The sequence below is a fragment of the Hesperophylax consimilis genome, chromosome 8 (assembly GCF_061612785.1).
Source record: "Hesperophylax consimilis isolate HC1 chromosome 8, BYU_Hcon_1.0, whole genome shotgun sequence".
Lineage (NCBI taxonomy): Eukaryota > Metazoa > Arthropoda > Insecta > Trichoptera > Limnephilidae > Hesperophylax > Hesperophylax consimilis.
The window spans coordinates 9,717,843-9,789,931 of NC_142843.1; the positions used below are offsets into that span (position 1 = coordinate 9,717,843).

Consider the following 72,089-nt stretch of genomic DNA (forward strand, 5'->3'; position numbering starts at 1 on the left):
GTAGTTTCTACTTGTCAAATGTCAAAAAATGACAGCTTCAAAAGTAACTAATCTACCGAAATAGCGGGCTATTCAAAATTACACCTCTTATTGGAAAACCCTGTAGAAAATAATTATTAAGAATTAAAAGTTCATTTAATTTGAAAAATTTTACGCACTACGCAGGAATATGTAGGAATACTATACTGAATTAATGTTGTGAAATTAGTATGTATATATTATTTTATTTTGCGCTTGAGGCCCCAATTTCTTTCAGTATCTAATAATAAAAAGATACTTGAATTTCTTTATATGAATAAAGCTTAAACTATTTAATCAGTTATAGGTACCGTAACATGAGGCGACTTTTGAATCTGGGGGCAACTTTGATCATTGCGAATTTCTGCCTAATTATTGCTATTATCGCTTCTTTTAAATTTTTTTGGGCATATATGATACACTGACGCTTCGAAATTAGGTGTCAAATTAGTTTGTTTCTATTTAAGTATATTCAAAAATATTGATGGTTGAATAGTGCAGCTGTTTTCTTTTTTTATAGATTTTTCAGATATAGAAAATGTGAATACATCATATAAGTTCCTCGATGATTGTAATAGTTTTTCGTCCTTTATTTTGTAAAGTATATCAGTGTCTATCGATATGTAGGTTTATTAATTATATAAATACTTGAATAGTCGAACTATCATTTATTTTACAAATTGGCGTATTATTGAAACAATTTTTTTTTATAATGGCGTGTCAAAGTCGCGCCACTCCGAAAGATGACTTTGGATACCGTGCCTTTTTTGACTCCCCATAAACAAATCATTTTTAAACATATATTTCGACAGTTTAAACATGTTCAACAAATGAGACATGACATTTTCCGATTTTGATGATTTAATAAAATTTTATTTCACAGTTCGAAAATCCGTCAAAATCACTCCGTTTTACGGTACCTTTAAAAGAGATAAACTGTACTGATATTATTTTTTTTACATACCTACCTACCCAGGGGCGATTTAATTTGATCGATTCGCGAAAGTCGCTGGAATTCTCTGGTAAGTATTCTGGTTACTAAAATAAAATTATTTATTGGGTATTGTTTGAGTACATAGTGGTGGCGTGGGCCTTGCGAGAGCTAGAAGAATGGATTAGTGGGAGCAATTGGGCATGAAGGCCGCGCGGGAACTTGAACCGAGACGATTGGTTTCTTCGCGGGTTCCGAACCATCGAGCCAACTCAGCCTACACCACACCAGATCACTCTATCACAGGAAGCAAGCTCATGGTGTACGGTTCACCGCAGTGGTTAAAGAGAAATGCCCTATATTCTCGATTAAGTCATTCCATTCGAACAACGAGTAGTTCAACGCACTCGTTGTTCGAGTGGAATGACTTTTAGTATGTAAGTATGTACCTTCGACGAGACTCAAGAATAATAATGTTGACCAATGTATGCAATTTCGACGGTGATTGCGAGCGGCCTGGATTGGAGAATCGATACCCTGAAAGACATCGACATTATTTTTTTAGATTGTTTTGGAATAGTATTGTGATGGTAAATCACAGTAAAGTCGACTTGTTATTTCACGAATTATTAGGACATGACTCAATGATCAATAAAATTAATATACAATGCGATTAAGAGATATGTATTCCAACGGGTATATCACTAGAAATAAAATAAATATACAAATCTATCTAATAAGAATATGGGCATACTTTCGACAAAATCTTTTGTAAAAATTTGCTCATACAAAAAAGAAGCTACTGCCAGGTGGACTGAAAAATAAAATACAAAACATATGTTAGAATAGTCTGCAAGACACTGAATACGTGCTGCAGGTAATATTAAAATAGTCAGCAAGAGTTAAAAAAAATAACAAATTTTAATAAAATTTTATATATTGAGGGATCTGTAGGATTTTAGGTCCAGTTTTATCCAGGATTATCAACTGAATCAATAATAATAATAATAGTCGGTCATTTTGAATAAACGTAGAATAACGAAAGATTTTTTAAATATTTATGTTGAGGGATCAGTAGGATTTATAGGCCCTGTTAGAAGTTTTACCGAGTCGAACCCTATGATATGAAAATATCTGGAGTCGGTGAATTATTTTTTTCCATTTGATCTCTGGTGAGTTGACGTGTTGTTCTTGTATTGTTTTATTTTATTTTATTTATGTAACGCCCAGAGGGCTTTTATATGGTTGGTATTATAATTTTATTTTGACAGATACAAACACAGGAAACAAAAACAGAAAATTACAGCTATTTGTAGGAATTTGTTTTGTATTTATTATGCTTATATAATGCACTTGCATAATGTGGATTTACTAGATGATCATTTGTGGAAAAGTGTGTGGAAGGGTTTAGTTTTCATATGGGGAAAATATAGCCAGGACATAAAGGCGGAAAATATTTCTTATTTATTCCAGAAGTTAGGGCAGGGGGATAGTAATTCAAAAAGTAATTTTATGCAATACATTCCATATTTCAAAGTAGTGAAAAAATATTAAATACAAATTATGTAAATATTTGTTCATGGAGGATATATGACCGTCTACCATCTCCAAGGACCAGGGGGACTCCTTCATGACCTATTTGTTTTCAATCAGTGGTGATATATGATATTTCTCGATAGATAGGTACCTACCTACTCATATTCCTTGATCCTCTCTACTTCCGTCTCCGCAATAATAAAAAAGCAAATATCATATAAAAAATGGAAACTTCAGTTTTTATCATATTTGTCTTCCACATAGATATCTTAATTAAAGTGTAGTGGCCCTTAGATTTTATTTTAAAGTTAACCACGTTAAAATTTTATTTAAATGGACAGTTTTTATTGATGTACTACAAATTAAACATGTCCAGTTTAATTATGAAATAGTGCAGTACTGGCATATATACCCTGAACCTTTTAAAGAAAATTTCGCAGACTTTTTTCCAAGCCAGTTGGTTCAATCAATAAGGTTCTCAGATCAGGAATTGCTTTAGTTTCGTTAGTCTATGCTTTTTACAAAATCCTTGAAAATAATGCGTTGCGTCGGATCGCAGTGGAAATCACGTACGATCAGGAAAACGATGTCCTAAGAAATTTATGGTTTCTATTGCTGTATGGTATGTGGCACAATCATGCTGAAACCATATTTTTTCGATATTAATAGGTTCAATTCATCATATAAAAAGTTTTATATATAACGATATCTAAGTTATTAAGCCAAATTAAATACTTTCAGAATGTTAGGAAACTTAAATCCAGCGTACCCCGTGGGCCATTATGTATAAATATGTTAATTTGTTTTTGATGGAAAATAGAAGACGCCTTTCGTATTTATAACATAAACAAACGCTTGAATAGGGAGGAAGCTACAACCGAAAATATATATATATATATATTCTTGGTATACCTTATATTGTAGGTATTAGGTATTAAAATCGCATGACAAACGGAGTCTAGAAACGTTCGATTTCAAGCACAAAACTGGTTTTTATTTATTTTGTAAATAATTTTATAAGAAAGCAAAAAAGTTAATCAAATGAAACTGTCACAATTGATCTTAGTTATAATACTGTATTTTTTTAAATTGTTTCTTTAACGCGTTCATACATTTCTATTAAAAAATATTTTTTTTTGTATTTTATACTTATGTTTTTCAATGAGTAATTTATGTTTTTATTTGTATTCTACTCAAGCGAAACGATAGGAAAACCTTCAATTTATTTAAAGCATATTTTTGGTATTCATAATGTTCACCAATTTGTTATAAAGATTAATCAATATAGTGATTTAGCATTAAGCTTCGCCTTAAATAGACTATGAAGAAGTTAGATTTCAGATGCCAATTTGTTGGTTATTCAATTGAAAATCATGGCGCAACTCACTACCATTAATTAGGTATTAACCTAAATCCATAAATATCTAAAAAAAATTAATAAGATGTTTATTTGAAATATTATCATTTCCTGGTATCATTTCAGTCCAAATTCTAAAAGATATTAAAATCATTCAGCCTTGCCTAATTAGTTTCGTAAACAGTTTTATTATCTCGCATTGCCAAATCTCTGCGAATTTTATCGCTATGTCCATGAATTAATTCGAAGGTTATTTAGAGGATAAAAATAATCTAGACAAAGTAAAACAACACCGAATCTGGCATTAAAAAGTGTTTCAAGCGAAGAGGTAGGTACGTCCTTTTGGGAGCAGATGAACCAGTCAAAGTGAATAATATCAATTCCTGGTTCTAGACTTTCAGCTTCCTTCTTTTCTTTCTTTTTTGATTCTTTTACGGTCTGCCGTGAGCATTCGGGGCATCTTTCGAACACCTTCCGATATTTTTGACATTATCGGAAGTTGTGCTCAAGATGCTCAAGGTGTGTTCGAATGCTCGCGGAAGACCACGAACGAACTTCAGCCACGACGATATGGTAAAAGATGAGGTTCAACGCTTCCTCAATAACTTGGCGGCGAGCTGGTATGCTATGGGTATTGGATACACAAAAATTGCCACAGCGCTTACATAAATGCATCGACCGAAATTGCAATTATGTAGAAAAATTGATACATTTTCAAGTTTATAAATGATGCAAAACTAATTAAAAATATATTCTTAAATACTAACCAATTTTTTTTTAAATCAAATTTTTAAAAATACGCTAAAATTGTTCGTGGTCGTATTAACTCAACATTTTCTTTGCGGGGTTTTCACTAATGATAAAGTCGATACAAAATTACATCAAATTTTCAAAAGAAAACCTTTTTTTGGTAAAAAGCATTTTCCAAATATTTTTTAGGGTAGCCCATATTAATCACCATCATCTCATATCATCTCGTATTCACCATTCCTCCCCCACGTGACGGGGTGGTTTAGGGTGGGCGTAGAGTGCGTATGGCGAGGAAGGGGGAGCGTGTGGCTGGGGGCTGGGGGGTATAAACATGTTATTAACAGGGTGTTTGCTTAGATAGCATTCCGCGCCACGCTGATTAGGGGATGATCGGGGAAGAGAGGCGCTTCTCAATTGGTTATTAAATTTGATTGTAGTATTATTTTACTAGAGAAATAAAATCTTTTTTTTGTAAAAAAGCATAGGTCAAGCTTCGCCAACGATTTTAAGCGTCTAAATGAAGACTATCAATGTTTAATACTGTTCTAACCGTACACCAAGTCACATCCAGCAAGGGCGGCAAAATAAAATGAACACTACACCCCTGAGTCTCACGCGCTTCATAATATACACCTTCGAGTTTATTATTCCGAGTCTTAACTTGACCCTTCTCAAGTACCTAGTTGGTTCCCTCGCATTCTGGGGCATCACCGACTTTTTTTATCATGCTGCTGACTTAACTGAAAAATCTAATCAGTCATTCGTCATTTAGCTGATGTATCAAAAACCTCTTTCGATTTTCTTCACAAGAAAATTTCACTGAAAAGTGAATGAAAAGTTTTTTGATAAGTAGTTGAAATAACTATTAATTTTTCTGAACCCTATCTTGGCAGAAAAAAAAGAATTATAGGTAACTTTCCCTTTATATATATGTTGAGAAACAATGAAACAAAAGGGATGCAAAAGGAAAACTTGAAGAGGAAGGGAGAAGGGGGAAAACGGTCCCAGCGGAGGAGTTACTCGGAGAGTAGAAGGCACCAACTAAAAATGTTTTCTATTTTCAATTCACGATCTATTTATGAAATTCCTATCCTTTTAATAAATGTGCATTTTATGCTGGGAATCATCACTGCATGCCAGGATATGTGATCAGGGTAGATTTAAAATATATCCGCCCCCTGGGGCACCGAAATGAAACCAAATTAGGGGGCACTTATTTTTCAGGGAAATTTGTATTTTCGCGTGATGTCATGTGTTGTTATATAAGGTACCTACATATTACGTATATTATAGAAATATGACTAAAAAGTAAATTTTGATAAAACCTTCATTAATATATTTTCCTTGCTTTGGAAACTCTTCTTCCAGCTCTAAAAACATAGGTGCACCTGCAGGTAAAAATATTTTGTAACCAGTTAGTCATATCAATGATCTATGTATGATAACTTACATACCGTCAAGCCACAAAATCGGGCACACGCCGAGAAAACGGTGGACAAAGATTTATGGCGAGAAAAATGTCACATTGTATCTGTTATAACTTTTTTGTTTTAAAAGACAAAACAATGTAAAATTGAACATAGATACTGTGTCGTGTTATTTTTTTAGTATTTTGGTTGAATAACTACAAAAAATAGTATTTTGGAAATAATGTGTGTTCATATATACCAATTGACAATCGAATATTGATTGCAAGATACAACATTGGTGTGACAGTCAAAAGGGTCCCATTAAGTTATTCCAAAAATAAAGATAATAAGTATGGTAAACATATAGCATTGCAAATTGTCTGATGATAATAGAATTCAATAATATATGTATTATTGATTTATTTCATGCTGATGTTGGATACCATAAAACAATTCCAATATGGAGCATCGGTCCATCTCCGTCCAACAACGGCCCAGAATGTGCTGAATTGAACCCAGAATTCCTAAGGGAAGTCAGTCCGCTTATTCATTCCATGGATACCAAGGGGCAAGGGATGGGGTTGCTACGTATATTTTAATTTTGAGATTATTCCGCCTGCCCGGGGGGTTATTAAATGCCTCGTGGGGTTGCGCAGGAGGGGAGATATGGTAAGTGGGGAAATTATTAGGAAATCATATTTTTGGCATTGGAAGAGAACACTCGGAAAAGATTTTGCAAATCTGGCTATCTAATGTATTTGAACATTGTCGATCTTTGTTTATAGCCAAAATCGTAAATGTGAATTTAAATATTTAGATGCCTATTCGCACCACTGTAGATTTATTTTATTTATTTATTACATTACATTAGATACATGTATATAGAAAAAATTACACGATAATAATATTACAATAACTGTATGAGTATATTAAAAATGAGTACAAGTGTTATTATGAATTGAAGATCGACATTAGTTCTTAGCTAGGAAGATTGCCCGTTCTAAGGAACCAAATGATGTTAAAATTGCTTAAAATTTATTCTGTAAAATTAAAGTGTTGTTTTTTTTGTTAATTAAAATTGAATGTATATTAAGTATTTACTAAATGAGCCATTAATAAAATTATAAGTGACTTTATTTATAGTTTTTCAAACTCCACCCTCCCCAAGCCAGTCAACCATTTAGTTATTATTGAACCGATGAAGGACATTTTGCAAGTTTTAGTATTTAATTCTTGGAAATTTTATTATATAATTTCGGTCGCAAATATGTATACGACTTTTAATTCTTTGCCGTATTGCTCCCTGGGACCGCGAGATCCTTTCGAGTGTGACTTCGTGTGATATACAGGGTGTATGGGCACGTACCCGACAAACTTTAACCAGCTTTTCCTTAGCACATTTGGAGTAAAAAATGTTATTGGCACTTTGCTGTCCGGTAACATTTTATTTCTATTAAAAACAAAAAATTATAAAAAAAAGTGGGTGTGTCAAGCCTACGCAAGACAGAAGTGAAACTTCTTTTGTTAAACCGTATGAACCACAATCAATTACGTATTTCACTCGTATTACACTCACGACGCAGTATACTAACCAAGCAGCTGATGCTTGGCGTGGCGCAGTTCGCTGGTGTCTGAGAGAGAGGAAAGAAGAGAAGAGAGAGAACGTTCGTGAGCGGCTCCCCCACCTCAACAAGCGCATATGGTGAGAGAGGGACAGTGAACGGTGAGCGGTGGTGGGGGTACCCGCATTTTCGTGTCGATCCTGACTCGGTTTTACTCCGTCCCTGAAAATCCATTACGCGCCTAAAGAAGTTTCACTTCAAAATCCACACTCCGTCACTGTCATTGGCATTGTTTATCGTGTTCAACAGCTGTTATTAGCAAGTGTGTCAAAAAGCGTCTTCGCTCTTTCATACACACTAAATAATAATAGTTAAAAATGAGACGAATGGTGCCATGCCATTTCGTTGTGATTTTAAAAGCGCGCCAATGTAGGTACGTACGTATATTATTCAACTCGAATAAAATATTGCCAGATGGGTTTTCAAACTGTGACAAAGGATGTGAATAATAATTTTTTTATTAAAAAAAAATGTTACCGGACAGCAAAGTGCCCATAACATTTTTTACTCCAAATGTGCTAAGGAATAGCTGGTTAAAGTTTGTCGGGTACGTGCCGATACACCCTGCATTTATGATCAATTTTATCATTCAATTGAATCATAAAAAAAAATTAAGAAAATTACTATCGTGTGCACTATGAAAGCTGGAATCTGTTTATCGGTGAGAACATTGAGTTTTATTGTCTTAAATTTCAATTCAAGTAGTAAAGCTGATTGATACCATTAACAACTGATACGGTTTACCTAATCACAGAATCGCAGCATCTTCATTTTTATATCCTACCTATTGCAAGAACTTACTGCAAGTAATTAGGTTTAAATGTTGTGACGGCCAATTACGAAATTAGGAAATAGAAATAGACAGAAGAGTTTCATAATGCCATCACAGGAAATGCTTTCACATTTCCGTAATTTATCCGGCAAAACGCTTGTTGGCGTATAATAAAGAAGAACACAAGAAATTTCGTGATCTAAAATTCTGACTATTCTTTGCTTAAAATTCAAATAGAGAAATGTGTTTCATCAACATTATGATATTTTGATTTCGTTCAAATGGGATGGCGATATATACCGTAGATAACAAGCAAGTATAAGAGAGACAGAGCTCGTGCTAAATGGGCTAGAACCAAAAGATACTATAAGCCAGTGACAACATTGAGTTCCATTCAAATCTGCATTAAAGGCATTTCTAGTATGTATTAAATTCTTTAAAGAAAGTGCTGGAGAAGGAGCGAGCACATGAGACATGCTGAATAGATTCACGGTATATGAGACATGCTGGGTAGAGTCATGGCACACAACAAAACAAAAGTAGAATCATGGCACACGAGACTTGCTGGGTAGATTCATTTGACACAAAACATGCTGTGTAGATTCATGGCACACGAGATATGTTGAGTAGATTCATGGCACACCAGACATGCTGAGTAGTTTCATGGCACATGGATTTATTTCAGTGAAGAAAAGAAAATTAATATTTTTTTTCGGTTGTCATCTAACCTTTATTAACCACTAGAACGATTTTTAGCATATAATGCCAGTGTGCAAAAAGTTTTGAGCAATCTTTTGCCATCATGTGCCGTATTTAAATAATCTAAAAATATTAGATAAAAGTCGATATATAGGTGGATTCATTGGCTTTAACTTTGATTCCATATTAATATTTTGAGGAATGATATTAATTAAATAAAATGGTAAATGTATATATATAGAGTGGAATTAAGTTTGGATAACCAATGTATTATTGATCAATACTAAAATAAATACATAAAATTCATGTATTACCAAGGTTCCTGTCAATAAACCACTGCAAAACAGATTTTTTTTATTGTTCGCTAAATATAATTTACTTTCCGCCAAACCAGATTTCCAGAGAATGTATTATAACATATTACAAAGTACCTACATTTCCAGAGAATGTATAATAACATATTACAAAGTACAAACATTTCCAGAAAATGTATAATAACATATTAAAAAGTACACACATTTCCAGAGAATGAATAATAACATATTACAAAGTACCTACATTTCCAGAGAATGTATAATAACATATTACAAAGTACCTACATTTCCAGAGAATGTATAATAACATTTTACAAAGTACCTACATTTCCAGAAAATGAATAATAACATGTTACAAATTACCTACATTTCCAGAGAATGTATAATAACATATTACAAAGTACCTACATTTCCAGAGAATGTATTATAACATATTACAAAGTACCTACATTTTCAGAGATTGTATGTGTTATAACATATTACAAAGTACTTACATCTAAAAGTAACCATTTGAAACATTTATTCAGATCCTAAATCGTAGTTTTCCATTATAGATGTAGTTGAGAAGTGTTTAACGCGGTGTCGACTATTAAATTAAACTTTACTTAGTAAGATTGAAACAAATCTCGTTGCGAACTGCCGAGGGGGTTGGAATCCACTATGAGCCTACAAGGTGGAACGGATATACTTTTAGGGTGGATTGGCGGTGGATGGGGAGGAAAAAGTGGCGCCATGCCAGTGATTCATCCCGCCAGCCTTTCGAGCAAATTGTTTCATCGTTGCACGGAGAAAAATAAGTATTGCTAATTTATTGAAAATCACTTCAAATTGTTCGTAATCCGATTAAAAACGGAATTGCAGGTTCTTAACGAATGTATTGTTAGTTCCCCGATAAACTTTTAATAAAATTGAAATTAATTATCACGTGTTCCCTATTTCTTTTTTGGATTTGAACATGAACACTTGTTCCGATATATTGAGAATTTTCAAAAAGTTTACTAGGAAACGGCCTGCAATATCGTTTTAAGCTGGATTACCAAAAATTTTAACAAGTTAAGTCTTTTAGTAGGTACTTTACTTTTTAATTATTTATTTAATATATATAAGTGGGTACAGTGGTGTTATATAAATTACATATGGTTAGAAAATATATTTATGATCGCAATCTCACCAAAGAAGAAACTGGTTCTTGTGAAAATGAGGTGAGCGAGTTACACTAATTATAAGGAAAATATAACAACATATGCAATATGTAAGTATATATATAAAATAGGAACAATTGAAACTTCTGGATTATCTATATGTGTAGGTGACAGGTGTACATACATAGGAATCTATTATATACTAAATATTGAGCAATCAATAGAGTAATTAGAAACATCTAAATAAAGTAGAGATGAATAAATGATAATAAATGTAAATAAAGGAAAAAAAAACTTTATTTAGTTGACACAGTAGATAATCATAATTGACACATTCCATTGAAATTCCTGTCGATTCAATTATCACGGAAAATTACGATATTTTAGCACTTTTTCTACGAATTCCACATAATATTAAAAACAAAAAACTTCTTACAGAAAGGGATTTAAAAAACCAAAAATTATTTTTCGTCACTTTTTTCAATTTCGGATGAAATATAAGCTTTGTACCGGCTCGGCGTTCTCGTCACTCTCGTTTATATATTCATCCTTTGATCAACAGAAGAGTCCATATAAAATACACCAGATATAAGCCCAGAGTGTTGTGTGGTGTGTGTCGTGTGATGTAGACGGAAACGGTTTGGTACCGTCCACTCCAGTGTCCCGTCTCCCGACTACAGTCATAACACAATCGCAAAAACACTTAATTCTGTGAACCACGCACCACGAGAGGCCGCTAATAAAACGCGGGTTCGTTGATCTGATTCGTGCTCTGTGCCTTCAAACAGCAAGTAAAAACCTACTAAAACAATTCGTTCTTTCGGACAGACGGTTCAATTTTTGGTCTGTCTTGGTGTCTTCCACTCTGAGTTTAAACACAAAATGAAAGAAAAATGCCGAATGAATTCATTAGTGAACCGATTTCAGCATTCTGCGTCTTTCATTCGAGCTCGGAATGAAAGAAAAACGAAACGGAATGAATGCTCTTTCATTTCTCTAAGTACGATTTACAGTTTTTTTCGTACAGGAATACTAATGAGCACGACTTCGTTCGACGGTATCATAGTGGGAAAGGACGGATCAATGTTCATTACTATATCATTTTGTATGTGCCGTGTAAACGCGGAATGAAAAAAAATGAACATTCACCCGAGTGAATGTTCATTTTACTGACGTCATTTCAAACGTCTTACAGGACAACGATAACCCGAGATAAGATCTTTTCAATTTCATTTGGATAGTCAAAATATTAAATTACATTTGTTTAAATTTTAGTCGGATATTACATCACTTATTATATCACAAATAGGACCGCTCTACAGAACACTTGTTCTCTGTTCTAGATAGTCTGTGTTGTTTTCCAGTCGGTTTTTATTTAATACATTTCATAGGAGTGTTCTTTGTTCGTGCACGGATTATGTGAATAGATGAAATATTTCCATTTTAATTCTTGTTTGGGTTTTTATTTTATTTTATATAAGTATTTCACAGATACTCGAAGAGCCACAGAAGAGGCAAAAAGAAGCAAGAGTAAAAAGTCGGCTAAAAGAGACAGGAATAGACCAGAAGGATCGGTAAGAATTAAGAAGAAACAGAAAGAGCCAGGAAAATATGATATGAGCCAAGATGTTGCAAGAAGATGCAAGAAGAAGCAAGAAGATTGATGAAGATACTAGAAGATTCAAGAAGAGACAAGACTAGCCAATAATTGACCAGAAGAGGCAAGAAGGGACAAGGTTAGCCAAGAAGGGTCAAAAGTTGAAAGAAAAGGCAAGAAGAGATAAGACTAGCCAAGAAGGGGCGAGACATACAAGAATAGGCAAAAAGAGGCAAGAGGAGACTAGAAGAGAATATAAGAGACACTAAGAGACAAGATGAGCCTAGCAGGGTCGATAAAATGCAATAAGAGGCATGAAGAGACGGGAAGAAATTGGAAGAGACGAAATGCGGCGATGATAAGTAAGAAGATTCAAGAGGAAACAAGATGACTCAAGTAGCGGTGAGAAGATGAAAAAATATGCAAGAAGACTCAAGGCGATCCAAGAGCAAGAGGCGAGAAGAACCGAGAGAAACTATAAGAAACAAGAAGAGATAAGACGAGACAAGATGAACCCAGTAAGAGTCAAAAAAGAGTAAAGGAAATGTAAGAAGAGACAAAAAGAAGAAAAACATTAAGAAGAAAAAATAACGCTCAGTCAATTCATTTATTCCTGCCCACTCTAAATTCCAATATTGGCTTATCAAGTTGTCTGTATACCGGTCGATTAAACTTCAACCTCCTTCCAATCCTCAGAGCATGTGTTCCAAGTCCTAACAAATCAGTGCCCCCTGGTGTACCGGTCGCACCGGGACAAGAGTGCTCCTGGCTGGGGTGGTACAATCATATCGTATCGATTATGACTTAAAGTGATACACCACTTCGTGTGAAATTTGGTGTCGGGCAGCTAACAATGACACCCTTATGTAGATGTCGATAAGGTTAAAATTCCCGTCTGTTTTGATTTATGCATGAAAAACAGATCGCCAAAAAGTGAGCTTTATTATATTTTGAACTTTAAAGCAGTTTTTATAGGCCTGATACTTTATTTTTTTCTGAACTTATAAAAATACTTAATTATTTCAAAGGCCAAGATGTGTTCTACTCGTATTAATATTTCTAAGCGATCAAAATTTTCAAACCTAAAACACATGATTTTGAATTACTACGTTGTGCTTCGCGTTAAGAAGTAATTACAATATAAGACATATTAAAGAATATGTATAGAAATAACGTGTCAGATTTGACATTCCTCCTCACTAGGGTTTCCTGTTCTGAGGCGGCCTATAGTAGTTTATTATTTAAATATTGTTGTATTACTTACTAACTATGATTTCATACTTATGTAAGAATATAAAAAAACACAATATTTACAAACGCGTCTGGGCAGGCAGCCCAAAGAGGAACTGGTGTCCATAATATCCGTGACCGCAAAGATATGTTTGTACTCAGGTACGTCAATTATATTTCCAAATACACTACAAGTAATTTAAATAGGTAATTATCAAAAAATAAGTTAATATTCATTTATTATTGATACGATGGAGTTCCACCAAGTTTAATAAACGGTTGAAAAATAGACATTCTATTGGAATAATTTATTGGATAACCAACACCTCTGGCGTAGGTTACCCCAACTGATTTGCTGTTTGGTGAGCAGTGGTGCCTGGGTTCAGAGGGTGAGGTATGTCCGTGTCTTGGCGGTTATTGTGTCTGAGAGGCTGATTTAGGGAAACCTTCTCCAGCTGGATTCTCTCGACACATCGCCTTGCACCGCAATGGAAGGGGTGGATTCATTCGTCTATCACTCCTGAACACACTGACCCCCAGATTCCTACCCACCCCTCATTCCTTTCCCTCCCATAACCTACTCTCCTTCATTTCCGTAAAATACCCTACACACAGCATCTCCCAAAAATGACAGGCCCAGGAGAAAATTATTTTTCTCAAGGCCTTCTGTGTGGAGTCAATGCAAAATAAAACCACAAGTCTTACATAGAAACTCATTTTACAAACCATACTGCACACAAATTCTAACAAAATTACAAAATTTTACAATTTATTATAATACGAAATACTCATTTTTCAAAAAAGTTTTCAAATTCAAAAAAGAAAATCTATATAAATATTTGTTCGGAAGATTAACAAAATACACATCACATGTCGTCACCCAAATGAAAGAATTACCGAGCTCAGTACCTACCTATGTCTCAAAATTTAGAGAATTTAATTAAGATTATGGTATGAATCAGAGTAACTGCGTAAATGTTTTTTAAAAAATTTAATTTTAACATTTTTATTTTTTGTAAAAATTTCATTTTCAATATTCGCAAAGAATGTGACTTTACCAGGGAACCCCATTCTATAAGGTCAAATTGTACATGATTTGTGAATTAAATATTAAATCAAGTTTTTTTTGTAAATATGTACAATTTTTAACCCAGGAGCGATGAAAACATAGATAATCTACCTAGATTTATCCGTTTATCCCATGTTCTTAGGATCTATAAATGTGGCACATTATGACAAGCGATCTCTCAAAACGAAATGGCAAAATATGCCAAAAAATCACTCCAGTGGTTTTAAGTAAGCTTTTGTAAGCATGTTAAAATATTAAAAGAGAGGAAAATTATAAATCAGTATCTTTTGAAAACATAACATAAGCTTTAATTTTTGTTAGGTTGCAACATCGAATCTATATTCTTCTTTCCCATATCCATAATCTATATCTTGGTATTTCTTTTGAAGTCGCTTATTTTATTTATGGTTTATATTGCAAGAGGGAGGATATAAAATAGTTTTTATTGGGAAATATTACTCATTTCTTTGTCCAAAGGTCGTTTTAGTTGCGGGTTGGTGGAATGTGTGTTGTAATGAGGTTCTTGTGATTAGTATGTGCAAAGTTATCTTGGTTTTTGAATGCGTAAATTAAAATATCTTATGAATATAATTGTTATAGAGAAAGCATTGTCTGTAGAAGTTCTGATGAGGACTCTAAATATAAGTTTCAAAATTGCCTTTTGCTACAATAACATTTTTTTACAATAACCCCACACAAGGGGCCTACAGGAGCCTAGGGATGCTGTGTGGGTGTATTTTTTAAGGAAAGGAAGGAGAAGAAATTCGGGAAGGAAAATGGTATTTGCGTTGGGTAGGAATCTAGGGGTCAGAGTGTCCAGGAGTGACGGACATATGAATATATCCCTCCAGCTGCGGCGAAAGGCGAAGGGTCGTCCCAAACCAGCCTCTCCCGATCTGGCATGCCACGCAGCTGGTGGGCAGAACACACCTGAACACACCTCACCCGATGAACCCGAGGACCACTGCTAAATCACTTAACCAGAGATGTGCAAAATGGCTACCCAAAACCATTTGAAATGCAAAATGGAAATGGGTCAAAACTTTTCCATTTGAAAATGCAAAATGCAAAATGGGTTTTTAGAAAAGCATTTCAAATGCAAAATGCAAAATGGTTTTAAGAAAAGCATTTAAAATGCAAAATGGAAAATACCCATTTTGCATTTTGCATTTCCATTTGAAATGGATTTATTTGAAATAAAGCACATCTCTGCACTTAACGTATGGAATCACCTGGGGTGACCTAAGGCAGAGGTGTTAGTTATCCAAAAAACCCTCCTACCAAATTGAAATCTGACTGGTTTTATAGTACAGTGTATTATCAAGAACAATTCTTCACGGACAATATGCAGGCCGACTTGAAGCTGGAGCAGAGAGGTTGCTAGGAAGAATGGATCATCGTTAGTTGAATGACATCATCAACAAATTTAAAACATTATGTAGGTACCTACATACATGCAATGCGAATAGCAAATAGCAATGCGGAACTACAAAGGAAAAACAAAACAATTCACATTATTATATACTTCTTCTATAATACTTCTCGAGAGATTGTTTGTCTAGAAATGCCGAGTCGACTCGTAACATGTGAATTTCCGAATGAAATGGCAAAAATACAATAGGACGGATGTGGTACCGGAAATGTACTCGTACAACCATCCTACACACAGACGAGTTACACTACTTGCACTCACACATAGGTAGGCAGTAGGAATGTAGATACCTTCATCGCAAAATGGCGACACCCACTTTCTTCCGGTCTAATGACGCAATCGCGCCGCACAATTAGTGCCGGGACCAGGCACATTGGCGCCTGAGGCGCCCACTCGGAAAGGCGCCCCTCACAAGTTGACGATTTCTAACACTTTTGTGAACGGTCGAATTGCTATGATTGATGCGTGTTTTAAGTAAACCGGAGACGATCAGCATTCATTCATTCATTCATTTAGTGGACAATTTGTATAGCGCCGCTTTTGTGAGATATCATCTCAGGGGCGCTGTACAGTTGATGCAGGTATTACAAAAAATATAAATATTACAAAAATATCAAAATCATCTAAATGCGTTTAAGTTTGACAATTGATTTTATTCATTAATTTCATTCATTTGACATATATATCCAGCTAACAATAAAACACCCTAATATAATGGAACTTCCTTCTTCTTCTGGCGTTAGTAAGATTAGATTGTTAATATTAATTTTAGTTGTAAGTTGCTAAATATGTAAATACTCGTATATATGTCGTTAAGATAGTAGTTATAGGCCTTAGTCGTAAGTCACTAGATATAAGTCTTAGAGATAAGTCAGTAGTTCTAGTATTAACTATTTAAGAAATATATTTGTACAGCGCCCTTGAGGTGATTTCTCACGAAAACGGCGCTATATAAATTAGCCAAATATTATTATTAAAAATAAAGTGAAGTTAAGTTAAGTAAAATGAAATACAGGAACAGGTGACACGAAGATAGAAGATGGAGACTCTGCAGCAAGAATCCTAGGTGGTGAAGAAACTGGGCCAGCTGCTGCAGCGAGTCCACCGCGTCCACCAACAGTGCCAGCACGAGGTTCGTCATCCGTCCAGGTATTTGTCTGCTGCTAATAAAGCACTGATAGAATATCCTCTCACAGATACCAGACCTTGGCAGCACCGCTGTGACGTTCGACGAAGATAGAAGATGGAGACTCTGCAGCAAGAATCCTAGGTGGCGAAGAAACTGGACCAACTGCTGCAGCGAGAGAGCCTACCGCGTCAACCAACAGTGCCAGCACGAGGTTCGTCAATACTTGTTAATTAAATCGTTGATTCAAGTAAACGTGGATTAAGTAGTTTTTTCGCCATTGACCATTTAATTATATGTATCAAATAATATGTAAACACTAATTTATGTATCCAATACGTCTGTCTCGGCATAGGTATATCCTAGTGAGACAGACATCGAAAAACACTTGAAAAAAAACTGTACTATATTGATAACAAAAAAATAAAAATTCTAATCGATCGCTTACTGCAATTGATTTTGTATTTTGATTGAACGCAGAATATTTTAGCATTTTGTCGTAATATATTATTAATTTATTATTTATTAACGCCCTATCGGGCTTTTACAGAGGGAAACAAACTTTTACAATGTATGTACGTAAGTGTAACAGCATACATGGATAATAGTAAAACTATATATGAAAAATCAAATACGAATACTATGTTTAACATCAAATCCAATTATCAAGGCAACTGCACGTGCATCATGTTCCGACATCGTGATAATATATTCCTAATTTACCTGTTAATTCATTCGTAAGCTTTGCAAACCCGTTTCTAACCAGATTACCAATAATTTTAAGAGATTCATAATTAATTAGCAATACTCATTTTTCTCAGAGTGTGACGCCTAGATGGGAATCCGACGATTTGTAACTATAGATTTACTAAACAATATATTATAATAAATAAGATGAAAATAATAAACTGATGTACCTACTGGGTTTACTAAGTGAAAGAATTAATAAACTAATGTACCTACCTACTGGGTTTACTAAGTGAAAGAATTAGTAAACTAATGTACCTACTGGGTTTACTATGTGAAAGAATTAATAAACGAATGTACCTACTGGGTTTGCTAAGTGAAAGAATTAATAAACGAATGTTCTTACTGGGTTTACTAAGTGAAATAAATAGTAAACTAATGTAAATAATACCTACTGGGTTTACTAATTGAAATATGTATTACATTGTAATATGTAGATATAAGTTTGGTGTTTGATTAGGTTAGCGTGTGAGTGTGAACAAGAAGGAATTTTTATTGTTTTGCAATCAAAGCGAAGTGACAATAAATACCGTTATTGTTTGAGTTCACAGTCAGAAGTCAGAACATTATTAACGGGTATCAAAATAAGCACTTTAATATGTGTTGAATATGTGGAAGAAATCAATTATAAAAACAGCATCTACATCATGGGAACAATGGGAAAAGATAAAAAGAATATATGAATTGAGAGAAAACTTGCACCAACATAATAAAATACAAATGAACTCTTACATACCTCAGAACACGTAATTAAATTATGTATCAAATTATCGTAGATACATATAAAGAATTAAAATTCTTACTTTTCGGTGTGTTTGTTTCGTGCCATGTCTTCCTCCAGCGTCTTCGACTTATTCTGCCATTCACTTCCACGACATACATTCCCCTATATTATTCCCCTTTATTCGTTCATCACAAACGCTAACTTGTATTACACATTAGTATTTGTTTTATTTCATCGTGTCCTGTCTTCATCGGGCGCCCCCACTTTTTCTTCCATTCACAAAGAAAAATTAAATATTCAATATTGCTAATTTATTAGGAGTCTCTTCCAATTATTGTTAATCCGGTTAAAAAACAAGATTACAAACCCTTAACGAATGAATTGATAGGTTTCCTAATAAACTTTAGAAACTAGAATATTTTCGCATTTTGTCTTTGTATATTATCAAGTCAAATACAGGTACATGAACTCGTGTTTTGATACATTAGGAATTTACAAAAATTCAATCATGAAACGGTCTGCACATCGCGTTTTTAACCGGATTACCAATAATTTTAAGAGATTCTTAATGAATTCGCAATATTTATTTTTCTCCGTGTACGCACGTGTAAATGCGGTAATTATTATGATACACAACACAACATAACACAAATTCCTAGTATATCGGTACATGCATTTGCAATGATGAAACACGTGTTCCCACATCGTGATATTACGTTCGTATTTTACTAAAAGTTTATTAGGAAACCTATCAATTCATTCGTTAATACTAGAACGACCAAGTTCTGCTCCAAACCTATAAAGACCGCGGCCGTAATATTGACGGCTGTGAGTGTAATTTTTGTATAACATAAAATAAAACAAATTACTTCCTTTATTTAATTAGGTACACATTTGGTAAAAACACGTGTTTTTCTATGATATCCGATGGACTTCTCGCAAACGGGTTTCTTGCAATTATCACACGTGTCATCTGTTTGGTTTTTCTTACATATTTCATTAATTGGCACTGTTTGTCTATTATAAGTTTTATTTTTCAGTTTTTCAGGAGCAGTGACACCTGTAGGTGGAATGGGTATGTTGTAAACTTGGAGGAAAAAGCTAAACTAACGTAACCATCAGATTGAAGGCGGCGATCTTTGTAGGTATAAATCATTGTATTTCAAAAAGTAAAAAAAAATACATATCTGATTTTTTTCATCATAGTCGTTTAATCAAGAATCATGAAATCAAATTAATACAATAAACTTTGAGAAAAATATCGTCACATTACATCAGGCAGCCGTCAAAATGACGGCTATGGTATTTCTAGTATTAAGGGGCTGCAACCCCGTTTTTGACCGGATTACGAATAATTAAAAGATATTCTTAATAAATTATCAAAATTCAATATTAGTCATTATTCGTGTAACTTCCGAATCTCCATTTAATATTTTCCAATATAAATTGTTCTTGTATCTAACCTACGCTGTTGCATTTCACCAATAGTGGAATAAGCGCCGTTCTGTTAGACTCGAACTACAATTAATAACTAGCTATTATAATTCATTCCCCTAATATAGGTACAAACCGATCAACCTACCTGCGCAGTTACTCAATACATAAAAAAGGTGTTAATTAAAATATTCAATCGTGGAATTAATTGGTTCCGTCATCCGTGTAGATCGTGTATCGTGTGTCCCATTAGCCCCATCAATATTTATAGAGTTGTAATCCAGCGATGCCGTCTGTTTGCCGTGCCGCCACCGTTACCAAACCGACCCGATCATTCCGCCCCCTGCCGGCAACATCGAAGTAACAATTAGCTCGATTCCCCCACAAAGGTGATGCCTACAACCACTGAAGTGGTAAACAGATAGAAATGTCTTGTGGGCGTGTCTTGAAATATGTGCTGAAATAAGCTAAAAAATTCTTACTTCTGGTGACATTTTCAAAATTAAACTCGCGAATATTGAATTTCTTTCTCTAAAATCAAGTTAATTTCATTGAGTTGCCTGAGGTCCAAGAATCAAAGGATCTTTCTTGTGCAAACTGGCGAAATCAGGTTTATTTCAAATCGATGGATATAGATCACACTTTGAAGGTGGGTATGACGGGAACCATTTATTGGATAACAAATACCTTAGGTCACCCCAAGTGCTTCGCTACGTTTGGTGACTTGGCAGGGGTGCCCGGGTTGGTTAGTTTTATCTCCTGAACACACTTACCCTCAGATTTCTACCCACCCCTTATACTATTTCCACGCTTTCAAAAACAAACATAAACCAAAAACTACACACATATTTCATTTTAAGGACATGCACAAAATACAATAATATCGTTTCAGGCGCTGATATTCTCCATTTGTCCTCTGATCAATTTAAGTAAATGCGTATCAGAAAAAAAAAGTTAACTACGAACCCTACGAATCAGTCACAGCTTTAGTGTGATAGAGTGGTAAGTTTGAAAATTCGACATTATTTATGTTTTTTAGTGCAAAACGATTATTTTTTTTAGAAAATTAAATTTTTTTGAATGAAGACTTTCGGTAAATTTCAGTTTGGTAGTGCACTGCACCGATTTCCTGAAAATCTTCATAGAAAAAAATCAAATATTCGAAAAAAACGTTTTATTACGACTCTAGTACGTCCAAAATTCACAAGCCGCCACTGCCCCCAACGATCTGGTGTGTAAGACCTTAAATTATTTAACCGACCGGTCGGTGGCTGAGTTGACATCGCGTTTGGGTCCCACCCAGGCGTAGTGTATTCAATTCATCGGCTGGCTAAGTCTTCCATCACAACACAAGCAACATAACATTACTCGGGAATGTTTCTCTTTTTTAAATAAATTATTTTTAAAACGAATTAATTAATTAAAAATGTATTATTTTTTTACAGGTACTTAGATTAATTTTACATTATCTTTCTACGTATTTTTAATAAATGTTTTTATTTCTTTTAGGCATAATATCAATTTTATATGAAAACATCACTGGTTCATGCAACACGTCATTTCCACGTAAGTAACTGTTTGTTTCCCCCATAAACTCAAATTAAATATGTAAATACCTTTTTCCCCGGAACTTGCTCTCCTTCCTTTTCTTCAAATGACTCTCCACACAGCATCCTCAACGATGAAACAAACCATAAGGGAAATTATTTTCACTGGGTTCTATGTCACATCTTCGTTCTAAGTTTCGAATCTCTATTTAGAAGTTTGCAAAAGTTTTCATAGTCTACAAAGAATATAGGTACCTACTTATATCAAATACAAAAAAAATTAAAAAAACCGTAACTTTTTTTAAGAGTTCTAAAATAATGCTCGTATCAAAACATAATATCCTATGAAAGGTGCCAAGATTGTGGCTTCCTTTAAGACTTTTGTGGCTTCCTTTAAGGCTTTTGTGGCTTCTTTTAAGGCTTATGTGGCTTCCTGTAAGGCTTTCTGCTGCTTCTTTGAGGCTTTTGTGTCTCTGTGGCTTCATTGAGGGCTTTTATTTTGCCTTTTATAAATCACGCCGTTTTGTGTTCACTTTGATTTAGTTTTGGGACGCCTAAAATTTCGGCAACTTCTCCTAGGATAATTGTCATATTTTCATGGTAAATTAGGGAGCATATTATTTTGCGAGATATTATATTCCTCAGGACCTCCTATGTGGGGTTAATATTTAAAAAAAAACGCTTCTGGGGATTATCTATTTGGTGCAGATACTCTCCAGCCCAATACACTTTTTTCATTCCACTGCCGACAACCCGGGCATTACTATTATACTTTCCTAGGTACATGTAAATCATTATAACAACCCTTGCTTGTGTAGTGGTACTAGATGGATCAAAACATTAATATTTTATTTAATAGTTTTTTTTGCATAAATTTGAACGAAATTGATGAACCTCGCTACATACCCAGTAGAGTCACGTGGGGTAACCGTGCGCAATTTTTACATTGGGATTTTTGTATTAAAAAGCTTTAGGTATTTTACTCAATTTTTTTGTTTATTAATATGATCGATTATTAAGGCATCTCAAACAACCATAAAAACCTCATATGGTTCATAAATCATACAGTTATATAAAAAAGTTTACATGCATGTCGATTGCGTACACTTACCCCATGTGCGGGGTAAGTATACGCATACCGTAGGGTAAGTGTTCGCACCGCGAAGAGTTACCCCCCATTGCAATTATCACACTTAAATTTCCCCTTATCGTAGTATGTGCAGTTCTCATGCCACCATGCTTTACACACAATACATTCTATCCAATCTTCTGTTGGTGGATCTCGATATTTCTCCTTGCATTGTGGTCAAAAATAGTCCTTAGAAACCTGTTTATGTGCTCTCTTTAAACAGCTATGTACCCTGGAATCTCCCGCCTTACGCTTTGTGGTGATTCTTTGTGGTGTGACTTTCTTGAAAAGAGGTGGTCGTCCGATTTCCATGGTTTTAACTATTGGTTTTCGGACAATTTTTGCATCTGCATCTCTCTGCTTCTGCTGAAGTTTATTTTTATAAGGACTTGATTTTTCAGTTTGCGTAAAACTGCCGAACTTGAACAACGTTAAACCCAATAGCTCTCGCGATACTTGTGGGAGTAGTCTGTCTTAAATCTAAAACAGGGTTACGTTTTAGAAATCCATACACCCAATCATTGCCAGCCGTTTTTGTAATGTTGTCAAATCTGTTCTCGATCTTGTTGATTTCAGCATACTCGTAAACATTTTTTCTCATTGTCTGCATAGTCAGGCCGTAGAACATTTCGTCAGTTTTTTTACAATGATCAACGATTTCGGCCTGAAAATAAATGAATAATTATCAGATCAATAGTTTCACAAAAAAATGACATCTGCACGATAAATTAAGTACCTATTTATCTAAAAATCTACCTCTTTATCTGGTGTAAAAGTCGGATGATATCTCCCCATTGAAGTTGCTATTAATTTTAGTTTTAGGCGTTTACGCAGAGTGGCTTCACTGATCCCAACAATATCTGCAGCAGCCCGCTGACTCTTCACCTCTTTCACAAATCCTTTCGCAGTTTCAATCTGCTATTGAGTTCAAACTGAACTCTCTGTATGCTTTCTCACGTACACACGCGGCATATTTCACTGTAAAAATATAACGAGAGTTGAAATATTATGCTATAAAATCAATTGTATCTATCGGGGTAAGTGTTCGCACTCATCCAACTGCGAACGCTTACCCCAGCACACTTACCCCATCACACCAAAATTCAATAAAGTTTAAAAATCAGATTAGTGGTTATCTTTATTAGAATTAACATTTGGCACCCGTCTAACTAACAATATTTCACTAAAAATTATCATAGACCACGTCGCTCTGACACAGCTGGTTACACAATAGCACACATCGGTAAAGGAGATGAAAAATTTAAGAAAAGCACGAAAAAAAGTAATTTACCTACCAGTTTTTATTGACAAATCAGCATCCACTGTACACATTTCCCTCTTCGGCGCGATCCAGAAGGCTACTGAATTAAGGAACGCGCGGGCGCTTAACAGGCACAATCTTGTCGGAAACATCACTGCGAACACTTACACTCCGCGTACGGTTACCCCACGTGACTCTATCTCTGGGAATTTTCGGTGAAAAAGGGGACTGCGGGTGGATGTTCTAAAATATATTTTTTTTAAATACATACATTCAAATGTGTTCTCTTTGAAATGATTTGCATGTACCTACCTACATAATTATTCCTTCGGTGTAATGGCAACTCTGATCCATGTTGCTGTTAGTTCTGTATTGTAATGGGGTTTGGTGCTGCCAGGTGTTGATTAAAAGTATCGCACAGGTGAGTAGGTGGTCAGGCGAGGGGTCAGTATACACGCCCTTTTGCGGAACAAATATAATTAGACATAAGGTTTGCCAGAAATCGTCAATAGTTATAATTATCAATAATAAAAAAGTAAAATAATATATAATACCCTAGCTCATTCATTAAAAATTTAGGCGTATTAGATCTATCAAAAAATTTATATATAAAAATGCAAAAAACAGTCATTTTAGATACATGTAGGATTACGAAATATTTTAAAATATTTATGCTGAGGGATCAGAAGGATTTATAGGCCCTGTTAGAAGTTCTACCGAGCCGAACTCTCTGATATGAAAATATCTGGAGTCGGTGAATTATTTTCCCATTTGATCTCTGGTGAGTTGACGTGTTGTTCTTGTATTGTTTTGTATTTATTTTGCTTATATAATGCACTTGCATAATGTTTATTGACTAGATGATCATTTGTGGAAAAGTGTGTGGAAGGGTTTAGTTTTTCCTATGGGGAAGATTTAACCCGGACATAAAGTCGGAAATTCAAAACATTGATTAGGAAAACATTAAATACTTTAAAAACAGTGATTTTCCGAAATTTAAGAGATTGGTTGATTTTTAACTTTTTTAAGATAAAAATCATTAATATACTCAAATTAAAATTTCCCCGCTAAAGTGTTTCTCCGTATTTTGATAAGACCAACTCTTTTTAAAATTTCACAATTTTTCTAAGAAAAAATATCTAGGTATTTCACATTTCCTTCTTATTGAAAGATAATGACTGCACGGAGAAAACTAACTGATTTAAAATATTGCTAATTTATTTAAAATCTAAAACTAACTAACTAACCACCACGCCGTTTCTCCGCAGGGGTAGGCAGAGAGGACGGACCGCCAAACAACTCGGCCTTGGCACACACTCCTTGCCTCATTCACATTCTTACATCTTCTCATACATGCTCTACTATTATTCTGACTGTTGACATGGCCCGACTATTATCTGATTTACTTGATCGTGCCATGTCTTCCTCGGGCGTCCCCGACTTCTGCTACCATAATGAGAGAAAATCCTGTCAGATTTTTTGTATTTCGATTGAAAACGGGACTGCAGGCCTTTAAATAATGAATTGACAGATATTCTAACAAACTATCAGTCAAGCAGTGTTTTGAGGATGTGGAAACAAGGGTTCATAAAAATTCTCATTGGGTTGCAATCTGTTTAGCGAACTATTAACATTTTTTTAATTGAGTTCTCATTTCCTCTGTTAGACAGCATGCGTTTTAGAATTCAATGGTTGAAAAAATGACAAACTCTATTACACACATCAATGTATTATTTAATCATTGAAGAAAATGTAATAATAATAAATGAAAAATGGAACAGAATAACGCACATAAAATAACAACTGGAGATCGAACCCAATGACCTCTGTCCATTGATCCACTGATACCACTGATCTAATAAGACCTATTTAGGTTATTCAATCAAAAATACGCGATAATCAGAAAATCTCCAACTGCTAACAGAAACACAAAGAGTCCAACAAGCATCAAATGGTCAGTGGAGAAGTGAAGATTTTGGAAGACCAAATAATTGGCAAACAGAAAAGGTTGTTGTCCCCTTTGCAAAACAACATGCAATGCTGAACGTCCGTCAGTGGGCGGGCAGTCGCCATTGTTGAGAAACTCTATTCGCGCGATTTTCATTTTCCTTTTTTCCCGCTCAGAATACATTCATGTTGTTGTTATATTAATTTGTTTATTAATAGCCTCTGCATCTGCTTCGTGCGATGTCGGCTTTCCCGAGTGGAGCCGAAACGGGCAGTAGAATAACAACTGTGTCGGATCGCGTGATGTATCATTGAATTATTAAATGGATACAAATTGCAGTCGGAATGTGGCACGTCACAGCAAAATGAGTGCACGTTTTGCATTTACTGCATTTTTGAATTAGTAATGGGCGCCAGACTGGTGTCAGAATTTCATGTAAAAAATACCGCTCATTGTTGATGATTTCACAAGGGGAATTTCACTATTTTTTAAAGATATGAAGGAAAATAATGTTTTTATATATATATTCAGCATTTTCAACTTCGGTAAACATACTTTCTAAAAATACAAATTCATCCACTTGCTCGAAGTATTATTCGTAAGTACCTACCTACTCTTGCGTATTGTGACTGAAGTCGAATGGTGTTCTATTTTTATTCCCTTCCGAAAAAAAGTAAAGGGGAGGTTGCGATCAATGGACCACATCATTATTTTAGAATCGAACCGTTTTTAAAACCCAAGATCATGCGAAAAAGCAAGCAATACCCCTTTCAGAATTGCTTCTCTACTTTCAATGACTTGACGTCTTCCATTGAAGTGTGCCGTGTCTCCAGAGCTACGGATACAAAATTTACTTTGTAGACTTTTACATGTAAATATAAATCTTTGGGCAGAGCATTGGCACATTGCTGACCAATCCAAGGGAGCCAGCTATGCCTCAATACAAAGAACTATCCCATACAAACCGTGGTTTCAACAATTCCCCATTTTTCTACATAAGAAATTTACTCAATTATTCGATAGAGAACTGGAAATTATTCCATTCCTTCGAAGAATCCAAAATTCGCGTGTTTGACTCGCCAGATTGTACATTCTGTCATCTGAAAATGGGAACTTTAGATCACGTAAGTTTTTGATTGTCCCTCTCTAAACAAACATAATCTCTTCAATTCTTAAACAAAGTAATGTAGTAAAATCATCATTATCTTCCCCCACCTTCTTTTAGTTTTTCAATTTTTACGGCCTTCGATTACCTCGGAGGTTAAGTTGAAGTATACTACATTGTTACTATTAGAAATTACATTATATTTACTTTCACCCTTCAACCACCAATCACATTCCAGTGCTGATAAAATACGTATGTAATAATGAAACATAGATACATATATCCAAATGTGTAGGTATATAAGATTTCTAACACTCGGGGTAGTTAATACTAATAATTTTTTTTATTTTTTATTTTTTTATTATTTTTTTAGTTAGTTACATTTTTTATATTATAATTTTACTGGTCTTCCATTAAAAGCCTTAGCTTGTGGATGGAAGAAGAGTTAACATTTCACATATTATGTACAAATAAAGTCACGTGTACAGTTAATACAATGCAGTTAATACAGTTAATACATTTCATATAATTATAATTACTATTTACTATAATCATGTATTTCAATATATATGTATGTGTAGGTAATATAGACACATGGCAATCAGACCCGTTAACTAAAATATGTAAACATATATATTCAGTAAGAAGACTCTTTTTAGGGTGAATTGCCTAATACAAAAAAAAAGAAGAAAAACAAGTAAGATTTTTAGTGTGACATTCTCTAAAATACTTTTTGATGGAGTTCAACAATTGAATTTTGTTCCTAATGCTTCTGATTTCTATTGGTAGGTTATTGAAAAAGAATTTTCCTTGGTGAGTATAATGGTGTTGTGCAAAAGAAGTGTTTAATTTGGGGCACACAAATACATGTTTAAGTCTAGTACGATTTTCAGTTATAAATGCGTATTTATCTTTTTCTTTTATAATTTGTATAATTGAATTTTTTATAAATAAGTTTTTAAATGTTGGAACTTTGAATTCTTCGAATATGCTGTCAGTTGGGAAGTCTGGAGGTTTTTTTAGTATAATTTTTATTATTAGTTTTTGAACAATTTCTATGGGGGTCAGATTAGTTTTGTAAGCTGCTCCCCAACTGATAATGGCATACTGAAGAATAGACTGTACTAATGCGTAGTATATTGAGTATAGGTTTTTCGTTGATAAAAAGTTTCGTATCCGTAAGAATATATGAATTAACTTCCTAACTCTTTTTATTGTATGGTCGATGTGATCTTTCCATTTTAGGTTTTTATCTATGATTATTCCAAGATATGTAATTTTATCCGCTATTTTCAGAAGTGAACATTTTTGTTGGCAGTGATTAGTATCGTGTTGTGCGAGAGAATGATTATGTAAGAATATTTGAAGATTTGGAGGTACAATGTTAGTGTTAATTTCGAAAGGAATGACATATGTTTTATCACTATTTAACGACAAGAGGTTATTGTCAAACCATATTTTTAGATTATTTATGTCTTCTGTAGCTTTTAGATTAATTTTTTCCCAAGTTTTTTCTTTTATTATAAGGACTGTATCATCAGCGTAAGAGATAATTTGGCCATGCAATGGTTGAATAAATATGTCGTTTACATACAAAATGAACAATATTGGTCCAAGCACGGTGCCCTGTGGGATACCAAAATTTGATGTTTCTTGGTCGCTAGTTTGGTCATTTATTTTAACAAATTGTGCACGATTGTTCAAATAACTTTCTATCCATTGGACGGCTTTATCATTGATGTTATTTAATTTCAGTTTTTTGATAAGCTTTGCGTGTGAGATACTATCGAATGCTTTTCTTAGGTCTATGAATATTCCTGCGCATTTATTTCCTTCATCAAGTGCAGAGTATATAAATGATGTTACATTTGCTATTGCATCTTGTGTGCTTTTTGTTTTTAAGAATCCGAATTGATTGGAATGTAATATTTTATTGTTTTCTAGAAAATCAACAACCCTTTTTTTCACAATCTTTTCAAATATTTTTGCTATATTCGATATTAGTGATATCGGTCGATAATTTGAAACATTTTGCGGGTCGCCGGTTTTAAAGATAGGGGATATTATAGATTTTTTATAATTTGTTGGGAATATGCCTTGAGTCAGACTGAGATTGATAAGGTGGTTTAGTGGTTTCAGTAGATACATTTTCATTTCTTTAAGAATTTTCACAGAAATGTGGTCAAAACCTGGAGAGGATCCGTCTTTCATGCTTTCTATTACAAGTTGTATTTCAGTTTCGGTAGTTTTTTTAAAAGTGGATAGTGTATTTTGTTTTTGGGTATTAGTTGTTATAGTTTTTGGTGTGTGTACAGATTTAGTGATTTTATCAGCGAGATTGTTTCCTACTTTAGAGAAGTAAGAATTAAAAATGTTTGCTGTTAGTTTTGGGTCTTTGGATACATCTATGATATTATTTTCATGTTTTAAATATTTTATAGAATTATTTTTTTTCTTATTTTCAATTGCATAATTTACCGTTTTCCAAATAACTTTTAGATTGTTTTCTGAAGTAGAGATTATTTTTTTAAAGTAGTCGTCTTTACTTTTTTTAATTAAAGCTGTTAATTTATTTCTATATTTTTTGAGAACTATTTTAGCATTTTCATCGTGTGGATTTTTAATTGTATTTTTATATGGCCTTTCTTTTTCTCTGATAGATTTTATTAGGCCACAAGTGATCCAAGGTTTTATACGTCTGAATTTTGAATTCGTGTATAATGAGACCTCTGTTGTGGAGGTTTCAATATGATCCATAATTTGTTTTTCAAACATATTTGAGCATTGTTCGACATCGTTAGATTGTAGTATCGTACACCAAGTTTCTGCTTTCAATTTTTTCTCTAAAGTGGCAATATTTGTGGTTTTTTTAATAGTAATTGGAGCCTTAATTTGTGATTTTATTTCATTATCATACAATAATAAGCAAGTGTGGTGGTCAGTAATATTCGTTTGCCAAATCATTGTTTTGATTTTATATAGGTTTTGTAATTTTATGTTTATCCAAATATGATCTAAGCAAGACGATTTTTGTCCGTGCATTTCTCTAGTATTTTTGTTTATGCATGATTTAAAATCTAATTCAGTCATACAATTTAGGAACTCATTTTTGAAAATATTTTCTGATTTTTCGTTAATGTTAATATTAAAATCACCCGCGATAAAACAGGTTTTATTTTTAAGCGGTAGTAATATATTTTTCAGTTGAGTTATAAAATGTGAAATATTTGATTCGTGTGTTCTGTAAATGGCAATTATGTGATAAATATATTTATCGAGTTTAATTTCGATTTGAATACAGTTAGTCAGTAATATTGGGTGTTCTAAAGTCGTGACAATACTGAATTTGGTGTGAACGAATATTGCGATTCCACTATTTTTATTGATATTTATTTTAGTTGGGATGTATGTATAGTTAGGAAGTTGAAAGGCTGGTGACTCATCATTTGTAAATGTCTCTGTTAATATTATACAGTCTGGTTGTAATATTAGATTATTGATTTTAATAATAAATTCATCAAAATTTTGAAACATACTACGAATATTTTGGTGTAATATGAATAGACCGTTAAATTTGTGTGGGAAAAATTCATTACATGTCTCTGTGCTTGCACATTCGTATTCATGGATTTTGTAGAAATTTTCTATTTGGCTAGCTATAAAATCATCCATTTAAAATTAATTTTAATTCATTTAGAGCAATTGATAGCACATACATCCATAAGCTTGCCAAAACTATGAAGAATTAAATTAAAAGAATTACGCTCCGTTATTATAATTATATCGGTATCGTGTCTATTAGTGAATAAAGTGTACTTATATCTGTTGCGAATGAGCATGAGCATGAGCATATAAGAGAGCATACATGAGCATGAGCATGAGCATATAAATAATACATAACATAAGCATATAAATAATATAAAATATAAGCATAAAGAGAAAATAAAACATGAGCTTAAAGAGATTAAAAAACATAAGCATATAAAGAAAATAAAACATAAGCATATAAAGTATACCAGTGATATATGGATTTGGTTGTTGCGGATATTTAACATAAGCGTGAAAAGTATGCATAACATTGGCATAAGTATACAGAGTATGCATATAGTTGTTGCGAGTATATATCACGAGCATATAAAGCATAAGCATATAAAGCATATAAAATATAAGTATATAGAGAAAATAAAACATAAGCATAAGCATGTAAAGTACATAGGTGTTATAGGGATTTAGTTGTTGTAAGTATTTTACATAATTATAGCAGGCATATAGTGTAACTATGAATTGAAGATACATAGTACAAGATTTATATTGGTTAATGCTAAAACTAAATGTAGTGTTTGGGTAAAGAGATAAAAGAAAACTAGAGAAATACAAATTAAATAATTTAAATTCCCCTGTAACCATATACCTGTGCCCTTCTATTTCATATAATAGGTTGAGATTAATAGTTAAAATAGTGATGTTAATGAATTTTGAGTAAAGTAAAAAATATTTTATAAACATAAATACAATAGTTACAGTTCTTTTACAAGTTATTGGGTGTGTGAGATAAGATGTGTTTGTTTTTGTCATTGATAATAATGACTGGTGTTCCAATATCTCTACGGACGTACACTTGCCCTCCACGGGTCCAGGCGAATTTATATAAGTTTTCCCGTGTAGCCTTACGTGCAAGGAACCATAAGTGTTTCGCACGAAACGTCAGGTGTTCCGAGACGTATATGTGAGAGCGAGGTCCTGCAATTCCGACGAGGGTGGTGTTGAGTTTTTCTTCTCTATTGTTAGCTTGTTTGTTGAACTTTTTTATGTCTGACAGGAAAACATCACGGTCAATACTGGTTTTAAATGATATGATTATGGGCCTACATTGGTCTTTAGGTATTTTTTGGGAGATGCGGTAAGCTGCGTCAATCTTGTTCATTTCCACGTTTGAATTAGTAGTTTTTTGGATATTGAATATGAGGTTATTTAAGTTTTCCCCATTATTTTCCGGGATCCCCCTGATTTCAGCGTTTTTAGACCTATTTAGCCTGTCTATTTGCTCCATTTGGTTTTCTAATACTTCAATTCTTGTTTCGAGGCCGGTGTTCTTTTTCTCAAGCTTGTTATTAGTGTCCTCAAGCTCGTGGACGCGAAGAAGAATGTCTTCATATTGCTTGCTCATCCCCGCTAGAGTGGCAAGAATTTGCGTGTTTTGTTCGAGTAGTTTGGCGAGTAGTTCACTATCAATAAGTGAACTGCCACTGGGTTTGACAGTCGGTGTGACACAAATGCATTGTTTACATTTTATGAGGGCACGCCGCTCCTTAGAGAGGCGACGGTAGGTACTTTCCGTCACACCTCCACATTGCAGATGGATTGTCTCCTTGCAGGTTACGCACACAAAAATAGACTCGTCTGAAAGTGTTGGTTCGGAACATTTTTGACAGGTATTATTCATGTTGATGATGTATGATATGTTGATGATGTTTCACTGTTATTTTATGTTATTTGTAATAGGCAGTAAAAGTTTTGCTATAAGCAGTCACAGTTCTTAGCACAGATAAACACTGGATTGAACTGTCACTGTCAAATGTCACTTGATCGAAAATTAAGAAACTTGTAATCGCTGTAGAATTAATGAATTATAACCAAGTTTGAAGTTTGTACACTAAATGTGACCCAAGGAATCACCTCCAATACATTTAATTTTCAATATGACGGTTTTAAATATAGATTTTATGATTTTATCGGTAGAGCAAATATCGTGGTATACACTGTTTATTGTTGTATTGTTAACTGAATTACACTCAGATGATTTGTATAGCGCCGTTTTTTATGTAAAATCACCCGGGAGCAGTGGTTATCGCACGAAGAAAACTTACAGATATAAAATATTGCTAAATAATTAGGAATCTCTTCAAGTTTTTCGTAATACTGTTAAAAACTGGAATGCACGCCTTTAACGAATGAATTGATAGGTTTCCTAGTAAACTTTAAGTAAAACGCCAATGTGTTATCGCGACGTAGGAACACGTGTTCATAAAAAATCTAATACTTTCGTATTTCGTCATTATATACAGGGTGTATCGGCACTAACCCGACAAACTTTAACCAGCTATTCCTTAGCACATTTGGAGTAAAAAATGTTATGTGCACTTTGCTGTCCGGTAACGTTTTTTTTTAATAAAAAATTAATTAAACATATTTTCACCACATGTCACCACCGTTTTATCCTTTGTCAAAATTTGAAAGCAACATCGCAACTCTCGCGTGTTGCTGCGAACGAAGCCCGTATTACATAATCCAGTACCAGAAAAGAAATATTTTATTTAACAATAATGATTATTCACATTTTTCGTATGCGAATCACTGATTGTCTTCTTGTATTGTACACATCAGTTTTATTTTTGTATCTAAATTGTTTCACCTCTGGAATGCTTTGGTTTCACCTCTTACGCGTTTCACGTATTAAATAGTCTAATTTTGAAACTAAGAAACTAATTAGTAGATTTCCTGAATTTATAATCGAAGTCCAATAATTCTGAGCACTTTTAAAAACAATTTTCCTCACTTAGGTACTTATCAATAATAATAATTGGATTATTTGAACAGCGCCGTTGTTTTTTAAATCACCGTAAGTGCTCTGTCAAAATGTTACTTGCTAGGCTATCCTACAACGTATATTTTTTAATAAATTTAGTTATTTACAACTTCGCGGAATGTGATTTATGAATATTATTGCTTATGTTAAAAGCCTTCCAGAATTACCGGAATATAACGAGCAGCTTGACACACTTAAGTTTATTTCCACTAATTTGAAGGTACAAAGAATGTATAGTTTTAAAAACAATCCCGATGAATCAAAAAACGGTTCATATAAAACTGCTGCGCAACACACTGAGACAAAGGAAAGCACTCACACAAACGTCATGACTGCATTGGATTGACCACCTGCAAATGAATGCTGCCAGATTGCTAATTTATTTAAACAATAATTATTAAATTTTATTTAAAATATCGCAATTTTTTTAAAAAATCGACAATAAATTACAACTATAATTTAAAAAAAATATTCTTAACCCCACGCTTTTTCGTAATTGATTAATTAATTCAGAATTTAAACGTTGCTTGAAATGACTAGCCGTATTTGGTGACCAGATCTGAATATCCAGGTTCAGAATTTAAACGTTGCTTGAAATGACTAGCCGTATTTGGTGACCAGATCTGAATATCCAGGTTTAGAATTTAAACGTTGCTTGAAATGACTAGCCGTATTTGGTGACCAGATCTGAATATCCAGGTTCAGAATTTAAACGTTGCTTGAAATGACTAGCCGTATTTGGTGACCAGATCTGAATATCCAGGTTTAGAATTTAAACGTTGCTTGAAATGACTAGCCGTATTTGGTGACCAGATCTGAATATCCAGGTTCAGAATTTAAACGTTGCTTGAAATGACTAGCCGTATTTGGTGACCAGATCTGAATATCCAGGTTTAGAATTTAAACGTTACTTGAAATGACTAGCCGTATTTGGTGACCAGATCTGAATATCCAGGTTCAGAATTTAAACGTTGCTTGAAATGACTAGCCGTATTTGGTGACCAGATCTGAATATCCAGGTTTAGAATTTAAACGTTGCTTGAAATGACTAGCCGTATTTGGTGACCAGATCTGAATATCCAGGTACTTCCTCACCTTCCACTCCTTCCCTTAGCCATAAAACTTACCCCAATTCAACATAAAAATTGTTTAAATTATCGGATGTAATGAAATGCATAATAATTAGACCCCAAAATACTTAATTATTCAGGGAAATAAACCCCTGAGTCATCAGTTGGAAATACCAACGACATTAAGTGAAATTAACAATGCAATAATCCTATTATTGCATTGTTTAAAATTTCACTTAATTATTAGCATTAGCAAATAATATTGGGATTAGCAAATAATAATTTACGACAATTTACTCGGAAATCAATAAAGCCAGAATAATAAAAAAAGAAAGTTATCACTTACGTCGTCTGTAAGTGGCTTTACCAAAGTTTGATAATGCCGTCAGAAGGTGAAACAGCTGTCACGCGTAATAATAATTACAACTAGCAGAACTTGTTTATAAACACACTGTTTTTATAAATTTTTTAATAAGACTGTTAAAATAAAAAAAATCTCTAAATTGAAATGGAGTTCTACAAACTAAACTTAAAATCAAATAAATTTATTGCGAAGGTTCAAAGTACTGTACTGTAATATTATATTAAATAATTTTTACGTGTTTAATTATTGTTTAAAGTCAGATTAAAGCGATTAAAAAACCCACCTGGCAATTCTTATTCGAGTTTCGTTGTTTTTACGTATTGGCGCGCTTACAAGCATCAGTCGTCTCATTTTTAACCATTAATATTTAGTGTGTAGGAAAGAGAGAAGACGCTTTTCGACACACTTGTCGAAAAACTTGTTGAATGCCGACGGGCATACTCTTCTACAGATTTTATTAAATATTGATATGTAGGTAATATTGATGTGTAAATGAATGACATTGTGAGAATTTTACCAATAAATAATAAATGAAAATGCGGACATGTAGTTTATGTTAATTTTTTTATTGGAGCATTTGTTCGAAGTGACTACCATTATTTTCGATGCAAGCGTGTAGTCTTGTTATATTTTGATTATTTAAGTTTGCAGGATTTGCTTTAATTTCTGCAGCGGCTTCCATCACTCGTTCGAGCAGTTGCTCTCTTGAGGCTATTGGCTTAGCATACACTTTTTCCTTGAGAGCCCCCCACAGGTAGTAATCCAGGGGGGTCAGGTCGGGTGATCTTGGTGGCCAAGCAATGGCCGGACTTCCACGGCCTATCCAACGACCAGGAAACTCGACATCCAAGTAGTTCCGCACGGCAATCGAATAGTGTGGTGGGGCTCCATCGTGCTGGAACCACATTCTCCGTAGTAATTCGAGGTTCACATCTTCCAGAATCTCGCCCAGTTGCACTTGTAAGAACTCCAAATACATCGGTCCATTTAGTCTGGGAGGCAACTCGATTGGACCGAGTATTTGATTTCCCAGGATTCCTGCCCACATGTTGATGGAAAATCTGTCCTGGCTCGACGACTCCCGAACAAGCTTGGGGTTTTGTTCAGCCCAATGGTGCAAGTTGTGCACATTTAGCACTCCTGTTTTAGTGAACTGTGCTTCGTCGGTAAACAATATGTTTTTCATGAAGTCTGCATCTCTTATGACATTATGCAGCATTCTTCTGCAGTACACGACTCTGGAAAAGTGGTCATTCTCCATGAGGCCTTGGCAGCGCCTATAGTGAAAAGGTTTGAGCCCGTGCTTCTTCAGAACTCTCCATACCGCCATGTGTTCCCTGTGTCCTATCATCAGAGCGACCCGACGCACGGACAGCGTGGGGTCTTCGGTAATTAAGTTCAGGATTCTCTCCTCAACTGCCACAGGAACGATGTTGTGTCCTCCGCCGGCGCCTTCAATCCGTCCGATGCCACAGTCACGCAATTGTTGATACATCTGAAACAAAACAACAAATAACAACTGCTTTTATTATTCAGCTCAGTAATAATGTCAAATAAACAATCGCGGGCTTTTTCACTCATTTTATTTTTAAAGAACACTTATTTTAGGCACATATCAGAAAACTTACGTTTTCTCTTCATTTATTTCATTTTTTTATAGTAAAATGTATAACAAAGTGTTTTAAATTATAATTTTCTTAACTAGGTACGGTTGATATCTTGGATTCACAGGGGTGAAATTGAATTCAAGTAATTTAAATAATCCCATGGTGAGAAAGGGAGTGAATTCAATTGCAGTGAATGATGCATTTATTAGAGATTAAAATTAATTAACTTTTTAAAACGCCGTTTAGTGACCACTGAACACAAATCACCTAAAGTACAATTTACATTTTTAAAGTTGGTGGCCCCTTGTTATGTTTTTAATGTTCCCAGTTTAAATTTCAAAAGCGCTTTTTGGCATTATCAATGAATGTAAATAGTTTCAATAAACAATTGATAGGGTACAAACCTGGACAAAGGTAGCATGGTGTGGGACGCGTCTTCCAGGAAACCTCATGCGATACTCCCTTACGGCTGCTCGTGAATTTCCATTGCAAAATCCATAAACAAAAACAATATCTGCTTGCTCGGCAGGTGGATAATTGAGGGGCATATTTCAACAGTAAAAACTTAGATAACAAAACAAAAACGAAACTAGAAACTTGATGACATGCGAACTCCCAAAACAGCACTGACCACTGATACGAGACGGGGTGGCGGGAACCACACGGGACTTGAGACAGAATATGTGTGAAAGAGATGACAGTAGCGCGGCGTTGCCAATTATTTTACCCCTATACTGTGGGCAGTAGCGGAGTGTGGAAATTTTATTTATTTTTTGTTTTTAAAAGAAAAAAAATGTTACCGGACAGCAAAGTGTACATAACATTTTTTACTCCAAATGTGCTAAGGAATAGCTGGTTAAAGTTTGTCGGGTTAGTGCCGATACACCCTGTATTATCAGGACAAACGCAAGTGCATAAAATACGAATTCCGATATATTATGAGTGTACTAAAGGTTTATTAGGAAACGGCCCGCAATCCCGTTTTTAATATGATTTTAATAAATCACCAATACTCACATTTCTTAAAAGAAAAGTGGCAAAGAGCCACATTAAAAACAAGCTAAAGAATAAGGAAGATGACAAAGGTTCGGGGACACAATTATTATTATTTGATACCCATAGCAGTTCTGCAATAATCCATTCAGAACATATCGGAACACGTGTTGCAACTGCGCTTTTCCTGATAAATGTAATGACGAAATGCGAAAATATTAGAATTTTTATGAACACGCGTTCCGACGTCGCGATAACACATTCGTGTTTTACTGATACTTGGTTAGGAAATCTGTTAATTCATTCGTTAAAGGCCTGCAGTCCCGTTTTTTTACAGGAAAACGAATAATTTGGCCAGATTTTTAGTAAATTAGCATTATTTTATATAAGAATCTCCGTACAGGCATTTATTTTATGGTGGTACTAGCTGACATGTATGTACCTGGCGTTGCAGGGGGTTATCCTTAGGAGATACACATATACAAATAAAGACTTTTCTGTAGCACTTTTTAAGATGTACAATTCCGTAGTATATTATTTTGAGGTATCTCATAAGGTTTAGCCAGCATTAGCGATGTAAGCGTTCGAAAATATTTTACTACTTGATTACAAAACATCGACATTTCTATACTTTTTATAAATATAATATGCATGGATTATATATATAAATCTTCCAGAAGAAATTTCCTAAATGGTAGAGAAAACCCTATAAAAATCCGTTGCCTAGTATAAAAGAACTAAGCGCACAAACCGACTCTTATACTATACTACTTTTATACTATTTATTAATTATTAAAGACAATAGCTATGGTAACATAGCGACGATCAGGAACACTGGACTACAGGCTTCTGATGAGGGCTCTCTTGAGGAATGTGAACTTAGTTTTTGCAGTCTATTTTTCGAAACTTATCTTCATTTTATGGTATCTCACTTTTCGCTTCTCCTCTGCTTCCCCAGTCAAAACATCTATACGATCCTTCAGGCTAGTAATATTTTTAATATCCTTTAACCCTCGCTTTTCAAATAATATTATTGATAATGGGAAAGACGGTCACCAGTTGGGACTAATTCAATATTCAATTGTCGATAAATAAATAATGATCGATCGTTCATGTTGTCATGCGCAATGAAGAATAATGAATCACGACAAACCATTATGATTAGGTGACAACTATTCACGTTCTCATACATGTGTTTACATTTTTTATGTCATTGATTTTTTTATGTCGCGATATGTTGTTATCAGCAGAACATTTAGTGTCAACGATCTATTATGTTGATTTATGCTTTTTGACTACTACCTTGAAGGAAAAACAACTTAGGTCGATAAACGGAGAAAAATGAGTACCTATTACTGATGTATTAAGAATCTCTTCAAATTATTGATAATGCGGTTACAAACGGGATTGCAGGCTTACGAATGAGTTACAGGTTTACTAAATAACTTTTAGTAAATTACGAATATATTATCACGATGTCGGAACACGTGTGTATGAATTTCCGAATATTTTCGCATTTCTTCATGGTACTTAACTTTTTGGTGTCTTTTGGATTGAATTTTCTATGGATAACGAATAGTCCGAGGGTGTTCATAATCAAGGCAGTTGCTTTGTTGGCAACTGACCCGATGAATGCATTGCAAAGTTGTCCGAAACTTTAGCAAAAGGTGGCATTTTTAAAGTGATTATTTTTTTAATTGCTGCCTGGCGGGGGTTGCTTGTTCCTACTGACCCACCTGATTATTTAAAATATTTGTATGTTTGGTAAGTTTTTAGATTCTCACGGCCAAAAGCATTTTTGTTGTTTGTTTTTGGGGTGTTATGCCGCAAGTTATTTGTTATTTTTGGGGTGTTATAGCGCAACACGGCATAACACCCCAAAAACAAACAACAAAAATATTTGTATGTTTAGTTACTAGAAGTTTTCGTGATTACAATTTTTTGTTCAAATTCCAGAATATTGAAAAAAAAAATTGGAAATAAAAACTTGTAATAAAATCGTTTTATCATTGAAGTATTATATAATTATTCCTGCTACCAGTGGTGTACTGACAAACATAAATACACATATCTATATGCTGCTAATTCTAAGAACATTTACAAATTTTCAAAAATTCTCAATAATTATGAATCTGGCATTCCTTTTATCGTGTATTTAGGCAAAAAAATGGCCGATAATCCCCAAGAAGTCGTTGATCTCTTCGCTGAAATCTTCATTAAAGTCTATGAAACTGCAAACTACTCTCCATTGTTAGACACTTCATCAACTAATAATGATAACAATACCGATTTTAATCAATGTGTATTCGACGAAAGTGATATAAGAATTAACTTCAAATCCCTTGATCTTAACAAATCGGTTGGTCCTAATAACATTCTTCCAATCCTCTTATCAAAACGTTTATCAGTCTTAACACATCCTTCTAGTAAACTTTTTAACTTATCTCTGAAAATCGGCACCTTTCCAAAAAAATGGATAACAAGCTTCTCGTCTCTAATCTTTAAGAAAGGTAATAAATCGGATATCTCTAACTATAGACCTATATGTATGCAGTCGTCAATCCGGAAATTATTTGAATCTGTTCTGCTCTCTAAGCTTCCGCCTGAGATCAATAAAATAATTTCGCACCGTCAACATGGCTTCATGGCAAATAGATCTATTCTAAGAAACTTAATGATTTATCAGGAATATTTATTTAATACAATGAACAAAGGTCTTCAAACAGACGTTGCGTACACCTACTTTAGTAAGGCTTTTGATAATGTCTCACATAAAATTTTAATTAAAAAATTAGGAACCCTTGGAATAAAGGAGAATACTTTGAGTTGGTTTGAAAGTTGCCCAAAAGAAAAATATCAGTTAAACTCAATTCACACCAGATTGAAGTCTTCACCGGCGTTCCACAAGGGTCTCATTTGAGACCAATGTTGTTTTCCTTGTTTATCAGCGACTTAACTACCGATTTTGGAGTTATGATACTCCTACTTGCTGATGATCTTAAAGTTTACAAAACTATTTCTAATTTCAATGACTGTTATATAATACAATTAAATCTTAATGAATTGATTTTAATTACTATTCACTGGGTTGGTGAGAAGCAATCTAGAGTATAATTCGACAATCTGGGCCCCATCGTATAAGATTCACCAACTAAAAATCATAAATTATTCACAAACTAAAAGCATAAATTTCTAAAATGTATTAATTATAAATTAGGATTTCCAGTCGAAGATCTTAATTACACCTTTTTAAATGTACTTACTAAACTTGACCGACTTATCGTCAAGGCGCGCAATGATTGATTTAGTTTGTCTTTTCATAATGACTTTAAGAATGGCAGATTAGACGCCATGGATTTAACGAACTTTATTACTTTTCGTGTACCCACGCGCAAGAAAAGACAGACTACTCTCTATATCTAATGTTCCAAAGTCTGCTAATAATTATTTCGAAAATTCGCCCATTCAGAGGCTACACAGACAAGGTAATAATTATAGTTCTATCGATGTTTACCGCTACCACTCAACAACCGAACTATAAAAACAATATATTAGAACATTTGTAACCGATCCATAATATTTCTTCTTTTTTCTTACATGCACACTTTATCTTTGTATCATTTTTTCTAACACCGGGCGTAATAAAAGTTTGTTGATTACACTTTTGCTTCACAGCAAACCTTTATTATTTATTCCTGTACTAATGTTAAGCTATGTTCTGTGTAACACCAATTTGACTTTATAAGTTTGCTAAATACTAACATGCTTAACAATAAATATTTGATATTTATTTGACTAACATCAACATTGTTATTCAAATTGTTATGCTCCGCTACTACTTTCATGGTATCTTAATTACCTATCTTATACTTTTATTATTATATTTATTTATTGAACAACTATTACTTGAATGTACAATAACTTCCAATGATAACTAGTATTCTACCTGCTTATATTGTCCGTACTCGGAGTATTATGTGATGTAATATACACACATTATTGTACTCCTGATCAGTTACCATAAACATTGTATACGAGTACATGTAAACGCCATCATGGCGTAAATAAATAAATATGTAGGAAATAGTTGCACTTGTGCTTGTCTCCTTTACGGTAACCTCTAAGTTAACTTACACCCAAGTCAAATGCAGGTGTTTGTCAATTGAACGAATTATCAGGAAATCTGTTAATTCGTTCGTAAGGCCTGCAATCTCGTTATAACCACTCCTAAATGCTTGAAGAGATTCTTAATAAATTAACAATAGGTACTCATTTTTCTGTATCTGGGTATTTGGAGTTGAGATCAGGATACTTGGATCAGGCTTGGTATCTACTTACTGACACTTATACAGTAGAAATCTTGACTATGGTGTAGTGAATTGTGCGCTGAATGAGACAAAACTTTCAAAGGGTGACCTCTTTTGTCATGAAATTCTCAGAGGCTTTAGCAAAACTTTCGAGAAAGCGAATGTTTTGATCTGGAATGTCGTCTTCAACACACTATAGTCTAAAAGAATAGATTTCAAGATTTGCTTAACAATATCTAAAGTTCTGCATGGATGGCACCAGCCTGTATGCCAGAATATCCGATAGAAAGTAGAACAGTTCCTTAGTTTTTTATTAGTTGTTCAATAACAGCAAATATTGGTTTAAAATCTGTCGACGACGAGTTGTAAAACAAGTAAAGATGTAAAAATAAATCGTACCTTGAAATAAGCTGTACCATGGGAACAATAAAGTTATAAAAGTTATATAAAACTTGTGCGATCACTATAGTAGCGTATAAAAATACATCAGGATCAGGATAAGGTATCTAATAAAATGAAGTATTTTTTTCGTGTAGGTGTCGTGGATACAGTTTCCAGTTTTGTAACGCGGCTTCAAATTTCCTGAAATTAGGTCTAGATACGTACTTACCTACCTACTAGGCACTCCTAAAATTATAAGTGTTTAGGGTTTTCATAACAAAAGAGAAGTTATTAATTAGGTTGATTTTTATGAGTAAAAATATGATTTATGCTGTTCCATGATAAATCAACACATCGACAATTCGATACACCTTTAAACAGTGATATAATGACATTAGAAACGATGAAAAAAAAATTAAACCTAAGCTAACCTAACCTACTTAACCCAGTTAATAAATTTTTTGTTTCATCACTTTATATAACTTTTTAAAGATGTGATAAATTATCATTTTGATGATTTATCCGGTCACCGATTTATGCATAGTGAGATGCAATAAAGAAACTAAATATGATTCACGATTTAAATATTCGGCTAGCGAGGAAAAGCATTTATCAAATCATTTGGACATTGTCGTCGGTAGTGAAAAAATATCACGCTCAATAACGACAAAGACATATGGTCCGGAATGCTCTCAAGGCGATTCTATTACTGTAGCGACTAACGCTTTTCGAGCCCTCGTATAGTAGCGACATTTTTAGTCATACTGCACTGCCTTATACACATCCAAGCTGTGGACACAATGCTCTGCAGCGCGATGGGACAAGCTGAGGGTGTGCCACATCAATGGGCCAACTTCTGCAACTTTCGAGGTTCTGCAGCGCCTCCACGATGTTCACTGAAGTAAGGGTGCACTCATTCCCCGCCTGACTTCGCCACCGACTAGCTAGCTTCATTGTTGTGCCTGCATCCGACTGAGTCAGCTCTCCACTCAATGAGCGATGGACGCAGATGAAACGGTATCCTCCCTGAGGGAGGATCCTTAAAGTTTATTTATTAATATTACTTTTCATTTTATTTTTGTTCCTCTTTAAATGTAATAATTAAAAATGGTGACGCAACAATATGCATCTCCCTTTAACGTATATTCCTACAATCCTCCACCCAATTACCTGTCCCTGTCTGACAATATGGAGTACATACCTACATTCAGTGATATTGAAATTTATTAATACATTACCAGTCTGTTAAGAAAATGGGTTGAGTGAACACATCCCTTAGGTACGTTTAATTCGAGTCTTTTGTGCAGTAATGGAGAAGCAGTATCCCTCAAGTCCATAATTAACTCAAAATCCTTTTCCGATATGTTAACACTAACCACAGCTAACCCAATAATTGTGTCAAATATTGATTACAATCCATAATGATTCGCATACAATATTGCGATTCCAGTACATATCTCGTGTAATATAGCAGACTGAAATTTCACCATCCTGCTAAATTTCAGTCATGCTGATTAAAAAACTTAAGTATCGGCTGAGCAGATGGTAAAAACATTAAAAAGAGGTATAAAAAGAAAGTAGAAGAAATATAAATGATTCTTTGAAGGTAAACTAGCATTTTTTTCCCAACATTCCCATAGTTTAAGGCATCACAGAAACGATGTCCGAGATCTATTCTACTTCCACCGAAGTAGGGAGGTTGTGGAACAGTTTGGTCCGGGCTCCGGATGCTGCGTTACAAATTAACCCCGCCCACACGAGGGATGGAAGGAATTCCCGGAATTTTTATGGAAGATCGCATTCCGGACTCTAACTTGATCATAGACAAGATGTTTCAAAAGCATGGGACCGTAATTTTTTTCTGGAATCCAAATAATATTACGTCAAGTACATACGATCTTATTATACAATTGTTTCGTAGAGGCATACCGCTGATAGCTTCACTGTAAACTCTGCTTATCATAAACCGTGCATTTTACAAAATTATAACTGAGCTCTCCATATTTGTCGTTAGTTAGATAGATACTTGACATACTTGGTATGCCAAATCAATAAAAAATCAAGCTTACTTCGAGATTGTATAATTTGTCTCTAACTAACTAACCATCACGCCGTTTCCCTTCTACCGGGGTAAGCAGAGAAGACGGACCGCCAAACAACTCGGTCTTGACACACACTCCTTGCCTAATTCACATTCATACATCGTCTCATATATACCATTCTATTATTCTGACTCTTGACATGGCCCGACTCAAGTATCTGATTCACTTGATCGTGCCATGTCTTCCTCGGGCGTCCCCGACTTCTGCTACATTTGCGTTATATATTCATCTTACACTCCTTTCTTCGCTCATTCGCTCTACATGCCCAAAACATCTAAGCGTCTCTTTTATTATTCTTACTCATTATGCTTATATCAGCCTTGAATTCTTTGCGGATCACCACATTTCTCACACGATCATACATGGTTTTAACACACATACGCCTCAGGAATCTCATTTCTACAGCATTCAGTCTACTTTCATCCTTCCTCTGCCAGTTCTAGTGCCTCACTGCCATACATCAGGGTGGGTACCAGCTCTCTATTGTGGACTGTTTAACTGCGTTCTGTCCTCCATTAATGGAGTTACCTGCATTTACCCTTCTTTCAATATCTCTGTTAGCCTTCCCAAAAGGGCTAATATCAGTTTTTCAAATATCACGAGATCTAGGTATGCAGCATTTTCTCTATTTATTAACTTTAAATTTTAATAAAACCCCGTTTCAAGTGTAACATTAATCGATTCTCGAAATCGAAATGTTATTTTACAATTCGAAAGATAACCCAATTTTGAGGTGAAATCGCAAAAACATATAATACAATACATCAAACAACTGATATTGGTCCCTTTAGAAGCAAGCATCAGAAATATGAGACGAGGTATGCACGTGAATGAAACAAGAAGTGCAAGTCTATCCCAGTAAAAATGTAAATAAGTAAAATGAAGTGATTGTCATTTATTACTGAATTGAGGATTCACTATAGAATAATGACCTATTATTGCAACATGGGTTGCTGATAGAGGTATTTATTCTGATAAACATCATTGGGTAGATCACCTGTTGGACACTCGACAGCCATTTCACGGTTTGAGTGGGGATTACATCTGCAGTGAGCCAAGGAACCCCAGATAACTCTGGAAAACCAGTAACTTCACAGTTATTGACCACTATTATTTGGCAGGGAAATAAAGCATACTCTGAGAGAGCTAATGATATTAATGTCTATTCTGAGAGCAATGTCAATTGAACTATTGCATTCCGAAAATGAAACATTAGCCACAGATGATCTCGAATTAGATGTCGACAAAAAACACAGCGATTTTTGTTCTCTAAATCTCTTTAAATCACACCCAATATCTTTAGTGTTATCTTGGATATTTATTAATGTATTTTATCAATCGATTATTCAAATAGTTTCGCGTAAGAGTAAAGTCGTACCATTACATACCCTGTGTTTAAAATACTTTACGTATATTGACTACTAATTCATTGGATAATTTTTATAGCATCGTTTTTGTAAAAAATCACCTCAAGGGCGCAGTACAAATATGTAATAAATTTCTACAGTAGTTGATAATCAATAATTATAACTTTTGGCTTACAGATTTTTCGATCACTAATACAAAACTAACTTCACTTGGATGTGTTTACAACGATCCTATATATTTTGGAGAGATCAGAAATCGCCGACAAATGAAAGAAAATAAAAGAACTGGATGAAGATAATGCACAAATACAGGGTTTTCCAATAAGAGGTGTTATTTTGAATAGCCCGCTATTTCGGTAGATGTTACTTTTGAAGCTTTCATTTTTTGACATTTGACAAGTAAAAACTACGTTATTAATAAAAATGGAACGATAAACGCTTCAACAACGCATTGAAATTATTAAAATTCACTTGAGTGAATAAAATGCAAATCATCTTGAGTGATGAGGCCCATTTCCACCTCGGTAGCTTCGTCAACAAGCAAAATTGTCGCATCTGGGGCTCGGAAAACCCAAGATTTATTGTTGAAAAACCTCTCTATTCTTAACGTGTGACTGTTTGGTGCGGTTTATGGTCCGGCGGAGTCATTGGACCTTAATTTTTCGAAAATGAGGCTGGAGCAACAGTTACAGTGAATGGATTGCGCTATCGAGAGATGATTAATGATGTTTTATTACCGAAATTGGATGGTATTAATCTGGACAACGTTTACTTTCAACAAAACGGCGCTACGTGCTACACAAGCAACGAAACCATTGATTTTTTGCGATTGAATATCAAAATAACACCTCTTATTGGAAAACCGTGTACATAGTAATAGCAACCATCATGTTTATTATCGGCGTCAGAATAATTTTATATCACGAATCGTAATGGTAGTGCTCTTATCAACTAAATCACTAATTTGCACTGTTTTCAAGTGCCCGGCTCTCAGAGTCATGCTGACTGTTGATGTCGAAATAAATATTAGACTTTTTCTGCGAAACCCGACGAATTGCAGCACACTGAGTATAAACATACCGCTGACAGATATACGGCCGCGGTAACTAAAAACACAGTGTCGTTCTTGGGACTCTCATGGAGGACACTGTGTTTTTATTTACCACCGCATTATATTCGGTAAAGGCTCTCCTTCTTTCTCAAAAACAAAGCAGGTAACAGTAAGAGAAGATAGGTTGTAGGTACCACGGATCTATCAGTGGTAAGCTTATACTTATGGTGGAGTAAAAGATGTGACGATATTATAATAGCGTTTCCATCTAAAGCAGAAGTTGGATAAGAAATCAAAGCGATGTTTATTGAACCAATTGATAGGGATGGATATTATGTAACTGCTGATACTTCACAAATCTTAAATTCGACCTCGGATATGAAAGCACTAAAACGGGCAAACGTTTTACAGATTCCTCTGTCTTATATGATGGTTTGTATTAGTCTTCAAAGTAGATAGGTATCTAGGTTCTAATATCATTGATTCCTTCGACACCGGTGTACAGCCGGGAGATACGCCAAATGCGTAACCAACACGTTTGAGATTTGATCGTTTTGACATGTCGTTCTTATGCTCGACAGTCCGCATGATGAATTATTTAACCTCTTTAGTATTCGTCAGCCCTACAGCCAGGATGTCTTCAATTCATACATAAGTTTATTGATTCAATTTCTCTAAGTCGCTCCAGACAACATTCCCAAATCTGGCGTAGGTATCGGTTAATTCTTTGAGGCATTCCTCAGGGTCTCCTATGTGGACCTGACATAAAAAAATAATATCGTATTCAAACGTAGGTGCAATAAACAAACCGCAAGTCGAACAGACTGCAACTCATCCAAAATAAACATCGCCCACTCGACACCGTATTCCTAACACTTACTAATTACTTGTTAGTACGAGGTAGGTACTGGGTACACAATAATAGCCTTATCTCTGCTCGTATTGACATTTAGCCGGCTTCGCTTTATCGCAGCGGAGCTCTGCTTGCTGCTTGCCGCTTGTATTGTAGGATCCCCCCTCCCCGCCCGTCCCACCCCCCTGGCCGGGAACCGACACAACCAATTGGAGAAGAGCTATATATATTTTTATTGCCTGGTAACAGCTGCCGTGAGATAACATCAATGGTTGTTTTAACACTTCACATACCGGGGCGGTTTGGTTTCATTTTATTTAGTGTTCTCTAATTCTCCACTACTATAGATGTGCAATGTGCATTAAATACTGCGATGCACCAAAGTTGTTTCTTTTGAATTTCTATTTTCAGAAAAAAATTTTTTTCGTTCTTCTTGAGTCGTACCTAACTAGGTCAAACTTAAAATAGGTGCCTAAGAATTCCAAATTTAATAACATGAGTTCCCTACTATTATTAAGTGATATTTCAATGTATAATATATTTTCTCAGAGATCTTATAAAGACAATGATAAAATTCGCCATGTTGTACAGAGATCTCACTTATTCCTGGTAAGGTTTCAAGATTTATTTTTTTTAAATCTATTTTGTTATGTTCGTATTACAAAATGTTTATTCTGCTAGGATCATCACTTAATTTTTTAAGACTTAGGTATGCTCATTATCATAATACGTGGGGTACCATTAGTCAAATAACCTTGACTTTTATTTCGGACGAACCGACACTGAAAGTGTTGAAGCCGCATTTTTTTAAATACGAATTTGAATGTTGCCTGACCACAGTTGTGTATGTGTGTGTGCGTATTTGCTCCATCGTATGTGGGCGCCAGACGGTTCTGCTTGTATAGGATTGTACACAACTGACTAAGCAACGCACAACACTTCCAGACCCGACGTAAAAAGCAACGAACCATTCGCTCTTTAAAATATCAGCCAAACCGGATGAATTTAAACTTTTTGTTGAAAAGAACCAGCTTCTTAAAAGCTGAAACTTTGTAGACAGGTTTGAAAACTTGTAGAAATGCCGACATGTAATTAGTAGACTTGGCTACTAAACTAAAAGAGATCAAATCAGAAGCTGTTGCTGGTTCAGGTTTCTCTGAAGTGTTGCATTGCTTTTAATGTAGTGGTTTGATTTGATCACCTGCTTGGTATCTTCTTGACTGTTTGCCAGAGCTGTTATGATAAATAATGTACCCGTGCCACGTTCAGCTATTTTGAATAGACTCGCTGTTTATCTTCTCCATATTTTTTTACAAAGAGTGCGGGAAACATGTCACACGGCTGTTATCTGGGTAGGTACGTATTTGCCATATTGTAGAATAACTTATTGAGCGCTTATTTTTAAATGCATGACCTCACCGATTTAAACACGGATGTTGGCTTTTGCATTTTTAATGCAAAATCTGTCTACAACCGCATTAAATTAAGTTGGCGTGTTTTTGCTTATAGAAGAGTTAAAATTTGAGTTTTCTGAATGCAACTCCAGCTTGGATATTTTATATGGCCTTAAAACAAAGCATGTCTCTTCGAATAGATAAATACGTATGTGTGTTTAGAAAAGAGACATGAATAATGAAGTCTTTTCTGCATTCACACTAGAGAGCCTCTAGTCCTGGAGTCTACAAACTACTACAGACAAATTAACTAATCTACTGCCGATTCTAAATCCTTAGTTAAGTTATAAAGCATTAAGTCCTAATTAATTAAAGCCTTTTTTTATTTTTAAAACACTTTCTTAAACTAATCCCTGTCAACAATACTTTCATCAACAACAATAATGATAAATGACAATATTTTCAATGGACCTTCAACGCTCTGAGAAAGAAATCCTGTGGATTGAAGGTGGAGAAGTCAACCACCCAATATTGGAAAGCAGAGTTCTCAAAGGCAGTTATATAGAGAGTGAAAATAACATGAAAATCTGGACCATAAGGACCAAATAACGGATATGAAATAGCATGTCAAACGAGCTCTAGGATAGCTCTTTTTTATTGTTGACGCATAAAATCTTCGGTATACAAAACGACAAGTCAGAAATAATAATTTTTTGTAGGTATTAGGCATAGGTTTCTTTAGTAAAATAACAAAACGACATTCAGTTAAACGAATATAAGGCAATAAAATGACGTTGATATAAAATCAAATAATTCTTGCCTTAGAAACCTAGAATTCTAAGAATACATGCATCACCCATTAGAATAGCTATTAGTTATATATTTTCTGCCACCTGATGAAATCTAATCTATCGTTTGAATAAAAATGTATGACTAGGTACTATTTATAAATAGCAACCTTCAAACAGGAATATATTATGAAGCAACAAATGCCAATCAATCATTTGCTTTTGGCATGATATAAGAGAAAAAAATTCTAGAGCCTCGGAAAAAATAAAAAAAGCGCAAAAATGTATTAATACTTATTCAGGTACGTGCACTTGGGTGGACATATCGGCAATACTTCAATCAATACTTCCAGTAACAAGTAACAACTCACGCACGAGTTTGCACGCACCAGTTATGAATGCTTATGAGATTTATTATCACAAAAGATAAGATTATTTTTGGACCATCCTAGTAGATAAGCCAGTTCTGTCAAAGAGTCGAACAAATCTAAGACGTCAAAATACAACCCTAAAATACGCTTAACACAAGAAATAAACCAGTTTAGCAAGATTTCTGCTTTAACAAGAAGCAGTGTAAGGATAAAGTTTAAAAAATTTACAAATATTTAGGTGGGTCAGGAAAACTTCAATTTTCCATACGTAGGTATTATTTGGATAGCTATGCCAAAATTAAAAAAGGTTGTTTGTGCAACATCCTGCTAAACTGGAAACAAGAATATAAAAATATAGCAGGAATGCCGCAGATGATGATGAACGAAATTCAAAGCAGGAAATGCAGAAATTTTTGAACTTTCTTATTTTTTTCGATTGTCAGATCAATGCCAAAAACTACGTATAAATCAGGTATACCAGAAATGGCACAAATTATTATTGTTCAGACATTATAAATTCTACAAGATTTATCCAGAAAGATGTCTACTACATTCCTACAGTAGGATCATATAAGCTCGTGGGAAATGTATTAATAATTTCAGAATTAATGCAATGGCGTTTTCACGATAGCCACAAAAGCGATAAGGGATTATGTGTGTAGAAGTTTTTTTAATTGTACAATAATGCATTAACGTGTGCTTATACATTGTGACGAATCAAATTTCGTCACAAGTTAATTTTAATGAAGAAAATGTTGACAGACGTGGGTCGCAAGGACAAGAAAGAAAGAAGGAAGAAGGGCAGGGGAGAGTCACAGGCGAGGCGGGAGAGTTCGCAGAGGACAGATAGTCAAGACCAAGAGTGGAGAGAGTCACTTCCGATGCGAGAGTGGTGATGCTGGGCGGTGGATGAAGAAGTTGCAGTTCAGTTTGCGATGTGCTTCTCCTACCGGCAATGGGAGTGAGACGAAAAAGGTGTGGTGAGCAGACGCGGCCAGTGACCAAAGTGCGAAGTACAAAGGCGCTGGTGCTGGAAGGAGATTTTGCTGAAGAACCGGCTAGGATGGTCTGAGCTGCTGAACTGCAAAAGCTGCCAACAGATGCGTACCTCGGCCTTACTAAAGGTCCACGCAGAAAACTGACACGCAGTGATAAGAAGGTAGTTTTGTCACGTGGGGCGCCATTGTAACATATCCGTTTTGTCTCCGGTCTCAGAAAAAAATATTTGTATATTTAAATAAATTTCAGTTTTCATACATTACCTCTTGGCATTCTTTCTCGACTCTGCCATCTCACCAATTTGGATCTGGACCAGGAGGATCAAATTATTTCTTGAGATCTATTTAACTACATGTACCTATATGGATTTTAATGAGGTTTGGAGAAGTTTTAATATTAAATCTTAATTATACTTAGATCCACTTACATATAAATATTAATAAGTTGTCATATATTTCGGGGTTGCTTCTCCATTGTTCACATCGTCATCGTTAATTAAAAGCACAATATTGTTCACTGTCTACCTTGATGTCACTGCGTCAGTTTTCTGTGAGGGCCTTAGTAAGGCCGAGTTCCGCTTCTGATGGCAGCTTCTGAAGTTCAGCAGCTCAGGACTGCCTAGCCGAGTCTCCAGCAAAGTCTCCTACCAGCGCCTTTGTACTTCCCACTTTGGTCACCGAGCGGAGAAACTCATATCTCGAACTCAACTGCCACTTCTTCCTCCACCGCCCAGCATCAAGCCGCTGGGCGGAGAACGCGTATTTATTTATTTATTTATTTATTTATTATTGGATAATTTGTATAGCGCCGCTTTTGTGAGATATCACCTCAGGGGCGCTTTACAGTTGATGCAGGTATTACAGAAAATATAAATATTACAAAAATAGAGTGAAGTTAAGTTAAGTAAAATGAAGTAAAGGAACAGGTGACACGAAGATAGAAGATGGAGACTCTGCAGCAAGAATCCCAGGTGGTGAAGAAACTGGTCCAGCTGCTGCAGCGAAAGAGTCCACAGCGTCCACCAACAGTGCCAGCACGAGGTTCGTCATCCGTCCAGGTATGTGTCTGCTGCTAATAAAGCGCTGACACACTATCCTCTCACAGATACCAGACCTTGGCAGCACCGCTGTGACGTTCTACGAAGATAGAAGATGGAGACTCTGCAGCAAGAATCCTAAGTGGTGAAGGAACTGGACCAGCTGCTGCAGTAAGAGAGTCCACCGCGTCCAACAACAGCGTCCAGGTATGTATCTGCTGCTAATAAAGCGCTGACACCTCACATAGATAAGAGACCCTGGTAGCACCGCTGTGACGTTTGGCAAGTCCATCATTTATCTCCATGTAATCCTGTTCCTGGTAATTGTTGAAGTGGTGCATTCTGTCCGCAATAAAAAGCGACGGTTGGGTAATAACTTACCCTGGGCTTAGTAAAAAACTTGCCAGTGTCCAAGCTTGCCCAGTTTCCGAGAATTTTGTTGAAAACATCTGGAGTGCATTTACCGGTCGCCGTTCGTTTCGAAAGTCCAATATTTTTGAGCAAATTTCAGAATATTCACTTTAAAACACTGCACTCAAATCACATATTATAAAGTTCTAATAATTATTAAGTTTATTTTTATTTAAGTTCAAATGTTGATGGATTGATTTTAAAAATAATTTCAAAGGAATGTTGCCTCATTTCCCTTGAAAATACTAAAAAAACACAAAGCGGTTGGAGGAAGCGTTAGGACGCGTCCTGCTGCCACTTGGTGTTCTTTGTCCTCTTGGTGTTTGCTCTACCCTGCACTTCTTTCAACACTTTATTTGTCTTTGGACGAACTTATTAATTCAAATTTACTTGACGAAATTTGATTCGACCAGACGCGACATTCATAAAAATTGTCAAAAAAGAGAAACAGAGTTGTTTGATTTAATCTACACAAAAAGCGTAAAGTAAGCGGCTAACTTCAAAAGAAATGTCCTCCTTGTCATTTAAGTACACATGTAGGTGGGTATCTATCAATAATGCGATTAATCAATTTGAACCACGTAAGTAAATAACAAAAATAGTGTTACTTAACTCTTCAAAGATAAGTGTTATTAAGCGACAAGTTTGTACAGAACACTAATCAATCAAAAAAAACCAATCAATCATTTGCATTTGGCATATTTTTAATAAAGACCTACCTACATTCGTACGATGACAGGTGATAAAATTCAGACCAAATTTGCGCCTGAAACACTATTTGATGTGATGCCAGAAGATGTCATATTCCATATTGGTCACAAAATTAGTTCGTTTCCTAACTCCTAACCTACGTCTTGTCGCCTTTCCATCTTCTAGCAGAGTATGGGCACCGTCATGAATATGTTTTTTTTATTATTTTTATTTTTTTTTTTATTTGGAATAGTTGACAGCAAATCTTTAATTATATAATGATACAATAATAATATTATCAATTATGCCAATTATGAACTTTCCACTGATGAATAGTTTATGGTGTTACAATGGTGTACAATGGCATAGAGATGTTCTCTTAATTAATTTCTTGTTTAGTTAGAAAATATTAAAAATATTAAAATATAGGAGGGTGGGGGGAGGAGGGGGAAATATAGGATAAGGATTAAGAGGCAAAGGACGGGAATAAATAGGAATTGAACTTCTAGTTTGAGTTTTGTTGATTATTGAGTTTTTGTTTTATGTAGCGTAAAGTAGAGTTAAAAATGTCAATATGGTAATAATTTAAGTTAAATGAATGTGTGGATCTGTAGATAAATGAGTTTTGTTTGGAATTGGTCTTACACTGAGGGAGATTAAAAGTAAGCGACTGTCTGCTGTTGCGATTGGGAACATGGAATAATAGGCGTTGAAGAAGATCAGGACTATCTACTAAAAATCTATTTTGAACACTTTCAATTCTATTTTTATGTATTGCATAGCCTGGGTTTCACACTTGTGATGCGTATTCAAGGATACTACGAACGTATGAGAAATACAGTGTTTTGAAAGTAGCAATATCTTTGAATTGTTTACAGGAACGGATTATGAAACCCAGCATAGAAGATGCGTTAGTGACTACGTGGTCAATATGTTTATTGAAATTCAGTTTACTATCAAGTATAACCCCAAGGTCCTTAATTTCTGATTTGGTAGATAAAGGTTGATGATTAATTGAGTATTCGTGTATAAATATGTTTTTGTTTCTAGTAAAGCGTACGATGAAGCATTTGGATATATTTAATTCCAGACAATGGGCATTAACATACGCGTTTAAACGTTGTAAATCCTTTTGCAGCTTGTGACAGTCTTCGATTGATTTTATAGGTGAGAAGATTTTCATGTCATCTGCATATAGGATGGTCTGCGAGTATAAAAAGCAGTGACCAATATCATTGATATAGATATTAAATAGTAACGTTCCTAACAGGCTGCCTTGAGGAAATCCCGATGTAACAGCAACAGAGTCGGATTTAAATCCAGCAACCACTACTATTTGACTACGGTTGGAGATATAAGAAGAGAGCCAACGATAAAGATTGCCGTGAATACAGTGAATACGTTTTTCTTTTTACTGGGTATACTAACCTCCTCGGAGGTTCCTCATACTCATTATTCATTGCCTTCTTCCTACGGTGGTGATTACATACCGGACTTTTACCAGAGAGCAATTTTCACCCGTCCTTATTAGGAAAATTAGTTTTTTACATCTCTTGCTTCAGATATTTACACAAATGTATGTCTGGTAGAGCAATTAGGTCTGGTGACTTTTGGGTCCAACGATGCACGGTTTTTTTACCACATTTTTTTCGCGCGATCACGCTTTTTGGCGGCAAGTAATTTATTTTTGTTAAGCTGAAAATTTCAAAAAAATAGCCCGTTCTTATACCGTTCTTATTTTGTAACTCTAGGTATTTATATTTCTGATACGTCGGTAATATTCTGCCAATCTTATACAACTGTTCCATTTGGTACACACTTCAAAATTAATATAAATTATTTATTTCGATTACCTTTTATGATCAAGCAACTTTTTTTTAGCTCTTGGGTTTGTCGTAAATAGCGAATCACTTCCACCTGCTGTTTCTTGCCCACTTCTTAATTGCCCTTATTTGGGTTGTACTTAAAATATATTCTAGACACGAGTGCACGGAGAAAAATGAGTACGGATTTTTTTTATCAAGATACTGTTAAATATATGCCTGATTGATCATTTCCCAATAAAATATTAGTCATTCAGAATATTTCTAAACACGTATTAAGGCAGGTGCCCTTGTCCGAATAAATATAATGGACGATATAACTACTGTTATTGTTATGAAAAACACCTGTTCCTACTTCCTCATAACAGATTCGTGCTTTACTGATATTTTTTTATTAAATTTGTGAAATTATTCGTTTTGGGCCTGCAGTCCCAATTTTAGCAGGGAAACGAATAATTTGACCAGATTTTTAATAAATAAACAAGATTTTTATATCAGTAATTTTTCTCCGTGTGTGCTTTAACATGTTGCAAGAGCAAAGTGCAAACATGTCTAGATAATGATTTTCTATGGACTTCGCGGGCATTTAATTACGGTCTAATTACGTCCAACGCCTTATGTGAATTGTTGGCTTTATAATTGATTCCGATGGTCATAATGAGGCAATAGAGAAAAGACAGCATGATAACAAGTAACAAGGTGTTAAACTTATACGCATTCATAAGTTAAAACTAAGTACGCAGAAGATGTACTTACGATTTCAATAAGAAAACTTTTTTTTTTATTTGATTTTTAAAATCTTCGACATTTTATTTGTATTAAGATTGTTGTGTCCTGAGAGACTTTTCTATTTTCAATATTTGTATTACTTCCTATGTATATTAATTTAAATATTTTTTGTTTATAATTCGGCTACTAAATCGTTTAATGATTTTCCAAAACAAAAATAATCATGCTCTTTGATCTTCTCTCTTGAATTAATATTTCGCCTCAAGCCGTCCAAATTTAATAATATGATTAATCTTATATTTCACGTTCTATATTCAATCAGATATTCATTTAAAAAATGGCCCTTTTGGAATTTGAATACAAATGCGTGAGTTAGTGAAGTAATCAATGTACCCACTTACGAAATTAAAACTACCATCACGGTTTTCAAGTTCCGATGAATAGTGGCCCGTTAACTAAGTAGTTAACTACTAACAGTAGGAATAATAACTATAGTTTTCGCCTACCTGGAAAAAAACACTTAATTAATCTAGTCTCTCATAATTATCGTAATTATCGATACACGCACTTTTTCTTTGATTTGTTCAAGTCCTCGTGGTTTTTTTGTGTGCGGCATCCATTGTGTACGAAATAATCTGCGGATTCGTGAACGGGATTGTCGGAATAGGGGACACCGGGGACAATTGTACCACGGGTCAGTAGTACCATGGCGAATTACTCGCTAAATATAATACGCCCTGACATCCTGCGGACTTGTCACGACAGTACATCCCGGACGTTTGCTATTTTAAGAAGAAATTTTTTGAGCGACATGAGTAAATCTTTTTTAATATTGAATAAAAAAAATTGCGTTTAAATTTGAATTGACCTTTCGGGGAAAGTTATTTATTTATTTATTGGACAATTTGTATAGCGCCGCTTTTGTGAGATATCACCTCAGGGGCGCTTTACAGTTGATGCAGGTATTACAAAAATATAAATATTACAAAAATAAACTGAATTTAAGTTGTATCGATTTATCCGGCGATTGTTGTACCGGTTGAATTAATTCCGTGTTACAACTAACCCCGAGATTTTTTTAAGTTTCTGTGAGCATGGCACACAAGTCTTATAAGCTTGAGTGCATGTCCGTCACACTTTCAATGTTCAAACCCTTTTGGCTTCACGTATGTTCATTAATAAAAAATATTATTTTTTTCAAGCGTTATCGAAATTTTGATATAACTTCCATGACTTGCTATTTTTATTGTAAAAAATTTAAATATTATTGTACCACATTAATGACGATGAGAGTTGTTATCACATTGTTCTCTTTTTCTTGTGATTAAAACAAGCTACTATATCGCCCCTGAGGTGATATCTCACAAAGGCGGCGCCAAACAAATTGTCCAACAAATAAATAAATTAAATGTATTTGTTTTCTAATTCTATTTCATTGAAATATTTAAGGTTCGTGAAAATACTTGAACTGACTATTTATAGAAGAGTTTTCTTGAGGTCAGATTAATTTTATACTATTTTAAATATAATAGAAATTTCGAAAAGTAATTTAAGAAACTAATAAATTAATTGGACAACTTTATGCCTAATTTCCGTGTTTTCATCACAATTCCGCTACTGGTGCGATTGACTGTCAGTTATGGCATTTTACCAATCTGTTTATAAGCTTACAATTTAATTTCTAGAGGATTTATAGATATAATAATATATAAATTTGGTATACAGCTAAATTATCTGCCGTTGAGCATGAGTATTTTATCATAAATCTTATATCTAAGACGTAAGTCAAATTGGTGCAACTGTCCCCAGTCTCCCCTACTTTAAAAAACATAATACGTGGATATATGTTCGCAGGGGACATTTTATTTATTCGTCATTTAACAACAGGTTTCCGGAAATTTATAATTTTTAATGAGGAGTTCGCGGAAATCCTTTTAGAAACAGGTTAGACCCCCTCTCATCCACTCCATTTCCCCCAACGAAGAGGTGACAAGTTTCCGCGTACCAATGGCCAATTATGACCACAAGCAGAGTTAACTCGTTCTGCTAACGAGAGCGCATTGCATAATATTATTTATTGAGGGGATGGCCTATAGTCTATAGTCATCCCAACAGAGAGGCAGATGACAGATCTGCGCATTGCATCATCTCAGCCTGGTTCTTTTGTTTTCATACCTATCTCGCCTTTTTGGATCTGTATATTCACTAGTGTCTTTGACTAAAAATTTTCCCAATTCTTAATATTAAATATTTTATAATCATGTGTCGAAATCATACTATTGTTTCGATACTCAAAATGTAATTTTTTGTTGTTAATAAATAATTTGTGTAATTTTTTGTAACAAATAATGATAGTGATATCATCGCTGGGATCTCCCGTGCTGAGGAATTTATTTTCGTATACTTAAAATTTTGTATTATGTTTAAAATCAAGTATTTCAGGGTGAAATGCCTAAAACCAAAAAAAAAGAAAGTAATTTTTTAATGCATTTGAATGGTTTCGGTTTCAGTATATTTTCTATATCTGGTCTTCCAATGTTTTGTATCCAGCTTTTTATTTGAGATTTAAATGTTATAATATTGTTGTGATTTTTTAATGAGATTGGGATTTTGTTGCGATTGGTACCAACATATAGGAAGCTTTTTTGCCCAAATTTTTTATTTGTAGATCTAGTGTTTCTAATATGTCTCCTGTTTGTTATTTCTTGTGTTTTGAATTTATGAATATATTATAATAATAATAGTATTGGACAATTTTTATAGCGCCGCTTTTGTGAGTTATCACCTCAGGGGCGCTTTACAGTTGATGCAGGTATTACAAAAATATAAATATTACAAAAATAAAGTGAAGTTTATTTAAGTAAAATGAAGAACAGGAACAGGTGACATGAAGATAAAAGATGGAGACTCTGCAGCAAGAATACTAAAGAAACTGGACCAGCTGCTGCAGCGAGAGAGTCTACCGCGTCAACCAACAGTACCAGCACGAGGTTCATCATCCGTCCAGGTATGTGTCTGCTGCTAATAAATCGCTGACACAATATCCTCACATAGATAACAGACCTTGGCAGCACCGCTGTGACGTTCGACGAAGATAGAAAATGGAGACTCTGCAGCAAGAATCCTAGGTGGTGAAGAAACTGGACCAGCTGCTGCAGGGAGAGAGTCCACCGCGTCCACCAACAGTGCCAGCAGGAGGTTCGTCATCCGTCCAGGTATGTGTCTGCTGCTAATAAATCGCTGACACAATATCCTCACATAGATAACAGACCTTGGCAGCACCGCTGTAACGTTCGGCGAGTCCATCATATCTAGTGTCTATTATTAATATTAATAACAGTCTCTTCTAGTGACTTCATAGCTATTTATGCCACTTTTTTTAATATTAACTCCACACAGGAGGCCCTGAAGAAAATAATTTCCCTCAGGGCCTATGTCATCTTTGGGGATGCTCTGTGGAGGGTCTTTTTGTGGAGAGGAAGGAGTGAACATGGGTCTTGAAGAGTCCCATGTTGTAGGAGGGAGGAAACACAGAGGCCGGCAGCTCGTTCCACAGCCGAGCTGTTGAACTTAAGAACGAATCGTAGAAGCGACCCGTTCTCATGTGACAAATGTCAACCGTGTACAAATGTTGGGCGCGCGTTTAGCGTGTATCCCGACTACGCACCGGTGCCGAAGGGATCATTGACGCTAGTTCCTCAGAGCATCTTCCATTGTAATACCGAACATGCGTCACATACGCGAGAAGATCACCGCACGAGCGGTTCCGCCGGAATCCGTATTGACAATCGTTGTTAATTTTGTTCTTCTCGAGGTATGTGAGCAGTTTGTCGTTGATCACACGTTCCATCACTTTGGACAGAACTGATCGCTATGGGGCGGTAGTTGGCCGGGTTGGAGCGGTCACATTTCTTGGGAATAGGGTGAATGACCGCTTTTTTCCAACCAGAGGGCACAGTGCCACACTTCAGGGACATTTTCAAGAGCTTTGTCAAAACTGGAACTATTTCCGCAGCACACCTTTAGCTTTGTTAACATCGAGCCCCCGTATAACGTGGAGTACATTCCGATGCCGGATCCTCAGCTTTTTCATATAGAAGCCGCAGTGAGGAACCGACGGAACAGCACCTCCGTCATCGAGGGTCGAGTTTTCCGCAAACATTTTCCTTAATAAGTTAGCCTTTTCGGTGGCGGTGTTTGCTAGTGAGCCGTCAGGTCTGGTAAGAGGTGGCAAACTGGGTTTGCAAAAATTCCGACCTATTGAGCCCGCAAGCGACCAGAATGCTCTGCTGCCATGCGGGCAGGCAGCCAGATTTTTGATGATCTGCAGGTCGTGTTCGAATTTTGACCTATTAATGATTCTCTTGCCACTTGCATCTTCTCGACCCTTGTAGACCCTTACGTTAGGTTGGCTGGGCCCTCCCACCCCAATGTTGGGGCTCTAGGGCGGGACCTCTCTGGCCTGTGTGGAAGTTCGGCCCCGACCGCGACGACGCTTTACGGCTGTATCAGGCAATATACATTTATTATTTAAAAAAAAACAGATTAAATTCTGAAAATTTATCTATAAGCGAGTCCCCACTTTAATTAGCATTAGAGTCACGTGGGGTAACCGTACGCAGAGTGTAAGTGTTCGCAGTGATGTTTCCGACAAGATTGTGCCTGTTAAGCGCCCGCGCGTTCCTTCATTCACTAGCCTTCTGGATCGCGCCGAAGCGGGACATGTGTACAGTGGATGCTGATTTGCCAATAAAAATTGGTAGGGAAATTACTTTTTTTCGTACTTTTCTTAAATTTTTCATCTCCGTTACCGATGTGTGCTATTGTGTAACCAGCTGTGTCAGAGCGACGTGGTCTATGATAATTATTTGTGAAATATTGTTAGTTAGACGGGTGCAAAGTGATAATTCTAATAAAGATAACCACTAATCTGATTTTTAAAGTTTATTGAATTTTGGTGTGATGGGGTAAGTGTGCTGGGGTAAGCGTTCGCAGTTGGATTTGTGCGAACACTTACCCCGACAGATAAAATTGATTTTATAGCATAATATTTCAACTCTCGTTATATTTTTACAGTGAAATATGCCGCGTGTGTACGTGAGAAAGCACCCAGAGAGGTCAGTTTTCACTCAAGAGCAGATTGAAACTGCAAAAAGGCTTATGAAAGAGGGGAAGAGTCAGCGGGCTGCTGCAGATATTGTTGGGATCAGTGAAGCCACTCTGCGTAAACGCCTAAAACTAAAATTAATAGCAACTTCAATGTGTAGATATCGTCCGACATTTACACCAGATAAAGAGGTAGATTTTTAGATAAATAGGTACTCAATTTATCGTGCAGATGTCATTTTTTGTGAAACTATTGATCTGATAATTATTCATTTATTTTCAGGCCGAAATCGTTGATCATTGTAAAAAAACTGACGAAATGTTCTACGGCCTGACTATGCAGACAATGAGAAAAAATGTTTACGAGTATGCTGAAATCAACAAGATCGAGAACAGATTTGACAACATTACAAAAAACGGCTGGCAAGGATTGGGTGTATGGATTTCTAAAATTAACCCTGTTTTAGGTTTAAGACAGACTACTCCCACAAGTATTGCGAGAGCTATTGGGTTTAACGTTGTTCAAGTTCGGTAGTTTTACGCAAACTGAAAAATGCTTGCAAGTCTGAAATAATTACCTCAAGTCCTTATAAAAAGAAACTTCAGCAGAAGCAGAGAGATGCAGATGCAAAAATTGTCCGAAAACCAATATTTAAAACCATGGAAATCGGACTACCACCTCTTATCAAGAAAGTCACGCCACAAAGCGTAAGGCGGGAGATTCCAGCGTGCATAACTGTTTAAAGAGAGAAAAAAAACAGGCTTCTAAGGACTATATTTGCCCACAATGCAAGGAGAAATATCGAGATCCACAAACAGAAGATTGGATAGAATGTATTGTGTGTAAAGCATGGTGGCATGAGAACTGCACAGACTACGATAAGGGGCAATTTTAGTGTGATAATTGCAATGGGGGGTAACTCTTCGCGGTGCGAACACTTACCCACGGTATGCGTATACTTACCCCGCACACGGGGTAAGTGTACGCAATCGACATGCATGTAAACTTTTTTATATAACTGTTTAATTTATGGACTATATGAGGTTTTTATGGTTGTTTGAGATGCCTTATTAATCGATCAAATGAATGAACAAAAAAAATAGTAAAATACCTAAAGCTTTTTAATATAAAAATCCCAATGTAAAAATTGCGCACGGTTACCCCACGTGACTCTACACTTATAATTTCTTATTACACAATTTATTTTTTATCATAAAAATAATACGAAATTGAAATTAAATTAAAAAGGGATCGCCTATTTATTTGTGTCTAAACTGCTTTTTGGTAATGTGGGTGCATACATAAGTACCTGTCAGCTATGATATATATACCTTTCTCTGGGTTTTGTAATAATGTCTTAAAAATGTATTTGAAACACCATGAAAGATAACCACTCTCGAGTTCTGAAAGCAATTTTTATATTCTTTTTTTGTGATCAGCAGGCCGCACCGGGCCTCAACAAAAGCCCAGCGGGTCGCAGGTTCCCTACCCCTGCTTTAGAGGAACCTATCCGGTCCATTAATCGGTTCGGGAAAGTGGAGGGTGCCCTCGACTACCCATCCGATAATACGGTATTCTAACAGTATATATATAAATATGAGAATATATCTCAGTTTTCAAATTTTGAAAAAGGAAGAAAAAGAATGTGTAATGAAAATTGGATTTCCGTCAGCAATTTGAAAGAAGTTCTAATGAACTTTCACTAAAGAATGTCAGATGAAAAGGACTCCAAACATCGTGATAAAATAAGTTCCTCTGTGGAAGCGACCTAGCGGGGCAGATCAAGGAAGAGGTAGACTAACTGGGACGAAGGAAATTACTAATACCTATCTATTGAATATTACTAAAATATTAAGAATCTCTTCAAATTATTCGTAAACCGGTTAAAAATGGGATTGCAGACCCTTGACAAACGAATTGATAGGTTTCCTAATAAACTTTCAGTAAAATACGAATGTTTTATCACGATGTCAGCATACATTTTCGAAAACATAAAAATAAAAGCCTGTTAATTCATTCTTTAAAGTCCTGCAATCCCGTTTTGACCGGCTTATCAATAATTTGAAGAGATTCTTAATAAATTATCAATTCTCATTTTTCTCGGTGCATCATTTTCAAAATTGGAAGTGTTTGTTTGGATAATATAATGTAATATTTTTGACAAAAGATTCTAACATTATCGTATTTCGACATTGTATTTTATCAAGGCACATGCAGGTGCATGAACACGTGTTCCGATATATTCCGATATTTACTAAAAGTTTATCAGTAAACGGCCTGCATTCAATTTTAACAGGATTACCAATAATTTGCAGAGATTTTTAATAAATTAGCAATACCTACTCAATTTTTCCGTGCAGAATGGAGATATAAAACGGGGACGCCCGAGGAAGACATGGCACGATCAAGTGAATCAGTTACTTGAGTCGAGATATGTCAAGAGTCAGAATAATAGAAGAGTATGCATGAGACGATGTATGAATGTGAATGAGGCAAGAAGTGTGAGCCAAGACCGAGTTGTTTGGCGGTCCGTCCTCACTGCCTCCCCTGCAGGAAAATGGCGTGATTGATAGTTAGTTAGTATAAATTCTACCTTGTGATGCAGCTCTGCCATGCTAATGATGTATTTTTTATTAAAAGCTTGGCACATATTTATCCAAAACTGATTTTTTTCAATGAATTTGACAGTTTTTTAATGTTTCTTAAATAGGTCAAAATTTGAATTGTCTAATCCTCTGCATTGCGACCGGTCGGTCGGTGGCTGAGCTGACATCGCGTTTGGGTCCCACCTAGTCAATTCTGTGTTCAATTCCTCGGCTGACTAAGTCCTAGAACTCAGCACAAGCATCGTTTTCCGCTTACTGTGGTGGTAGTAGGAGATTTCAAATATTATCAGGTTATTCGTAACCCGGGAATTTTGTCTTTCTTTAAAAATAATTTTTTTTTTTTAAATGTTTTGGTATAAAAATAAATAGAGTGGCTTATGTCAGATAAATACGTAGAGATAATTTGAATGAATGATTAATTATTGCTTAACGATAACTAAAGCATGAAAATAAAGCGAGAATTTCCAGAAACTCTTGTAGTAGGTAATTGCCTCGTGCTTCTTTTTCAATGTTATCTTAATGATTAAAAGCTGAAAATGCATTATTGTGCTGATAGCAGTAATACCCAAGCAGATTGATAATTTTGCAGTTGATGAAATGATTTAATATTTATTGATTATTTTTTTAAAACGTATAAAATAAATGTTAAAGATGTTCGTCCAAGAAAAACTGCAGCATTATCGCTGGAATGTCTAGAATATTAAGAGGAAGCTGCAAGCCAAAAATGTGTATATTCTTGATGGTTCCATGCTAACTCAACACAGTGACTATTCAACACACTTTTAAAAAGTGATATAAAGTCATTAAAAACGATGAAATTTTTTTTTTTGAACCCAACCTAACATAACCCAGTTAATATAGTTTTTGTTTCATCACTTTCCATGACTTCATATAAATTTTTAAAGATGTGATGAATTATCATTTTGATGATTTATCCGGTCACCATTCTTGATATACCTTATATCGTAGGTAATAGGCATTAAAATCGCTTAAAATTTCAAGCAAAAAACTGTTTTTTTATTTATTTTGTAAATAATTTTATAAGAAAGCAAAAAAGTTAGTCAAGTGAAACTGTCACAGATAATCTTAGCTATAATACTGTATTTTTTAAAAGTTGTTTCCTTTATGTGTTAATACATTTCTATTGAAAAAAAATTTTTTTTAGTAGTTTGCATTTATATTTTTTATTGAGTAATTAATTTTTTTATTTGTATTCTACCGATAGGAAAACTTTCAATTTATTTAAAGCATATTTTTTGGTATTCATAATGTACCCCAATTCGTTATAAAGATTAATCAAAATAGTGATTTAAAAAATAAAAAAAAATTACAGGACATAATTATTATTATTTTTTTTTTTTTGTAATTATTTTTTTTTTTAATAATATGTTTACATGGTACATAATTCATTTTACATCTTGGGTCTTTTTACTACTCTTCCATTGAAAGCATTTGCTTGTGTATGGAAAATTGTGTATTTCTTCGAAGGATGTTTTGTCCCATGTCCAGGAAAACACACGGAGAAAAATGAGTATTCAAATTAAAAAAAAATTATGAGGGGGAAAACATAACAGCAAATGTTTTGATTGTAACCTTATTGAGGGACGCCTTTTAAATGGGTGTTCCAGGCGATAAAAAACCTCGCCAAGGATCAGCAAAACTTTATAAACATGCTTATGAAGATTGTGTTCTAAAACCCGTAGTAAAACCTTTTGTCTTTTTTTCAATTCCTCTCTCTATAAAGAACGCTTTCGTTACAGTTTAAAGATAGGATTTGAAGCATTTTGAGGCATGGAAAATCGGGAGATTTCTTTCTTGAGTTCTCTTTAGCTTAAATCAATGAAAGAGAAGATTACTGGTTCGTGACTGTTCGTTCATTGCCCCATAATGATATATCATCTCGGACAAGGCAGACAAATTCGACGCTCGTCAAGCGGCCGCTGACATGACGGAACAATTCCCACAAGGTTTTTTTCCTATTAATTATAGTGTAAACTCGAACTATGGAAACTGAGGAGATTTCACAATCCCTGCTTCATTCGGGCAATGTTCCCGGTTCGTCGTACGAAGATGATCGGTATTTGTAAAATGATAAGTATTTATTATTTTTACAAAAATTATATAAATTTAAAAATCTTCCAAAAAAATACATGCTGCCGACGGGAATTGAACCCGCAGCCTTCTGATTGCCGGTCAGGTGCTCTATCAATTGGTGCTCTATCAATTGGTGCTCTATCAATTGGTGCTCTATCAATGTCAGTCGGTTTATTCGAAATTCGCCAAATCATTCAATTTGTACTAGTATTTTTCATGCAATTGGTACCTACTTATTACATTTTTTTCACTAGAAAACAACCAACGTTATTTTTGTAGGAAAGACTAAATCTAAATTATAATAATAATGCTAAATCTCCTACTAGATGGGGTCGAGACGATTTTTCCAATTTATATCGGTGTTTCAAGCTTCAAATAACATTTATTTATTTTATATATATGTATATAAATTACAACAATACAAAACAAAATTAACCTTTGTTTGTCCAACTGGGAAGGATTCCCGTTTCAGGACAGCCAAATTGTGTATTTAGTACATAATATTCTTACAATGGAATGGCGATGCTGTCAAAACAAATTTTGATCACATTTGCATTGGAAGTGACAGGATGGTTTCTTTATCCTTGAAATAATCGCAAAGATGTAATTTATTACCAGGGTCAATTTGGATAACATTAGTAATTGCATTCAGAACAGATGAATGGTTTCTTTCGGGACATCAAAAGTCTGAGATTCTTTCCAGGGCATTTTGGAGAACATTTACAATTGTATAGTTAGAATTTCCACATTTATAAATCAGTATAAGACATAAGAATCCTATAGTAGTATATTTTTAGAATTTCTTAGGTGATAGAAATTACACATTACTAGGCCAGAATATATGCCGTATGACATATGAATTTCCAATTTAAAAATTTCGAATCATTATTTATTAAATGGCTAGTCATTATTACACAGTAATCGAAATAAAACCGCGCAAAAGGTTCGTAAATTTCACGTTCAATAGATGAAAAAATAAAATATGATAAAATAAGATAAAAGGTTATTAATAGGTCATTTATCTTCTAGTAAAATATAAAATGTATTTTTAAAACTGTTATGTGAATAATTATTTCATCAATATGGTAATTTGTTTTGATATAGTAGGTCCTGATTTTTTGTCCACATAACACATGAGCTTTTTGGTGATGACGATATTACTAATGGGTATGTACTTATTGTTTAGCGCAAATGAAATTGTACAGAAATAATTAAATACACTTCAATTCATTTTAACTTTGATTCGCAAATTTAACAAATTAATGCCACTTGGTGATATTACATGCTATGCGTAATGACTTAAAATGAAGGGTATATAAGATTAGGTAGGTGAAGTCTTTTTATCAATTCAAATAGTTGGAAAGCTGATTGATGTAGTTATATTCTACATCAATCGGTGCACCGTCCACCTCAATAATAAATTGTCGGTTCAAAATGGCGAAATACGACTTTTCTATTGGGAAATAGGTATATTTAATTCAATGGAAAAATGTTCCTGCCATTTAGAAAGTAAGAAAGTTGTTAATTAATCATGATATTACGAAAAGGGCTTTAGAACGGTTTAATCTGCCCCTAGCAGAGCCGCAAGGTGCACGGGGAAAAATGAGTATTGTTAATTTGTTAAAGATCTCTTCAAAATATTGGTATCCGGCTAAAACGGGATTGCAGGACGTTTCCTGATAAATTTTTAGTCAATTCCTAATATATCGCAACACGTGTTCGTATGACATTATTTAGGGCACGGAAATGAAATAACTTGCTTGGCTAGGCTGTCGAAACGGAAGAGTTTATTATATATCACATACAGGTTTATCATAGACAAGTTAAGTAACTAAAGACATGGTATTTTGAGTATATTTATAACACCCCACTCTCAAAATACAGATATTTTACACATTAAAATACTACAGTCACGATACCTTTTTATCAAACTTATAATGTTTCACTGAAGCTAAGCTTTTAGTAAGTATTTCTGCTGTGTTCTGTCTTCAGACGGCAAATAATAACCTCAAAGTAGTATCTCGTACAACAGGGGAGAAAGTATCAGTACAATCATCAATACCAAGTTTTTTGATTATATCCTTTGGAAACTAATCTGGCACGATAATAAATGTTATTTTCCCTATCACACTTTTTTTATATGCACCCATTTACACTTAGCAACAGTTCCCCTTTTGGGGCATTCGCAATTTCCCCATCTCTGTTACCTTCAAAGCACTTTAACTCCTCTTGAACTGCACGCAACCAATGTCCCTTCTCCGGGCCTTGTAGAGCTTCCTCCAATGATAACTCACCGACATCTACATTAGTAACTTCTGTACACATACTATTTAAAAAAAACATAATTTTCTGGTTTACTCCTTAATTCTTGTAATACACTGCTCGTACTTCCTGTAGAACTGTTTAAATGTTCATTCTCACCTGGCACATATGTACTTAGGATCATTGCTGTTGTCTGCGGAGGTAAATGAATCATCTTACTGACTGTCCCCCACTGAATCCAAACTCTTCTCTTTATTTTCGATGCTAGTTTCTGATTCTTATTCTCTTCAGTAACAGTCATACAGCTCACATCCAGATCCTTATCAATAATGACTACAACCCGACTAGTTGTAATCAACTTGGACTTAGGGTTATATATTCTACATCCCTTTACATCTTCAGAATAATCTAGAGGATACACTTATCAGATTCCTCATCCCATTTCAACATTTTTTTATTTGGGTACATATGACTAATCTAATATTAGGTTTAGTATTAGTCCATAACTCGTATGGAGTTTTATTATTTAGGCAAGCTGATACTGTTCGGTTCTGTAAATAAACAGCTGTATTGGTAGCCTCTGCCCAGAACGCTTTCTTCAAATCAGCATCAAATAATAAACAACGAGCATTTTCAATTATAGTATGGTTCATTTTCTTGCCTAAACCATTTTGCTCGAGTTTGTAGCGATTCGACTTTTGAAGAATTATGCCCTTCAGTCTTAAAAAAACTACCAATTCACCATTGCAAAATTCACGACCATTATCACTTCACAATTTTTTTCTAGTAGGTAAGTGAGTTCTCAACTTTGGCTGCATAATCTTTAAAACATTGGAAAGCTTCACTCATGATATATAGTCATACGATTATAATCATCAATAAATATTATAAAGTACCTTGATCCTCCCAAAGAGTTTTATTCTCCATTGGTCCACATACGTCGGTATGGACCACATCTAGTAGCTGAGTTCTTCTATTGCCACTGCTTGGGAAAGGAAGACGATTCTGCTTCCCTTCACCACCGTTAACACAGGAAGTTATACTTATCTCTACCTTCCTGTCAATGGAAAAACCTTAATAATAATAATAATGATTGGATGATTTGTATAGCGCCGTTTTTGTGAAAAATCACCTCAAGGGCGCTGTACAAATATATAATACATTTCTGCAATGATCTATGTTATTACTAACTATATATGGAGATAATGTACAGTTCAATACTTACCTGTTTTTTAGCGAAATTTAGATTCAGGATTTAGGATATAATTGTAAAATTGGATATAATTGGACTTTCTCTCAGGAATGTTATATTTAATTTAAAAGTATGACAGCTTAAAAGGGTAAGTTTTTAGTTTCGACCTGAATTCTGTTGGACTTGTTATGGATCGTTCCTGAGGAAGTTTATTCCAAGCCTTCGGCCCAGATGCTCCGAAAGCGCGATCACTAAACTTAGTATTTGGCTTGCGCTAAGGTTCCATCAGTCAGCCTACAGTTGATGATGTTGCTGATCTAAGAGTTGACTGCCTCAGACCAGTGTTTTCCGTGACGCATAGTTCAGAGATGTAGGGTGGGCAGAGGCGGATTTGCAGTCTTGGCCGCCCTAGGCTCCAGACCATGTAGCCGCCCCTTTCTCAGTACCCATCATATTGACCAGGAGTATCCAAACTTTTCAGTAAGTTCCTAGGGTCAAAACCGTTTTAATTTTCCTGCCATTATCATTCATGGTTCATGGGGTGAGATTTGTCCAGGTCTTGGCGGTGGATACGTCTGCCCACCTGCTGCGTGGCGGGCCGGATCGAGAGAGACTGGGTGAGGGAGGCCTTTTGACCTTTCCAGCCGCACTATCTTGACCCATCGCCTTGCACCGCAGTTGGAGGGATGTATTCATACGTATGTCACTCCTGGACACACTAATCCCCAGATTCCTACCCACCCCTAATACATTTTCCTTTTCAGAACTTCAATAATACTTCATAATTAACTTTCTAGTTCAATTAATAAAAAATAATAATAATTATACTTGGATGACTTGTATAGCGCCGTTTTTGTGCAAAAACACCTCAAGGGCGCTGTATAATTGTCGATTGTCGCAGGCCGGATTGATGACATTGGCGGGCCGTTGTTTGGAGACCCCTGATATAGACTATAGACTACATAATGAATTTACTTTATTGACAACTTTTAGCTATTATGCATAACAATACCTAACGCGGTTCAGTCACTAGCGCAACTGAATCACGGTAGGGATTGGAAATACGCGAGCGGGCGAGCGACGGAGCATGATAGGTGTGGCGAGGGCGGCTGCGGGGCGTGGGGGCGCGCTGTGTGCTGTGTGTGAACACGCTCTTGCATATCGCTATTTCGTACGTAGAATATTTAGGTACTTAGGAAGTAATTTCTTGTTATCATCTGTGACTTTTTTGTCACGATTGGCCGCCCCTAATATCTGGCCGCCCTAGGCCCGGGCCTACATAGGCCTAAGGGCAAATCCGCCTCTGAGGGTGGGGCCATTTCATTGATGGTTTTGTGCACCATCCAGCACAATTTGTACTGGATTCTTTCAGGGCACTTGAGCCAGTGAAGATTATGAAGATGTTCTGAAATGTGAAAATATTTAAAAACCCCGGTTATGAGCCGTGCTGCTGCATTAAACAGTGATTTAAGTTCGTCAATTTGATATTTTGGAAGGCTGGCATAAATGCTCCTGCACCTTCTACAGCATTCTGCATTCTATTCAGATATAGACTTCTGATATGACCAAGTCTTCGATGTCACATCTCATTGGTTACCATCGCTGCAGCTGACAGGTTTACAGGTGTATTTAATTTATACACCACATTAACTAATGTAGCTGTAGCCACCAAGACTCCTCGCCTTTTGTAGATATCACAACCACTGTCCCTAAAGATCACTTTGTTCCCTTTTTTTATTAGTTAGACTCACTGATATAAGATTTGTTGTGAGTTTAGGAACACATATAATCTCTTCTACTGTCACATCAAAGTTGCATTTATCTGTACAAGTAGTAATTTGCACGTTACCGCAACATTTAACGGATACTTTGTTCTCGTTCGCAACGATAATTACCTTCGTGCAGTGTTCGTAAAACGCATTTATGATCCAGTGTTCATTTGTTGTCATATGACCGCTTGCTCCCGAGTCAACATACCAGTCACATTTATTGTAACAGCCACTTAGGAAAACAGCACTAAACACATTTGTTTGTTTTCGATTCATTTATTTGGAATTTGTTGTACTTGTGCACTGATTCAGGTAGTGTCGCAAGTGTTTATATTTAATCTTCGACTTTGACTGATGGCCGCCGCCATCTTTTTTGCCACTTTTTTTCTTTATTGGCTAGACATTTTTCATATGTTGGCCCCATTGATTTTTCTGTTGAAAACTACCAAACGCAACATTGTCATTATCACTGACCATCACTGACTTCCGAGTGCATACCTAATAATTTTGATTTAATGTTATCCGCTGTGATGGACAATCCCGAATGTTCTATATTTATTATAGGAGAAATTTTTTCGTTAATCCAGCAAGTAATAATGAACCGATCCATTCATCATTAATCTTGAATCCACTTCCCGCCAACTTCTGACCAGTGTCCACTGAGTAACGTAGGAACTCGTGCAGATACAATTTTCAAGTTTTCAATGAGGTTTCTCAACAGACTTATCCTTCAGGTAAATCCCAAATCATCATACAATGAATTCAATTTATTCTAAAGTTCCTTTGTTGTTTTTACTTATTTGATATGTACGTAAATGGGGGGATCTATTGTCAATATCTAATTCTGGCTCTGGTCTTGGCATCTTCTACAACTCTAACATGAGCTTGAATTTCCTCTGGCTTAATGCATCTTAGCATTCATTCCAACACTGAGAAGTTTTCTGCCATTCACAATAGTTTTCGCGCCCTTTGATTTTGTGTACGCTCACTAGATAGCTTGAATTAGACACCATTACGTTTCTGACAACTCGACTGCACAAACACAAAACAACACAACTAGCTGTTCTCTTTCTGCAACTTCAACGTCCTAATAACACTGTCGCGGAGAAACTAGTAGATCAAACCAGGAATGTCCGGCCCACAACCTGTTAATAATATGACATTATTTAGGGTTCGGAAAAGAAACAACGTGCTTGGCTAGGCTGTAGAAACTGAATATGATAGACAAGTACCTAAAG

The 72,089-nt window shown here is 35.1% G+C and overlaps 1 protein-coding gene across 1 annotated transcript; it reads right to left on the reverse strand.

The window, feature by feature from the left end:
* Positions 1 to 4,854: 4,854 nt before the first annotated feature.
* On the reverse strand, positions 4,855 to 37,321 carry LOC149421534 (uncharacterized). Its single transcript, XM_089634918.1, has 3 exons — positions 36,931 to 37,321; positions 36,289 to 36,414; positions 4,855 to 4,908 (listed from the first exon to the last, which is right to left on the reverse strand). Exons 1-3 carry the CDS (start codon positions 37,072 to 37,074, stop codon positions 4,855 to 4,857), a joined length of 324 nt encoding a protein of 107 aa, XP_089491044.1. The 5' UTR covers positions 37,075 to 37,321.
* Positions 37,322 to 72,089: the final 34,768 nt, after the last annotated feature.

Coding starts and splice junctions, on each gene's coding strand:
- LOC149421534 (XM_089634918.1), bottom strand. CDS start 37,074: ATGCCCCTCAATTATCCACCTGCCGAGCAAGCAGATATTGTTTTTGTT. Junction 36,415..36,930: donor ACCATGCTACCTTTGTCCAG/GTTTGTACCCTA, acceptor GTTTTGTTTCAG/ATGTATCAACAATTGCGTGA. Junction 4,909..36,288: donor CCGAAGACCCCACGCTGTCC/GTGCGTCGGGTC, acceptor TATACCCCCCAG/CCCCCAGCCACACGCTCCCC.